General features: G+C 43.4%; 1 protein-coding gene and 1 long non-coding RNA gene across 4 annotated transcripts; one reads left to right on the forward strand and one right to left on the reverse strand.

Annotated features, from left to right (window-relative positions):
• Positions 1 to 19356: 19356 nt before the first annotated feature.
• Positions 19357 to 34850, reverse strand: LRRC58 (leucine rich repeat containing 58). 2 transcript variants are annotated; one of them, XM_068115101.2, is made up of 7 exons: positions 34614 to 34835; positions 32940 to 32998; positions 24522 to 24665; positions 24247 to 24404; positions 20491 to 20619; positions 20079 to 20359; positions 19357 to 19591 (listed from the first exon to the last, which is right to left on the reverse strand). In XM_068115101.2, exons 3-7 carry the CDS (start codon positions 24627 to 24629, stop codon positions 19392 to 19394), a joined length of 876 nt encoding a protein of 291 aa, XP_067971202.1. In that variant the 5' UTR covers positions 24630 to 24665; positions 32940 to 32998; positions 34614 to 34835; the 3' UTR covers positions 19357 to 19391. The 2 variants fall into 2 exon arrangements, with proteins under 2 accessions (XP_067971202.1, XP_067971201.1); XM_068115100.2 differs by lacking the exon at positions 32940 to 32998 and having other exon boundaries at positions 34614 to 34850.
• A 3219-nt stretch (positions 34851 to 38069) lies between these two features.
• On the forward strand, positions 38070 to 49014 carry LOC137426514 (uncharacterized). Of its 2 annotated transcripts, none has more exons than XR_010984330.2 (2): positions 38070 to 38182; positions 47488 to 49014. It is a non-coding gene; the product is annotated as an uncharacterized LOC137426514 (long non-coding RNA). The 2 variants fall into 2 exon arrangements; XR_013623677.1 differs by lacking the exon at positions 38070 to 38182 and adding an exon at positions 38625 to 38693.
• Positions 49015 to 72089: the final 23075 nt, after the last annotated feature.

Genomic DNA, 72089 nt, shown 5'->3' on the forward strand with positions numbered 1-72089 from the left:
TACCAACCCCTGATGCACTCCCACCTTCACCTCAAACTCACCACTGTTCCAGTCCTTCGTCCTTACAGCTGTGTGCGCTCTTTTGTACATTGCCATCACTACTCTGATCAACCATTCCTCCACTTCTAACTTCCCCAATGCCCATGTCAATACTTTGCGTGGAACCCTATTGAATGCTTTCTCCAGATCAACAAACCCAAGAAACAACTTCTTCCTCTTCTCCAGCAACTGCCTCACCATAAAGAGCGCGTCTGTCGTTCCTCTTCCTGGCATAAATCCCAACTGCATTTCGTCGATCTTCACCTTCTTCCTTATCCTCCTCTCCAACACCCTTTCCAATACCTTCATTCCATGCTCCAATAACTTTATCGCTCGGTACGAGCCACACTCCAGAGGGTCACCTTTCCCCTTGTATAGAGGGACGAGGGTACTCAGTTCCCAATCCACTGGAATGCGGCATTCTTTCACCACCAGATTACAGATCTCTGTCATTCTCTTCACACCCCAACTTCCTGCTGCCTTCAACATATCTCCCACAACTCCCATCGGCCCTCCCACTTTTCTACTCTTCATTGCTTTTATCGCATTTTTTTTTTTTTTCTTAATTGCTTTTATCGCTTCCTCAGCTTCCTTCTCATTTATCTTCTCTGCCGGTTCTAAAACTGGGTTACTCTCTATGTTGCCATCCCATTCATTCTCTGTATTCAACAGCATTTCCATATATCTTTTCCATCTTCCTTTAATTCCATCTGGGTCCACAACGATTTGTCCCACTTCATCCTTCAAGCAACTCACCCTCATCACATCACACCTCTCTTTCGCTATCTGCTTTGCAATCCTGAATACCGATCTCTGACCCCATCCGAATCCAAGCGTTCTCCGAACATTTTCCGACATGCCTCCTGCGCCTTTGCTACCTCTTTCTTTGCAGCCTTCTTGGCTGCCTTATAACTTTCATGCTCTGCTGTTTCTGCTCCCGTACCCTTCGCCTTCTGCCACTCCTTGAACTTCTTCCTCTTCTCGTCAATCCTCTTTCCAACTTCATCATCCCACCACCATGTTTCCGAGTGCCTCGGTGGTCCTTTTGTCCATCCACATACCTCACCAATGGCTCCCAACAGACTATCTTTCATTGACATCCAACCACGTTCAAGCTCAACCACATCATCCTCTACCCTACTCAGCCTCTCTTTTAATGCCTCCCTTACTGTCACCTCTTTCAACCTCCACACCTTCATTCTCGGTTGGTACTTCACCCGCCGAAGCTCTCCTCGCACCTTTCACCCTTAGGTCGCAGACAACCAAGTGGTGCTGTGAAACAGCCTCCTCCCCCGGGATCACCTTTGTGTCCCGGAGGTGCCCCCATCTCGCCTACGCACCATCAGGTAGTCAACGGTTGTCATCGACCCACCTGACGTGTATGTAACAAGCTTATTATCCCCTTTCTGGAACTGAGTATTACAAATCAACAAATCAGCTCCATCAGCAAACTCCAAAATCCTTTCACCTTCTCCATTTCTCACACCATATCCGTAACCCCCATGAACTCCCTCAAAACCATCCGTACTCCTTCCCACATGTCCATTTAGGTCTCCTGCTATCACAACAACTTCCTCATCTTTCACGTTTTCCATCAGCTTCTCTATCGCACACCAAAACTTGTCCTTTTCTTCATCGCTCCGACCAACCTGCGGAGCATATCCTGAGATGACGTTCACCAAGAGCTTTCCAATCATCATTTTCACCATCATCAACCTATCACTCACTCTAGTCACACTCACCACACTGTCTACAAACTCCTCAGAAAACAGGACACCAACACCATTCACGCCCTCCGGGCACCCTTGCCACACAAACTTGTATTTCTGTCCCTGCCTACCCTTCACCATTCTCACACCACTTCCCTTCCATCTCGTCTCTTGCACACAACATATGTCCACTCTTATTCTGACCAATACTTCCACCACTTCTCCTGATCTCCCTGTCATTGTCCCTACATTCCATGTCCGAAACCTCAGAAACCGATCTCCACTTCGGGCTGTACCCTGCCCATATGTAGTTGTAATTGTCATGGTTCTCTTTTTGAGGCAATGTTTTTATGGCCGGATGCACTTCGACGCCAACCCTCTTAGTCGCCTCTTCCGACCCGCAGGGATACGGTGTACCTATTCTAACCAGGGTACACATCGGGATCAGGCTATCTAATCTAACCTAACCAGGCTATCTGATAACGGAGGGATAAACCTTTCGGACACTCACAACACATGTGGAGCCACTTACAGACATGGACCTTCTTGGGTCCCTAAGCAGAAATCGTGCTTTTTATCCTGTTGACGTCACCATAAAAACTCTTCGTGATGTGGCGATTCAACTCCTTCGCGTTTATCATGCTGGAAGAGGTGGAATGAGAAAAACCATTCCTGCCTTTCGTTTGGCTCTTTGTCTTCGGGGAATGAATCATCGAGAAACTCGGATTTCACCTTCACTTTCACGATATCTTTGAGCAGCTCGGTATCCTCGGTGGGTGATGGTTGTTGGTAACGCTCATCGCACTTGTAGCACGTGCTCCTGTGAACCCGATCCACCTGTCGATCCTGTTTCGTTGATAAGCATAATTCCTTTTTCGATCGGACAGCCTCTTCTCCATTATTTTATTACTATCATTGGTTTACATGCTTCCTGCCATCGTTTCATTCATCCATTATGGTAAACTTTATATTTAACATTTTTGTTCCAGTGGTTGTGGGATTGATCGCTCAGTGTGCGAATAAATTACAACCGGCATGTGCGAGTTGCATTCTCGACGTGTGCAACAGACATAGACTTACAACATTCCCAAGCCGACATTGAGCATGCTCCAGGCTCAATTCCAGCCTCCACACTCGGGCCATCTCGTGGAGTATTAACTCCGGCATCACCAGGTTTGAGTCCAGTAGGGCTCGGCCCGGTGAATTCACTAATGTAGTGTCAAATTATAACTCTAAAGTGCATGCCTTCTGCTGTTATTTTCATTTTAATGAACAGAATATATGGCCTTGTCTTGATGTCCAATGATTGCTTGGATTGCTTTTGGATCACATTGCATTATTACAACAGGATCTTTTATTTCATTGATTATTTAATTGTATTACTTTTATTTCAATCGTCTGCTGTGTTTTGTAGAAAAGGAACTTGGTTGTTATTATTAAATTAATTATTTAGGGATACAAGGGAAGAGTACCACACCAAACTCACAGTAATTTTCCATGGTAACCACATTCCTAGACTATACTAGAGATAACTTCCTCACCCTAAAACCACTTAATAGCCTGGGACACAGAAAATTATATAGGTTAGAAACAGGTCAGAGAAGGTACAATGAGGTTAGCATTGGAAGAGAGAGAGAGAGAGAGAGAGAGAAAAAGAGAGAAAGAGAGAGAAGCTGGGGCATGAGAGCATGGAGAGCATAGTGTGACGGAGCAATAAGTAAGTTATGCTCACCAGTTTGGATCTGTCACCAAAGAAAATCTGAGGCCAGCCGAGACCGAGGCCTTCACTCTTCTACAGGAAAGCCACTACAGCAGCAGGGCATGTGTCTTCGTTCCCAGTGCAAGCTCGAGACGTTGTGACCTGCAGACTCCGATATGAGGTGGGACTGCGTGGACACCGACGCCGAATGTAATCTTTCGACCTGCATTGAATGTGCCAACTCCATCAGATGCACCACCTCACTGTCACCATTACGTCACTGTTGCTTCACGCACTATCACCATGCCGTTTAACCTCCATGCACATTGATTGTGGTCATAAAAAACCCAGTGTGTCATTTATACTGCAAAATAGAGTATTCTGCTTGGACGAGATGAAGGATAAGAGAAGTTTGAACCAAAAGATTGTTAGCCCATCATATAGATTAGAGAACGATGTTTACATATGAAACGCATTGTTGCATATGGGAATTCAGTTTATAAAATTGTTTGGGTTATTATTTTCATGAATTGTATCTGTGCCCATGGGGAGTAGTTCCATTGTAGTCAGAGGTACACTTTGTCCTTCAGAGGCGAGACCCAAAATCCGCAATCTGTCTTGTCCCGTATTCGTATAACTTTTTCATTATTGTGGGTTCTTTATATTTAAAGTAACGTTCTGAGATAAAATGTACACTGGAATAAAAACTTGCCATTAACGAAGCCTGTTTTTTCTTCTCTTAACTTCTTTTACATAGTCAATCCAAACCAAATTTCCTGGCAGAATAGTTTTTAAGCCCAAACATTAGAAGCTGCTTGGTATGGATTGTGACAAAGCAGTCTGTGACGTCACTGAGGGATTATTTTGTAAGAGGCAAAATATTTTTGATATGCTCAGAAGAAAGCATCAGGAAAATCAACCCGGGAAGAAAATATTTTATGAGGCTGGTCATGTGGGCCATGTACGCCATTTTGTTTCCATTCACCGTGAATCGATCGGTGCCATACCATGAGGAAATAGCGAATATGACATGATTGCACAGGGTTTTGGTGGCAAAATATGATAAAAGCATCAGCATGGAAGAAAGACATAAAGGTTAGACAGACATACTGTCATGCCGGTGCTTCACAGGCAGTGAGTGACACAGAGTGATTCATCAATGTGTGTGCCATCCCTCAGATGGACTTTAAAACTCGGCTTCCCATCTGCCGGCATTAGTCAGTGGACGTTAAAATTCCACGGTGTCCTTCGCCAAGAGTAGGCGAGCTATCACCGGCATCCTGAACCAATTACAAATTCCTGCCATGAATAACTGCTGGGAAGGCAATGGCAAACCATCTAGTATCACTCTCGCCAAGCAGCCAAAGACCTGTCTTCAAGGAGAGCACTCAATCAATCAATCTTCTCAAGCTCTCTCTTCTTTTCGCTCACAATTGTTATTATTTTCTAACTAGCAACGGTACCCGCCCTATGGGCGGGGCTTCAATTGGGAGGCCCAAATGAAAAGGCAAAATATCGGAAATTGAAGTCTTTTTTTTATTTTAAACGATTCATATAAACATCCGTTGAATCTCATCACAGGCAAATCATCAAAATCTAAACAGTACATGGCGCCCATTTTGAAAAAAGATTGAATTCTGCAAAACGGAAGCGACCGCTACACATCTTTCTCAGTCACACGTTTGTGTGAAGAGTGCGCGCCGAATCTGTAACACGGAAGCGGCCGCTACACCTGTTTCTCAGTCGCTTTGCACACGCTGCCATGTTACTTCAGAGCGCACGTTTATATTGGAAGAGTTCGTCATGAGTCGATCTACTCTCTCCTGGTACATAGAATAAACGGTATTTGTAGAATTTCAACAAAAGCCACATCACTGTTCATATCAGTAAATATTATTCCATCGTGTTTGGAAAAACTGGAAAAACAATATAGCCTATTTTACTCCCAGGAGTCCCAGAAATACCCACCCAAAATATAGTTGTGATCGATTGAGCCGTTTTTGCGGTACCCTCGAACGGGCAGACGGACATTTGGTGAATTATAGTAAGATGATCGACTCTCTTAATGGTGTGCACATCCAGCTTGAATGGTGTGCCTCCATCTCTGCCTTTGACTTTCCTTCTTCTTCTTGCACTTCTTTCAGATGTCTCCATTCTATCACTACCTACATGTGTGTTTCTCGTACTCATTCTGCACACCTCAAATCAGGCACTTATCAGTGTAAACCTTCTCACGCATTACATTTCATTTTTCTGCAGTTTCTGTGATACGTTTTAAGGTTAAATCAATCCTGTCTGATTGTATGCTTATTCAGACGCGTTGGGAGAATGAAACTAAATCATTACAAAATATAATTTCCCTTTTGGGCACAGAGAAAGACATTTTGATTAGAAAACGGACTCATTACACTTCACACACAATGGAAACAGGTTCGGTACGCCGCGCTCGATGGAAACAAAATGGCTTCCAATTGCAAGTTGTCGGGACTCTATATATACAGGGACTCTAACCATACACCCCTTCCTGTATACTCCCACCCTTTCCCCTCCCTCTTTCTCCTATCCCACCCCTTCGATGCTTCCACCCCCTTGCACACTCCCACCCCTTCCCTGCGATCATAAGTTATGAATTGTGAGAAAACGTGTGTTTAAAACCCCAAGTAAGGTGTATCGTGGTAAAAAGAAATGTGATGCTACAAAGTTTTGTCATGATTAACCTTGGCGGCTCAGAGGAGTGCGGTCACAAACAAACGTCTCATTTGCTTTTATATAGAAGATAACATTGCTCCAACTTCCGAAATGACTTCCTAAATGAAAAAAGATCACACAAAAAGGTGAAGCAATGTGATCTCGTGTAAAAAAAAACATATATATATATATATATATATATATATATATATATATATATATATATATATATATATATACATATATATATATACATATATATATATATATATATACAGTATATGTTTAAAAAAAAAATAATAATAATCACATTAGATGACGACACCGCGTCTTGGTACTTCGATCCATTGACCAATTATTACAAAGGGGAATAGGATGTATTGGTTGTTGTGTGTAGCAGAGTGAACTGTGAACCATAGCGAGGCGCGCGCGCGCACGCGCACACACACACACACACACACACACACACACACACACACACACACACACACACACACACACACACACACACACACGTCTGAGAGCAGCAACAATTGAACAGTAGTAAGGCGGCTTATAGGAAATACCGTGACAGGCAGCCCAACAGCACCAAATTTTCCATAGTATTTCTTTAGGGTACCATGATTAAATTCAGAAGGGTATACATTAAAAATGGAAAATAAAAAAATTCCAGAAATGATACTGCTCTTAATTATATGTGATTACTTCATACATATTATAAATCACAGTTATTACTAAATATCCAAAATTTGCCCAAATATTTGAAATATTGAAGAGCAAGTATGAATAAAACTGTCCGAAACATTAAGACTACAAGAGATGTTGTTTGCCATTGTCCCCCCTATTTACAGCCATCACATAAGAAATATGATACACTCTTTTATTTAAAGTGTATAAATGTACATGTGGCATCTGTCAGTTTAATTTTTTGCGTATTTCACTGTTTGGTGTTGATTTTTTCCCCCCCCAATAACTGTTATAAAAAGACCTACTGAGCACATGTGTCATATCTGTGGGTAATATCATCTATCTATAATTCCAGTAATCTCTGTCTGTCTGTACGTTTGTTTGTCTGTGACCGCTGTTTCTCGACAACCACGGGTCCGATATACTTTTAACTTGCCAGGTATATTGCTGGGGACCCGAGGATGTGCCTTTTCAAGGTTTCATATTAATCGGACAATTACTTACCGAGCTATGTCCAAAAAACGATTCAACCAATCAGAGAGCAGTGAACGATCGCGTGTGCCGAACGTGGCGGACACACTCTGCCTCGGATGGCACATTTGAGAGCGTATTCATTTATTTCACGTTTGCAAACTATGTTGGCGTTAAACTATGTTTTAATAAAGTTTTAAAACTAATAAAAACGAATTTGCGATTCATTCGCTTTCCTGCGCGTTTGTGCACGCGATGGCGATTTCTTTACCAAACTCCGGAAGCCGTTCGCTTTGGACCAAACCATTGCATGTAAATAGAGGGGGGGGATTGTCACCACTCGCAAGCCGTTCGCTTTGGACCAAACCATTTCATGTAAATAGAGGGGGGGGATATAATTTTAGATATAGATATAGTACGGGCATGCCCTAGTGTGTTTAATTTCAGTATCACCTACCGAGGTCTCGTTGTACTATTTGTGGGCACCTACCCTAATGAAATGAATCATTATGACGTGAGGAACATTTAATGGAAATTTCGCACTTTTGTCCGCCCGGTAACAGTATTTCCAAAATATTTAATTGAGCCACCTTACTATTCAGCGATAAAGTGTGTTTAGTTTGATCTCTTCAATTATGAATATAATAAAAGTTCATTTGGAAAAATTGGTTCTATGTAATTTGTAATTCATCTAAATATGGCATTATTGGGATGGGGAATGCATTTTCAGGCCCCCATAAGCATAACCACACGCGCAAGCACACACCATTTATCCCCGGCATCGTAAAAAAAATACAAAAAAAAAACAACACGATGGAATTTCTGAACAAAGTTTGATGTAAGCAACTTGGGCAAGTTAATGTTTATTAAAACTTCTATTTGTGCATGTTCCTTTTTCCACAACTTTCCTGTAGGCTCTATTGTAAAAATGGATTCTGCAATCTGTGCAACAGAGTTGTTATATTATACATTGCTGTACTTTTAAGTGCATAAAATACGTATCACAATCAGCATAATCGCAATCATTTGAGAGCCGTGACGTCCTATAAAACTGCGCGTCAGGACGTCACACAATTCGCGCCACAACCGAACGCACTCGATCATTTATGAAAGCATTCGTTTGTATTTCGTTCTGCCGAGGCAGCAAATGCAAGCCGTGCCAAGTTTGAAACCAATCCAGCACACAACGCATTCCCACTAGGTCAAGGGTTGGATATGTTGTGCTGGCAGGGATCGGGTAGCACTCCACCGGCCGAGGAGCCGGTCGAAACGTTTCTAAAACCGTAGGCCGTAGGTGCAATGGATCGGGAGAGCGGGCGGTTTACACATTCAAAAACCAGACAGACACCGAGGTGTGGAGCTACAATGGAAGCAGAAAGGAAGATGGTTTCTGCATCAAAATGATAAATAGCTTAAGATGGCACAGGGTGGAAAGGCACGTCGGTGCGATTAATAACACTCACAATGAGCGAAGAAAAACTCTTCCAAGTACACTAATCTGCTGGAGTTTTAACCCTATCTATCTATCCTATCACCACACCCTCGCACCCCCAATTAGCCCCATAAATCCCTCGCATCCTATTATTGCAATCTCTTCAGCGTCCGTACATTACATTCCCTCCTTATCTTACTCACTTTTTTTCAAAAATACTTAATACACACATACCACACACACTATTGTGCTTCATCAAGTGCTGATACAGCACGTAAACAGGACACTGGCCTTCAAATCGAGACCATAATTCAAGGCACAATAAATCGTTTTTTTTTATAAGCACAGCATTTTACACCCTGAACCAACAAGTTTGGTAAAGAGTCCATAAGTCTGATTAATTAAACTAGGTGTATTTTTTCCTCTTTTTTCCCCCCCACAAACAATGTTTGTTTATATTGCAACACTACCTCTCTCCCACTCCCCAAACCCACCTATCATCTTCATATCGTATCACCGGAGGGACGGCATTGAAGCGGTGATGCAAGTGCCCGGCCGCTGCTGCTTTGAAGCGATGATATTAAAAGTTGTGCGAGTTATGAGGTTATTTGTGCACGAGCTGAAGCAATTTCAAAACTTTATGGCGATCGATTTCCTGGTCAAAACCTGATAACCAAAAATAAAAGTGGTTGAAAGATTTTCACTTTTGGGAGGACGGAATGTCAGCAGGTGTTTTCATTAATTTTCCCATCGATTACGGATGCGCGTGTTCCACAAAAAGCTATTGGTGGAGGACGCTACGGAAATGGACGTGGAGGCACGCTTACTTAGAGTAGAGTGCACACTTTGTAGTCTGTCAGCACAATTGAGGAAAAAGGTAACAAGAAATTTTGGCCTTGCTAGACTTCAGCAGGTAGTAATTGATCGTAAAAAAAATGTCTAATGATCGTGGAAACGGGGACATTGTTGAGAGGCTAGACAGTTTCAACTGAAGTGGAATCACATGAGCATGAACACTTCTTAATCATAAAAATCAATATGCCACCGAGCATAGGCGAGTCCTCGCCGGCACCATGGGCAAATTCTAAATTCCTTCAACGACCTACAGGAGGAGCTACATCAGAGGCAATGTCACATCCCGGCAAGAACGGATGCTAACCCACAGCCACGTGCTGCATAATAAAACTCTGAGTCATCTTACATTGGAGGTTGTCATTGCCTCATAGTACAGATGGGAGAGCTTCCACAAGTACACAGCAACCACAACTTCAAAAAAGGAAACCACCAAAAACATACACTACCGATCAAAAGTTTTAGAACACCTCAATTTTTCCAGTTTTTATTGAAATTTACGCAGTTTAATGTCACTCAATGTACTCTGAAATTAAGCATAGAACAAATAAACAATTGGAGATAAAAAAAGAAATCATAGAATCATTTTGTTTAACAAAATTTAATATAAAATTTGGACTCAGCAAAGTAGCCACCTTTTGCAGATATAACCGCCGAACACACTCGTGGCATTCTTTCTACAATGGAAATCAAATATTGTTCGGGAAGTTCTTCCCAACACTGTTGTAGAAGTTCCCACAAATGTGTTGCACTTGTAGGTTGCTTTGCTTTCACCTTTCTGTCCAGTTCATCCCAAACCAGCTCGATGGGGTTTAAGTCTGGAGACTGTGCTGGCCATTCCATGATTTGAAGCCTTCCGTCTTGTTCTTTTCCTCGAAGGTCGTTTTGACATATTGTAGGTCTTTCCTTTAGAGAAATTGCAAAGAAAGCCAAGGTGTCAGTGAGTACAGTTTCCTACACCATCAAAAGGCACTTGGAAACTGGAGGAAACTCTGACAGGAAGAAGTTTGGCAGACCCAAAGCCACAACAGAATCAGAAGACAAGTTTCTGAGAGTCAACAGCTTGCATGACAGGTGGCTCACAGGACAACATCTTCAAGCACAGCTTAACACTGGTCGAAGTAAGCAAGTCTCAGTTTCAACTGTGAAGAGCAGACTTCGAGCTGCATGTTTGACAGGTCGAGTGGCAGTAAGAAAGCAAGTGCTAAGATGGCAAAATAAGAAAAAGAGGCTTGCCTGGGTCATGAAGCACCACCAGTGGACTACTGGCGGTGGACTGGAAGAAGACTGGAAGAAGGTCTTATGGACCGATGAATCAAAATTTGAAATATTTCGTTCATCACGCAGGGTTTTTGTATGCCGTTGTGCAGGTGAAAGGATGGTTCCTCAGTGTGTGACACCAACTGTCAAACATGGAGGAGGAAGCGTGATGGTCTGGGGCGCTTTTGCTGGATCCAGAGTCGGTGACTTGCACAGAGTGACTGGCACCCTGAACCAAAAGGGCTACCACAGCATTTTGCAGCGCCATGCAATACCCTCTGGTATACGCCGAGTTGGTCAGGGGTTCATCCTACAGCAAGATAATTAATGACCCCAAACACACCTCCAGGCTATGTCAGAACTACCTTCGAGGAAAAGAACAAGACGGCAGGCTTCAAATCATGGAATGGCCAGCATAGTCTCCAGACTTAAACCCCATCAAGCTGGTTTGGGATGAACTGGACAGAAGGGTGAAAACAAAGCAACCTACAAGTGCAACACACATTTGTGGGAACTTCTGCAACAGTGTTGGGAAGAACTTCCCGAACAATATTTGATTTCCATTGTAGAAAGAATGCCACGAGTGTGTTCGGCGGTTATATCTGCAAAAGGTGGCTACTTTGCCGAGTCAAAATTTTAAATTTAATTTTGTTAAACAAAATGATTCTACGATTTCTTTTCATCTCAAATTGTTTATTTGTTCTATGCTTAATTTCAGTATACATCGAGACATTAAACTGCGTAAATTTCAATAAAAACTGGAAAAATTGAGGTGTTCGAAAACTTTTGACAAGGTAGTGTATATGTACCACATTGGACATCTTGGATAGAATAGTGAAGGCGCCACGAGGGGCCAACACCATACGATGTAAGCCCAACTTGCATAAATGACTTTTTGCGGCTGATGCGACGTACCATCTCATGTGCCCCCTGAATTTACAACGTTTCCCCCGCCGATATGCATAATACAGACCGAGTGATGGAAGTGTCTGCTGGTTTCTCTCAGGGTGATGATAGAGAACCTTTTGGATGTCTGACATCAGGACAGCCACCTCTTGTCCTTTAGGCTGGACTACACAAGGACAACAAGACATGATTCAAAGGAAAATCCGAACAAAATGCTCCATGGGCAAATTTAACTTGTCCCACAGCTTGATGATCGGCATCCAAAGCAGCTAACATTTATAAGAGCATCACCTGAAAAGGTCTTCAGGTCACCTGAAGATAAGAATTCGAAAGCTGGAGACCACTCTATCCAACGAGGAGCTAAAACAGAGTGAGTTTACGGATGTACGAACGGAGGAAACCTGGGCCTTGTACCACACAGCTCTTCAAATCAGAGGGGCCGTTGTTTGATTTATCTTGAACTAGCAGAAGTACCCGGAGTTGCCGGGAGGGGGGAAAGGGGAGGGGAGGGTGGGGAGAGAGGGGGGAAAGGGGGAAGGGAGGAGGGGGGAAAAAGGAGGGAAGGGGAGTGAAGGGGGGAAGGGGAGCGGAGGGGGTGCGGGGGAGGAAAGAGAGGAAGGGGGTTCATATATATGCTGGTGGGTGAATGTGGCGTTCATCACGTTTCTGAGTTAAGTGTGATGCCGATCAGGAAGAAGAAGAAGCCGTACTACCAACTTCGTACACTTCCGGAACCGTTTGATTTATTTGTATTCAAATGTCTGGTGATTGTTTTGTGTTTATTTATGCGAATGTGTACTTGTATATAACTGTCATTAATTTTAAAAGGCTTAGGCACTATCGAGCGATTTTCTTTTCTTTTTTAACTCACCAAAAAAATTTTTCCCATACGCTTTTTTTCTTTTTTTGCCTAAAACACCTCCCAGGCACTCACTGATGAACCTCTGAAAGTTTGACGAAGATCCATTCAGCCATCTCTGAGAAAAATGGCGACACAGACACATCTCTCTTATATAGTAGATTTACAGAAAAATCAATCAAGATTTCTGTGATATTTAAAAACTACATAAAGTTTCAATTTATAACCATCTACGAGTAAAACCATGCCCTTTTAATTTTTGGTATTTGTGTGTGTAATTCATTGCAATTTGCAGATCTCCAACTTAAGGTTTGAGATATTACGTTTCTCTTCAACAAAATCGAGCCTCCTCGCATCCATCTGCCATTTTGATCGATCCATAAATTAGCAAATGAGGAGTAAAACAGAGTATTGTCCAAGGTGAACGTGTGCGGTATGGGTCTGTAATGAAATTGTATCGAAGTTGAACCCAGGTGTTATGCTCTCTCCAACCACTGAGAGGCGTCTATAAGAACTCGGACGGCCATCGCTCCGGATCATACCTGTGACATTTAATCTGTGACACGTAGACTCGAATGGTGCGTATATGTGGATGAACTAGGCTTGCTTGCACTGATTGGTAATTGCTGAACTTCTACCTTGATTATATAATCCTGATATATTGCATGATCGTATTTTTACAAGATGTTGCTAGAGATCGAATCGTCATTAAACCTACTATTGGGACAATGTTGTGGATTTGACTTTCATAACAATTAATGACAATTCGTCTCTTCGTCTTGAACGTGACACGAACGAGAGCGACATGACGAGTCACAGAATGATCCAAGTGCCGATCTTCGCAGCCGACCCACAGGCGGCGGACGCGGCCGCAGAATTGACACATTGGCTGAAAATCTTGGATAACCAATTCAAGGCTCAGGAAGCCGTCACCAATGAAACGAAACTAGAAGTACTGCAATCAAAGGTACACCATAATGTGTACAGGGCAATCGAACAATGTGAGACGTTCGATGCAGCCGTGGCAGAGCTGAAGCGTATTTACATAAAAACACCAAGCGCGGTCTATTCCCGTCATTTGCTCGCAATACGACGACAACAGCCCACGGAGACTTTAGATCACTTTGCTCAAGACCTCCGACGTCTACTGAACGCGAGTGCCCCGGAGGTACATACTCATGAACAAGTCTGTGATGACCTTGTTCGCGATTCTTTCGTCGCAGGACTTACGTCCCCAGTCGTCAGACAGAGACTTCTTGAAGAAGCCGATTTGACACTCGCCGAAGCACTCCGGCTATCTCGCGTGTATACCCAAGCACGGGAACAATCCGACGCGTATGAACATCCATACATCACTGCGGGGACAAACTCGACCGGAGAGAGCTACCGCCGAGGTCGGGGATGCAGCCTCAGCACCTCCGCCGGAATCGGAGACCCCGGCCACTCCCGAGGATCCCGATCCGGGCTTGACGGCAGCCGCTGCAGCTGGACCCAAGCCCGGAAGTAACGCTACGTGCTATTTCTGCGGGAATCCGAATCATCTCAGGTCGGTTTGCCCAGCTAAAAATGTGACATGTCATTTGTGCTCAAAGCCGGGTCATTTTGCAAAAGTTTGCCAATCGTCGCGGGGCAAACGAGCCCGCTCAACGATGAATGTGCTTATCGCCGAGCCAGCGGACCGAGCAGTGCGCGGCGCGCCTCGCCCGACTTTGATGGGGATCGCCCCTTCCCATGGGCCCCAAGCTGAGAGCTCGACCTTGATGAGACTCGCCGCGCCGACTCAACAAGTGGCGCAAAAACGACAGTACGCGGTGCGACTGTCCTTGGCCGGCATTCTTCTGACACCCTGCCAACTTCCTGGATCGGCCACCCGAACGGCTAATGTTGGCTTTGAAACTCCGCGCGTGGCTTGAGCGCCCTCCGGAGGCTGCACGTATGATCTACAAGCTACTGCAACGGCACGAAAGCTGGGAACTTCACGTGTGGCACATGCGCCCTCTGGAGGCGGCACGACTGGCCTACAAACGACTTCAATGGCACGAAAGACTTTAGCTGGCGTTGGATCCACACGCGAGGCACGAGCGCCTCGCCTGGACGACTCGATAACTACAGGTCCACCTGGCCTGGCTCGTGCTATCATCCCACTCATGATTGAAGGAATTTTTGCTCACGCTTTGATCGACACAGGTTCCACGGATAGTTATGTGGATTTTCGACTTGTGCAAAAACATGGATGGCCGATTCTTGGGACAAGACGCCGAATCTTTATGGCTTCTCAGGGGCTATGGCTCAGCACAAAAGGGGAATGTCGACTGAAGCTTGTGATTAAGGGACGAATGTTTCCGGATGTGCATCTCATGGTCTTACCCGCATTATGTGCAGAAGTTTTGCTAGGACATGATTTTCTCAAGCGACATGGACGTTTGGAAATGGAATTTGGTGGCACCGATACGCTTGCTGTGTGTGCTCTTGCAGGGATGGAAATTGAGCCGCTGTCGCTGTTCCCCAATATGACCACGGACTGTACACCTGTTGCGATTAAATCGCGACGCTACTCACGAGCTGACGTGCAATTCATTGCGGAAGAAACAGCCCAGCTATTAAAGGAAGGTATCATAGAACCTAGTCGGTCGCCATGGCGGGCCCAAGTTCTGGTGGTACGAAGCGAAGCGCATCACAAACGCATGGTAATCGACTATTCGCAGACGATTAATCGGTTTACACAGCTGGACGCCTACCCCCTTCCGGGAATGGACTCCTTGGTTCGACAGGTGGCACAGTATTCGGTCTATAGCACTCTCGATCTGCGTAGTGCGTATCATCAAATCCCCATCTCCGAGGCCGATCGCATCTATACAGCGTTTGAATCGGGTCAAAGGTTATACCAGTTCACCCGGCTATCTTTTGGGGTCACGAACGGGGTCTCTTGTTTTCAGAGGGCTATGGACGACCTCATCGCTAAGGAGAACTTGACCGATGTCTTTGTATATCTGGACAATCTCACAGTTTGCGGGTATGACCAGGAACATCATGATGCTAATCTGAAGTGCTTCCTCGAGGTCGCGCAGAGGTATCGCTCAACTATGAATGAGGCTAAATGTCGTTACTCCGCTCGCACGATAGATCTTCTGGGTTACACCATGACCCACGGCTCTGTTGCTCCGGATAAGGAGCGTCTGCGACCCTTGCTCGACATGGCCCCGCCCTGCGATCGTGCTTCACTGAAGCGTGCTCTCGGGCTATTCGCTCATTATTCTAAGTGGGTACAAAATTTCTCCACAAAGCTCCGCCCACTTGTGGACTGCGAAGCGTTCCCCATGAGCCTTGCCGCCAAAGCCGCTTTCCATAGCCTTAAGTCCGACGATTGACGAAAATAAATATTTTGTTTTGGAAAGTGATGCATCGGATCATGCGATAGCTGCGACTCTCTCCCAATACAAGGGGGGCGCCCTGTGGCCTTCTTTTCGCAAACTCTCTCCTCCGCTGAGCGGAGACATTCATCTGTCGAAAAGGAGGTGTATGCCATCGTCGAGTCGATTCGGCGTTGGCGTCCCTACTTGCTCGGACGATGCTTCCAAATTATCACGGACTAACAGAGCGTTGCGTTTATGTACGACACCCAGCATGCTCAACGCATTAAGAATGAGAAAATCACTCGCTGGCGAATCGAACTCGCCGATTTCTGCTACACAATCAAATATCGCCCTGGGAGGGATAACCTGGTTGCCGACGCCTTATCACGGCCGGCGACGTGTGCGGGCCTCATATCTTTGGAGGATCTGCGCGCTTTGCACGACACTTTGTGCCATCCCGGGGTGACGCGTTTCGCTCATTTCCATAGCCTTAAGTCCGACATCGCTGGCGCCCTCCGGAGGGTCTATGGTAATTACTGTATATGGTTGGGTGCAACACCTGCTAAAATTCATTTCCACCCCAAAGTGAGCTCTCAGACCTCCTCCAGGTTTTTCGACTGGTCAGATTATTATTCTCGAGTTTCATTGAGATCCACTGTGAACTGTAGTTTAGAACGAGGTACTTGAAGTAAGACAACCTTTTGTCTACAAAAGCAAGACAACACGTCGGGGTAGAATATACCTCAGAGGTGGTATTTGGATACAAACTACAAAAGCGAACTGATACCCATTGGTCATGCCAAAGGTTTCCACCCCGACTACATAACAAACATAGTACTACTGATAAATATTATATTCATAATCACATTATGCTATTTACAGGCACTTCATCCACCGATGAACCAACGGTTTTATCCCAGCACAGGCCTTATTTACGTGGTGCCATTAACGCGGTGGATGTGGCTAAAAAACAAGTGTAACTAGAACGGCACTCAGTAGAGGGCATACCTCCGCCTGGTTGGCCATATCACTCAATGGTGAAGAATCACTTTTAAAATTATACGAGCTGGATCTGGATCTTCACCAAAATTTATTCTATTCATCCTTGTCACACATACAACCTGTCCAACAAGTTTCGTCCAAATCCGTCCACAACTTTTTGAGATATCCTGCTATGAATTGTTTTTTGGCCATATCTCCCAATGGTGAAGAATCACTTAAAAATTTAAATAATTCTCATATCCGAATAAATATTCAGATCTTCACAAAAATCGAATCGAATCGTCCTTGTCAGACACCCAACAGGTCCACCAAGTTTCGTCCGAATCCGTCCACAACTTTTTGAGATATTCTGCTATGTATCGTTTTTGGTCCCATCTCCCAATGGTGAAGAATCACTTAAAAAATTCTAGTAGCCGGATCCAAATCCGGATCTTCACCAAAATCGAATCATTTTGTCCTTGTCACATACGCTACATCTCTGCCAAATTTCGTCCGAATCCGTTCACAACTTTGAGATATTTTGTTCACAAACAAACAGACAGGGGTGAAAACATAACCTCCATCCATCCACCTTTGGTGGCAGAGGTAATGAGAAATTGAAAAAATTTTGGTAGACGTAATGCGCATTTTCTACTGTATCACTGAAATCGACAAGATTCCGCAAGTCTTCTTGACCGAAACTTTCTGCCACAATCGGTAATTGAAATGCCGTTATTTAAATTTTTAAAATGAAACACAATGTGAGAAACTTGATATTCACTATACGAGCTCGTCTGCTCGCAATTCATGAGCTCGTCTGCTCGCAATAGACCTGGTGAACGTTAGAGATCCCACGGTGTCTTTCACAACGAGTCAGAGCGTTATCGCCGGCACACTCTGAACAAGTTCATGCCCTGAATACTGCAGAGAAGCCAAAGGCCATCCATCCTCTTAATATAATCCTTGCTGCTTTGGCAACACTGAACCAACACTACTTTGGGTACCTGAAACAGACCAGCGAATGACACGATATGAATACAATATGGTGACATCCTTTGGGACGACCTCCGTAGGTGCACAACAATAAATGAAAGTTTTTTTTTTTTCTTTTGTAGAAATAAATAATAAAAGCAGAGGTGGTTAATTACTCCCAGTCTAATTGTCATTGCGCCTCAACTTTCGTGTTGTTGTTCAGCCAGTTTACAGGTACCCCCTAGGTGTGCCAATTGAAAGTAAAGGCAAAACAAGTCAGGAGACGACAATGGTTCATGAGCGAGCGGTATTCTTCGGTTCGATTTCGAAAATTCGGTTCCATTCCGACAACTTTGAAAATTTGACCTTTGTGACCTTGAAATGTCAAAACGAAGGTTACTGACCTTGAAATGAGATAGAAAATAATGTATAGTCAGTTATGAGGTTAGTTAGCTACACAATACCGAAAATTCGGTTCGATTCCGACAACTTTGAAAATTTGACCTTTGTGACCTTCAAAGGTCAAAGGTCGAAGATTCTGAAATTTGTTGGAAAACTTATTTCATGATGTATGTGATAATATAAGATCATGTAGGACATTTCACCCGATCAGGAAGCGAACAGTAATAAAACCATCAAAAATCGACTTTTCTAAATTTCGTGACCTTGTGACCTTGACCTTGGGGCGAAAATGAAAAATCGAGCTCCGTGGGGCTAGACACATGACATTGGCCTAACCAAATACCGAAACCCCTGTCAGATTCCACCAACCCCTCGGAGAAGATGTAACTTGAACTCGATTACCCCCTAAAAAGACATCTTTTTCGGGCGTGGCTCCGGCCACAATGGGCGCAATACGCCCACTCTAGGCAGGACACAACTAGATCAACTAGATCATGAAATCAACCTCCCACCCAAGTTTCATCAAGATCGGATGATATCATCGGGTAGTTATGCTGCGGACAGACACACAGACAGACAGACACACACCCATGACGAATATAGTGGTCACTTGATAACTCGTGAACCAATTATAAATCAAAGGTGAACAAGAAACAACTTTCACTGCTTGTTGCTTCTCATCTATTCTGGGATCCGATTTAGCGACGAGTGACCAAATCCAAACTTATTCTGTGTGCAAACATCATGAGCGAAAGCCTTAACATCAAACGAGGGATTCACACTCGGCTGAGATTTTGCAAGCGGGACAGGTTTGCCTCACCACTCCCCACAAACCGACCGCCTCCCTCCTTCCTTCACCGAAAAAATAACTTTTATACTCCGATCACATGCAGATAATTAAGACCTCTCAACAATACCCAACCTGTCACTCATCCATGATGCTCCGATGGGCTCTGAATGTTCACCAGTTTGCAGCATTCTGTTGCGATATCCAGACTGTTAGCACCCGCAACGAACACACATACACACACACACACACACACACCTTAAGAGTACAATCGAAAAGGCCCGTTTATTACATCTAGCCGAGCAAGACCTTTTGCAAACGCTCAGCAGGAACCGGAGGTTCTTGGTCTGAGTCAGAGTCCGATGGCGACGTTGAGGGGGGTGAAGGTGGGGGAAGACAGCAAGGTGAGCAGAGGTATTGCATGAGTGGCAAACGAAACTTGCCACAGAAATCGACAAAGCGCATCCGACGGACACACGCTTCAAAGTACACTCCTTGGGGAGGGAGGGTGGAATCGGGAAAACAAGGGTAGTAGGATTTGGGGTGGGAGAGAGGGGGAGGGGAAGATTAGGTGGAAAATAAGATGTGAATTATATAATAATAAAAAATAAGATTTAAGGAATTTCAGGCAAATCCAAAGAGGATTGGAAAACACAAGTGACATCGATATCACTAATCACAAATACAACTTGGAACTTGCTGACTTTTTGTTACAAGGTCTGGTTTGTTTGTGTTTTTGGGATGTTGGGATGTTTTTGGGATTTTGGGATTTAGCTCTTTCACGAGTCTCGATCCTGTATACAAAAAAAAAGGAAAAAAAAGTCTTTTTAAAAGAAGAATAAAAATCTTCAAAGTTAATGAAAAAGTAACTTTGCAAGTTCTGGTGGTATGCTCTCAATATATAGCTGGAGCGGCAGTTAAAACAAGGTTGCAATATTAACATTTGAACCTATTGTGTGTTGCGAGACATGAAGTACATACCAGAACACTTTGGATTTGGACAGCTACGTGCAGATGCCAGGTAGGAAAGCAGGTGTGGAGGTAGGGTGCCCGGAGAAGTCACGAGGCAGGCCAGGTGGATGGTCCGCCCCGCGAGCTCCAGCAGAGATGGTGGAGCAGCGAATGCGGCTTTCCGCGCAAACCGAATGACCAGCGGGTTGCCGCGCAGGCTCAACTCCTGCAGCTTGACCAGAGCGAGAATCTCCCGCGGTAGGAAAGACAAGCAGTTGTTGTGAAGACTGAGGGCACGCAGGTTGCTCAGACTAGACAGGAAACCGGAATGGACAGTAAATTAGGTGAGGGTTTTACGTGAGAGAGGAGAATAAATCATTCCAAACAAAGAGGGGATGCGTTGTGGTTGGCAGCCGTAAAAAAACGATAAACCACAACTAACTTCGCAAGTTCTGGTGGTATGCTCTGGATATGGTTGGCACAAAGGACAAGTCGGCGCAGATTTCCGAGAGAGCTGATCTCTTCTGGAACAGTGCAGATCTCATTCCCACCTAGGTACAGGTCTTCCAACCTGTGTGACCACAGCAGCTTGAGAATACAAGTACCACTGGAACCAATGCCATAGTCACACATTAGTATTTATGTCACCTTGCAAAGTACACTTGTATTGCGCAAGGATATCCTGAATTTTGCAACTCTGGCTCCTATTAAAGAGCTCTATTTTGATTGGGAGCATGGGAAATGTGTTCGGGATTCATGAACAAACAGTACAGTGGAATCATCCAGTGACCAGACCGTTGTGTCCCATCATTTGAACGTTCTTAGTGTCCAATTTGTACTTAAAACGTCTACAGTGCCTTCAGAAAGTATTCACACCCCTTGACTTTTTCACATTTTGTTGTGTTACAGCCTGAATTTAAAATGCATTACATCGAGATGTATTTGTCACTGATCTACACATAATACCGCATAATGTCAAAGTGGAATTTTCTTTTTAGAAATTTTTACAAAATAATTAAAAATTAAACACAGAAATATCAAATTTACATAAATATTCAACCCCCTGAGTCAATACTCCATAGAAGCGCCTTTGGCCATGATTACAGCTTTGAGTCTTCTTGGGTACGTCTGTATGTCTGTGTCAGCTTTGCACATCTGGATTTGGGGAGTTTCTCCCATTCTTCTTTGAAGATTTGCTCAAGCTCTGTCTAGTTTGATGGGGAGTGTAGGTGAATAGCAATCAAGTCTTTCCACAGATTCTCAATGGGCTTAAAGTCTGGGCTTTGGCTCGGCCCCTCAAGGACTTTCACATTCCTGTTCTGAAGTCATTCCAGTGTTGCTTTGGCTGTATTATTGGGTTCAATGTCCTGTTGGAACGAAAACCTTCACCGCAGTCTAAGGTCCTTTGCACTCTGAAGAAGGTTCTCCTCAAGGATTTGCCTGTATTTGGCTGTTCATTGTTCCCTTATCCATACAAGTCTCCCAGTCCCTGCCGCTGAAAAGCATCCCCATAGCATAATGCTGCCACCACCCTCCTTAATGGTCAGGATGGTGTTAGATGGGTGATGAGCTGTGCTCGGTTTCCGTCAGACATAGTGCTTTGCATTCAGGCCAACGGGACCACAGAATATTTTGCCTCATGCCTCGAGTCCTTCTCGTGCCTTTTTGCAAACTCCAGGTGTGCTGTCATGTGCCTTTTTCTCAGGAGTGGCCTCCGTCTGGCCACTCTGCCATAAAGCCTGGATTTGTGAAGTGCTGCAGAGACTGTCTTTCCGGCAGGTTCTCCCATCTCAGCCAAAGAACTCTGTAGTTCTGTTAAAGTGGTAATTTGGATCTTGGTCACCTCCCTGACCAATGTCCTTGCTCTGTTGCTCAGGTTGGTCAGAGTCTGGGTTGTTCCATTTTCTTTCTATTTCCTAATGAAGGAGCTCACTGTGCTCTTGGGAACTTTCAACACTCTAGAAATTGTTTTATACCCCCCCCCCTCCTAACAATTCTATCTTGGAGTTCTACAGACACCTTCAACTTCAAGGTAGAGTTTCTGCTATGACATGCACTGTCAACTGTGGGACCTTATATAGAAAGGTGTGTTTCTTTCTAAATCATGTCCAATCAATTGAGTTGGCCACAGGTGGACTCCAATCAAGTTGTGGAGACATCTCAAGGATGATCAAAGGAAATTGCATGTACCCGAGCTCAATTTGGAGTGTCATAGCAAAGGGGTTGAATACTTATTTACTCAAGACATTTCAGCTTTTAATTTTTAATTATTTTGTGAAATTAAATTGATGTATGTGGGAAAATTACGTGCCCAGACGAGGAATCGAACCCAGGTCCTCTGGAAAACCACAGATATCAATTTAATGATTTAATCCTGTTCATTAATTTAATTGCTTCACAACACCCCTGTTGATGTTTATAATAGAGGACATGGATTTGTCCCCCCATTGGGGGAAGACCCTCTCGTGTTCAGGCCGTTGGTGCTCCTATGGTTGGCAGCGAGTGCCCCTGAAGCATTGACGGATAAAGAGTGGCAATCATATGTGTGGGAAAACCGCACGCTCAGTCAGGGTCGCCCAGATAGCTCAGATGGCAGAGCACTGGTACGGTTTTCCAGAGGACCTGGGTTCGATTCCTGGTCTGGGCATGTAATTTTCCCACATATATAAATGTAATTAATTATAATCCTGTTCATTAATCTTAGCCTGGTGTTGGCTTAGCGGTTAGGGTGCCGGCTTGGGATCTTAGGATCCTGGGTTAGAATCTCAGTTGATCACCGAATTAGCGCCAGTGGGTTGACTCAGCCTGTCATCCTTCTGAGGTCGGCAAATTGAGTACCAGTTCACTGGTAATTCCGTGTGCGTCGCAAGAGGCGACTAGCAGGGTTGGTGGCAGGAAGGGCATCCGACCGTAAAACATTGCTTCAAAAAGGGGACCCAGGTGCCTAAAAGAAAGCCAACCCCCACAGAAAATGGCCTCTAGAGGCGGTTCCTGCTCATTAATCTAATTATTTTGTAAAAATTTCTAAATTAAAAAAATCCACTTTGATATTATGGAGTATTATGTGTAAATCAGTGACAAAAAAAAACTCAATCTTAAACTGCATTGACAAACTAGAACGGCACTCGGTAGAGTATACTTCCGCCAAGCTGAACATTTCACGTTTGCCAGGCTGAACATCCAACCTTAACCAAAATATAATCCGCGTGTTCTTGTCACCTATCCAAATCATCCACAAAGTTTTGTCATAATCTATCTACAACTTTTTGAAATATCATGCTATGTATCGTTTTTGGCCCCATATCTCAATGGTGAAGAATCACTTGTAGTTTTAAAAATGATTGTATCCAGATTGGGATCTTCACCAAAATCTAATCAAGTCGTCCTTGTCACACCCCTAACCTGTCCACCAAGTTTCGTTTGAATCTGTCCTTAACTTTTTCAGATCTAATTTAGTCTACAAGGTGACTCCACTGCATCTCCTCTTGCTCACAGAGGCACTAGCCTCGCATGACGATCATTTGTCACTCATACTGTGTTAAGAGGTAAATAAATACACTACCGAAAGTGAATAAAGTGAAGCTGCTCATGCACGTCCAATCAAGATGGTGGCGCAACAACACTGTACAGGGCAGAGAGAGACCATGTTTCCTCTTTTATTTTATTTTTTTACATTTTTCATACTGAAACAGACCTACTTATATCAGAAAAGATTGTTAATTCATTAACACAGATGTACCAAAAAAAAAAACTGGATAACGGAACTACTTATATCGAGGACTTCTATCTATATTGTTTTTGGCCCTATCTCCCAATGGTGAGGACTCACTTTAAAAATTCTCATATCCGGATCCGGATCTTCACCAAAATCTAATTAATTCGTCCTTGTCATATACCCAATCTGTCCACCAAATTTCGCCCGAATCCATCAATAACTTTTTGAGATATCCTGCTCACAGACAGAGAGACAAAGAGACAGAGGTGAAAACATAAGTTCCGTGCAACTTCAGTTCCGGTGGCGGAGGTAACAAGGCAATGGTAAAAAAAAAAATTTAAAAAATCTCGCCATATTTTTTGCATGTGGAATAAATCGTAATTGCATCATAAATGCATAAATTGGGCATATTAAAAGGTACGAATCAACAACTGTCTTCTGGGTTTAATGGTGTGCATGCAAGATTGTGGTGAGCAAGAGTACTTTGAGAGACGTGCGATGGCAGACGGAATGCTGCGGATTCGGTTTCCTCCTAAAAAGAGCTCCCTGAGACCCTCAAGGTCCAGAACGGGTGGAGGAATGGTCAGAAACTGGTTCCCGGCAAGGTTGAGGGTTTGCAGTGCTTTGAGCGAACCGAAGCCCTGAGAGAGGCAGGAAACGATGGCAAAGTGGAGAGGAAATGGTGAAAACAATGTATGGACTGAGACATGCAAAATAAGACAAAGATGAAGAGAGATATAAAAATATAACAGACTGACCTTCGGAAGTGAAGTATCCTGGAGTTGGTTGTTCTTGGCGAGCAAAGTCTTTAGTCTGACAAGAGTGGTAACCTCCGTGGGAATGAGCGCCAAGCCTATTCCACTCATGTCCAGATACACGAGTGCAGAGAAACCTGTCAGCACCTGAAGCACACGGAAATAGAGTTGCAGACTTCGAACCAGTGCATGTTCATTCTTCATCACGACACCAGCTCGGTGATGGATGGGGAGCAGATGAAACGTCACACAAATGTTATCCAAAATGAAAACTCCAAAAAAAGGGGGAAATTGTGGACATCGGGCCAAATCAAACTACGATTGCAATGAAATTCTGTCAATTTCATTGGGTCACAGTTCACCAGCCATGCTTTCTCAAGATCCAATTGGGGCACCGTTCGCCAATCGTGTTTCACTACCAATCGCCACACAGCCAATTCAGGAAGGGACCATGTGATGTTTGTCAAAAGCATGTTTGCTAACAACCCAAACATGTTTTTATTATTTTATTTTTCCCCTCCCCAGGGGCCTTGGTTATAAATCAGTTGGATTGATGTTTTATTAAGATGCAAATCTTTTGGAAAAACATATCTATCATCTCTCTCTCTCTCTCTCCCTCAGTCTCGGTTAAAGACCATACTCTGTGGTGTAATGGTTCAAACCCTGGCCAGGTCATACCAAAGACTTTAAAAAATGATACGAGTTGCTTCCTTGCTCAACGTTCAGAATTTAAAAGGATAAGACCACAATCAGTCCCCATATTTTGGCATCAATGGGGAAGAGGCAACTCCTCCTTAGAAATGTCGCACTAAGTGTGGTGAGGTGGCACCATTGTTGTTGCATCACTGGTACCTAGGGTGCACTAGGAAGTACTTTGAAGTACTGGGAAGTAAAGAAGTACTCACAGGCACTTCCCCCAAGCTGAGGCTATGTTGGTCTCGTCTAACCCAACTGCTCCTGGACTCTGCAGCTGAGAAGGTGGAGAGATTTCTGGCAACCCTCGACCCTGGTACTGCAACTGGACCAGACGGCATTAGCTCACGTGTCCTAAAAACCTGCATTGCTGCTCTTCAACATCCTCTCTCTGTCCTTTTCACCCGGTCAATTTCCCTAGGTCATCTTCCGTCTGCTTGGAAATCAGGCAACGTCACAGCATTACATAAAAAGATTAAAAAACCGACCCCCTCAGCTACAGACCTCTTTGCTTACTTCCAATAATCAGCAAGGTCATGGAACCCATCATCACAGTTGATATGAAATCCTTCCTCCTCTCCAACAACCTCCTCTCAGATCACCAATTCAGATTCAGACGAGGTCTCTCCACCATGGACATGCAGCTTCTACTCTCCCAACAATGGATGGAGGCCCTCAATGTCACATATGAGATCAGGGGCGTCTCTCTGAACATATCTCGTGCTTTTTATAGTCTGGCTTCCTGCCTTACTCTCCAAACTCTCTGCCTATGTCATCCAAAGCCAACTCCATACATGGCTTACTGACTTCCTTAACTCTCATAGCCAACATTTGCCTCTCAATGGAATCCTTTCATCTCCTCTCCTCGTCAAGGCTGGAGTGCCCCAAGGTAGTGTTCTCGGCCCAGTCCTATTACTAATCTCCATCAACGATCTCTCTGACTCTCTGGGAAATCCCCTCTATTTGCTGGGAACTCCACCCTCTACTGATGCCATGGCTGCAACGTCTCCTCTCTTTAGTCCTTGCCAAAATCACAAGCCGATCAAACACTTGGAATGTCTTTTTCACTCCTGACAAATCTCTCACTCTCTCTCCAAGAGAGCCCTTTCTCTAAGTATAGTTACCTCCGCCACAGAAGGTAGATGGAGGTTATTATGTATAGTTACCTCCGTCTGTCTTTTAGTTTGTTTGCCTGTCTTTGAACAGGATATCTCAAAAAGTCGTGGACGGATTCGGACGAAATTTGGCAAAGACGTAGCGTATGTGACAAGGACAAAATGTTTAGATTTTGGTGAAGATCCGGATTCGGATCCGGCTACTATAATTTTTTAAGTGAGTCTTCACCATTGGGTGATAGGGCTAAAAAAAAAAGATACATAGCAGGATATCTCAAAAAGTTGTGGACGGATTTGGACAGAACTTGGTGGACTAATTGTGTGTGTGACAAGGACGACCGGGTTCGATTTTGGTGAAGATCTGAATATGGATTCGGATAGAAAGTTATTTTATTTTTTTAAGTGATTCTTCACCATTGGGAGATAGGGCCAAAAACGATATATAACATGATATTAAAAACGTTATGGACGAGTTATGACTAAACTTGGTGGATGAGTTGGTTAGGTGACAATAACAAGCCGATTAGATTTTGGTTCAGGTCCGAATCCAGATCCGACTTATCAGTTCAATACAAAACAAACTGTTCAGCCTGGCGGAGGTATGCTCTCTACCGAGTGCCATTCTAGTTTATAGATGTTTAAAGCCTTTCAGAATGAAACAGAATGGAAGTGTTTACAGCACTTTGTAAGTGATAACTTTGGGTGGAAAAAAAAACTACTACTACTTTAATAGACCCAATTATTCCCACCTTCTGTGGTGTCAGCTGAGAATGTTTTTGGCCCAATTCTTTCATGAACCAGAAGGGCAGGTCTGAAATTCGAATTAAGATAACTTGGGCACCGATTTGTAATTTGTTCAGGGTGCCAGCAATAAGTCGCCTACTCTTTGTGAAAGACACCTTGGGATTGTTACAGATTCGTCACTTCCGCTGTTGTGGTTTTCATCCACTTGAAACACTTCTGGTTCTATGTATTATTATTATCATTGTTTAAGTGAAATGGCCAATAGTATTATCAAAAGGTAAAAAGAATTAATGTTTTTAATTAAACCGGAACCGGACGACGATGAGGAAGAAGAAGAGGAAGAGAAGGCGAGGGCGTGGCGAGTGAAGCTGGGCAAGAAGCGAGTAGCTTCCAGCTCCGTAGCGAGCGTTGTCGAAGGAAAGTCACGAGTGAACTTTGAATTTCCTTGGAAGGAGTTCCGGCGATAGGTGTTATCGCTGGGGAATTAAAAAACCTGCGTGGTCAGGTTTGGGCGTTGCGATTCCGAAGAATCATCGCCGGGTCGTGTCGGCTCAAGTAAGAGCCGTCGGCCATTTTGACACTCGCGCTTTGTTCATCAAAAGGTCTTGGCTACGCGTCAGTTTTTTCACCATCCTGTCGTCTGTCGGGATGTGTGTGCGCAACGCTGAGTTTGGAGATTAAGTTGCGGTTTGCCTACTGGACAGTGAATGTTCATACCTGGAGGGCGCCTTTGGGATTTCCCATTCCGCCGCGAGTTTGCCTTTTGTTTTGGACCACGTGACTTTTTGCGTCGCTTCGACCGCCTACGCCTGAGAGCTGCTTCGGCGGTGCGACTGCCCTTGCAATCCGCACGGGAGTCAACTTCGTCTTGAGGACGGGAATATAGAGACATTGGGGAAGGTTTTTCCACTCACTGGGAACACCGTGAGTTATCCTATGCCAGTTGATGGTACCATCATAAGATGTATTGAGTGTACTTTTGATTGCTATTTGTTGTACCGTTATTCTTGTGTGATTTTTAATACAATATTTGTTTGTTGATAAATCATTGGTGTGGTTTCACTATTGATTTCTGACACAGAATAACATTTTTCTGCCGTGACTCCTCTCGGGGCTCGGAGGTACATCGTGACCAGGGGGTCGGGGAGATCTTCGACGTGGACAAATGACCGGTGCTGCCAGACAGGTCCTCCGGCTCAATGTCCTTCTGATGGACGTACCGCACATTGATGTGACAACCCTCCATGTGAAACAGCAAGGTGACCGTTTATAGCTGAGCCGGGATTCAAATCCAGGCGAGACAACTCACGGGTGAGAGCGCAAACCTCCACTCTACCTGACCAGCCCTAGGATGGCCAATAAAATGCTCGTTCAAACAATCAAAGTACTCTGCACCATAACTACAGCTATGGTCACAACAAAAAATCACTTTGGTAGTTTTTTAAGTTTTTTTTCTTCCATGAACAAAATGCAATTTGGTATATTTTTTTCCAAGTAAAAGCTACAAAAAGAGTGGTGGATTTCCAAAATCCCAGAATCTCGTCTTAAAGCAAACCGTTTGAAAAATAGCGTTTTACCTTACAGAGTTCATATTTTTAATGAAAAGTGGATTAGGTGTTGTCAAAAGTGTACCCACTCAAAGTTAGCCTGTGTATACGTATGTTTCTTTTCATTGTTCTGTTATAGTCTAATCCTTATTAGTCCCCGACCTGGAGGGGACTATAGGTTTGCTATTCGTCCGTCCGTCCGTTCATCCATCCCATCTGTAGTTTTCTGCACTTTTTATACTTTAACTTATTCAACTGAATGAAACTGTCGCCTCCTCCCCCCACCTCCCTCTCCCCTCGCCCCCGCCACCCCCCTCTCCCTTCGCCCCCGCCCCCCCTCTTCCCTTGTGAGGGCATGGGCAGAGAGGGAGGTTTGTGCGAATGACCTGATACTGGGTACTACCAACACGTATGCAAAATGTGGTGGAGATGGGAACATGATTTTCAGATACACATATATACACATATATACACACACACACACACACACACACACACACACACACACACACACACACACACACACACACACACACACACACACACACACACACACACACACACACACACACACACACACACACACACACACACACACACACACACACACACACACACACACACACACACACACACACACACACACACACAGTATCGGTTGTTCCTAAACTTAAATATAAATAATTTTAAGGATTGTTGTAAATGATGTTAATTTCACAACATCCCATATTCAACTTTAAATTGTAAATCTCAAACATAGTTTCTCCACCTAAAGCAAGAAAGTTAACCCGTAAGCAATTGACTAGTTCCCCGACTGCATGGATCATCAGCTGGGCACCGTTCTTCCTCGAGGTTTCGATCCTTTCACACACACACACACACACACACACACACACACACACACACACGCACACGCACACACACACACACACACACACACACACACACACACACCTCTCATCGTATAAAGTACAGATAGTAGGATGCTCGGGCTAGGCAGACATGTTGGACCATTTTTAAACTCCAAAGGCACAAATAGATGGCAATACGCACAAGAAAGCATCAAACACACCACATTAAGGCCCGGAAGATTAACGACCATCTCATCATAGATACCCTACAGTGCAAGAGGCCACATTCAGCTCGCACTCAGTAACACCACTATGGCCGATTCATCGTTACAAGGTTATTTTCATTTGTGCATGCTCAGGCTCTCAAAGGAAGAGGAAAGAACATCCAGGACGGGGTGTCCTGACATCCGGCTGCAATGTTACTTTGTAGATTTAGTTTCCATACTGCTTCTGAAAATCTGTCGGAGGATGATATATACTGAAGATGATGTAGCACAGGGCACACATGTCTGGCAAGATGGTGGAGGGGAGGGGGGAGGAAGAGGAGGCAATCTATACGCTAAATAAATCTAGGCAGCGTCTGCAATCGAGTCTCAAGTTTTCCGTACACACGATATGTCGGTGTATTATGTGTCAGTGATGTCACCAACCCAGTTTTGCTTTGCATAGACCCATGGAGTCTGTCATAGGGGGGCACAAGTGGTTAAAGGCATCGGGTCACCTGTGTTCATTTCATTTGCCCATACAAATCAATTACATCGAGATAAGATTATGTCGCCTTTGGTCTCCTGACCATTCCCTGCAGGGTGATATATAGTGCTGAACGACGGTACACGTTTAGCAACGCGGACTATGCTATGGAGATGGCAGCGAGACGGGGCCGAGATAACCTAATTGCAATACATTGCATCATGGCTGCCGATCGCAAGCTCCCAGCTGCCTGTGTCGTCAGCACCTGGCGGCGGCTGAGCACATAGTGGAAATTACACAATTATGCAAAAAACTCTCTGTATAACCTGTGCTCGGGTATGTTAAACATATCCCCAATCTGAGTTTGAATCCTGATGGAATAAGATTTGACTGCAAATTACCATCCTGGCGTGACCATAAAGCAAGTCGCCCTTTCGGAGGCAATGTTCAGCCGGTTACACATCTCATGGTAACAGGTCAAAGTTAAAGATGACTCAAGTCAACCTCAATCCTTACCGATGACATTATATACCTTATTGACCCAGAGCACCCCTCTTATTTACAGGGTGGTATTTAAATGGTCCTCCTCTTCCTCCTCCACCAATCCCCACTATCAGTGCAGTGCTCTACCCTCTGCCACCTTGCTTTTCCCTGATGAACTTTGCACACACGAAAAAAAACTGCCTGCCTCGTGTCATCTTCTTCTTCTTTCATTTGCAGCACAAGGCTACGGGAAGCATTTGCTGGGGCGCACCTGTGGGGCCGAATAGCAATTTGTAATTTGTTCATGATGCCGGCAAATCGCTCGCCCACTCTTCACGAAGGACAGGGGGATCTTTAGGGTCCACCAACTAATGTCGGCAGACGAGACCACCGTTTAACGTCCGTCCTCATAATCACACCGTCTGCTTCAGCTATCTGCTTAGGTTTTACCAACTACCAACAGATACTGACAATGAGGAAATATTGATGACTGCCACTTATCCTGGCTCAATATGTACTTTTTAGGTAGATCAGGCACATACAACAACATGCCATCCCGTGATCCTGAGGATACGACGCTCAAGCAGCTGCACATCACCTGGGCAGTCACAGTACTGGTCTCCTTGCAAAAACAAAAGGGGGATCGCAAGAGTCTGCTGGCATTCGCTCGTGGACTATTACGCTGTATGTACAGGTAAAGATATCGATTCTGAGTTGTATGTGTTGTCAAAGGTCATGTCACCTGTGTTAATGCAACCCTCACCTCACAGCCTTCGCCTTCACCAAAATAAATCGCCACATGTCGAGACCGTTCATGTCCTGTCTGGGATGTACCTCTGTCTGGGATGTGACACAGGCATGATGGGCCTTATCGCCTTCTCCAAAGTTCACATTTCCTTGTAAGAGAACTTCTGTAGCCAGCACAACCTCAAAAACCCAAAATAATAATAATAAAGACAATTTCGTCATGACAAACCAACTCGAGAGTTCATAGATTTATCCCATGCAGTCGTGAGAAAAAGGACATGGGAAGGGTTAGGCCTTCCCTTTTTAAGCCACGAAATGGAGCTTCTGGGAGCATGTTTGGCAACACACGGGATGCCCATCGATCAATCAATGGGTGCTGTCCTCTCCTCTTCTGCTTTTCCTGGTGGGAGTCCAACAGACACTTGGCTGCTTGGGACTCTCACCATCTCCTCTCCTTTCCTCCTTTTCAACTATTGCTTTGTGCAAACTTCTGGGCACGATCTATAATAGTTTTGTTCGTGAACTTTGAACAACAGGCGCGATGGTAACCATACGACGCTGAAGAGTCAACCGGAAGAGTCCAGAGCTGACGATGGTCCGAGATGCGTTTTTTGTCACAATCGAGGTTTATCCATGCATTTGCGCGATCACAAACATTCTGCCAACTCAGCTCGGAGAAACTGGCGGTTTACGAACAATATTTGAGAAAAAGATGCGACAAACAGACGGCGAAGTGAGCTCAGGCATTGCATCGCTCGGCGCTGGAATTTTGCATGAATGTCGATACCGGCAAATGCGATTGGTCGAGACGGCGGGCAAGCCGAAAATACTTGAAAAAGTACCTGAGAGAAAGGGCTGTGTCTCTGCACAATGAAAGACTGCTCGTGCTGCAAATTCCCGACCACGTGGGTTGATGGAAGTGGAGCGGACGGACGCGTGTTACACAACCCCCAACGGATCACTACCAGGGAATGGACTGTGTATCTGAAGTAGGTTCTTCTGAATGGGAAGGACATTTATGGGGCTTGTGTATGCACAGGGTAAGTTAGAAATGATTATATTTACCATTAATCATGGTGAGAGGGGCGTTAAAGAGAGATGTAGAGGTTGTTATAAATACATCGTCTATTTGCTTCCGGAGCCACGAGAGAAATTATACCAGATTTTTGCATCTATTGGTAAAAGGAGAAGCTTCCGTCTGTGTGCGTTATATCCACTACCGACGCTAGAATGTACAATCAGTAAATGGTACGGACCATTTACCTATATTTCCACGAGTCTGATTTGCCTTCGGGAACATAATTATGGTCAACCGTTTTGAAATTGACACTCTTTCATTCAAAAGCTGAAAATTATGTTTAAAAGACCATTTCAACGACACATTTCACACTGATAACGGCAAGTTAAACGTGCCTGGGGGGCTAAAGAGGGTCACCAAAAACGCACTATGCATGTGCACAAGGCCTCGTTTAGCATTCATACATCATTGAGAAAGTCACGCATCGAATAGGAAGTTTACCGCCATTGATGCATTTGGCATACACCACCCACCTTATTTAACAAGTTAAATCATTTCTTCATGCCTGTTGTTTGTGTCCTTTGTGAAGTCCCTAAAAAACAGGAAGGTTCGTGTTTGGAACGGATTCAAAAAAAATTGACTGACGCACAGACTGAAGCAATTGCTTCACCCCGTTTTGCGTGTGCGGAAAAAAAAAAATCAATGAATATCGCACATTAAGACAGCATGCATGGACAAGGTTAAAGGTTACTGTTAAACGTGTTCTATACCAGTAAATTGATGGTAGGTGTGGGATAGTTAAGCTGTCCAAACGGCTTGGCTGATCTCCACCAAATTTTGCATACGTTCTGGGGTCACCCAGGGTACAAAGTAACCCCTACCCCTGCGGGGGTGGGCAGACGACTTGCAATTTTCGCCTGTTCACCTGGAATAGTGCAAGTGGTTTAACCACCGGCCCCTTCCAGAGAGAGGTGGTATTGACACCTTATAATCACACCTGGAGGGAGCGGGTATTACTAGTTTACCAAAATACATCAATTACACTACTCAAACATTCCTTCAAACACTCACTACAAGTTGAAAACCTGAAAGGAAAGAAAGAACAAACGAAAACCAACGAGAACGTGGAAATTCATCACGCACGACACTGACATTGTGCAAGCAAACACAAACACCCACAGTAACGGAAATGAGGGGACGCGGTTATTACATGGAGATCATCTTCACGAACACGCGTGACACTACTGCTAAACGACCGTTCATCCTGCTTCTTCCACGAGCCTCAATAACGGAAATTGTATACTGAACCTACACACACACACACACACACACACACACACACACACACACACACACACACACACACACACACACACACACACACACACACACACACACACACACACACACACACCTTAATTAATTGTACAGTATTGGTTGTTCCTAAACTTTAATACAATTTAAAGGATTGGTGTAAATTATGTGAATTTCACAACATCCCATATTCAACTGTATTTAAATTGCAAACCTCAAAACGTAGTTCCCTTACCTAAAGTAAGAACCTTAAGGTCTAAGGACTCTAAGCAATTGACTTCTTTCCCAACTGCACGGATCATCAGCTGGGCACCGTTCTTCCTCGATATTGAGATCCTTTCAGCGCAGGACCTCTCCAAACAGTGGATCCACAACCTCGGTTTGCCTCCACACAGTCAGTCAAACCATCAATGCAACATCACTAACCAAACTTTACTTGCCAGCGTATACAATATATTATCACATAGTTACAACTCCCATCACACATTCTATTAAATATGATAATACATTAAATCAGGCACATCTTTAAATATAACATGTGCACCAACACACACACACACACACACACACACACACACACACACACACACACACACACACACACACACACACACACACACACACACACACACACACACACACTGAGACCTGGACATGCTCCATTCGACCTTCTGAAAACCGCATGTGGACCTAACAATTACAAACACCAACACACTTCATTGGCCATAAAGAAAGACTCTACTCGACCGTGAGTGGTTGTCGTGTACCCACGGAATGGTCACGCTCACAGGGTCTACACGTGGTTCTACTTATACATCCACGAGGATAACAATAACATTAACAAAGATGTACCTCCAGACGGCCGTCTGTGAGGCTTGTGCAACAACACATACCCGTCCGGGCTCGTAGCGCCGCACGGTTAGCGAACGCACGTCCCGATACTCCAGCGAATCCCTCGGCTCCTCCGCGGTCTGCATCCCGTCTGTTCCGTGCAGACACAACGATGACGGCAGAAACCGAGACGCCTCTCAGCTGTCAAGTGCGGGACGATGTACTCCAACAATGATCATATCAAACCAGCCTCCCAACCTGATCAATTTGTTGTTGTTGTTGTTATTTCAGTTCCCTGTGGGGTCTCAGTCAGTGTCAGTTGCCGCTTTGGAAAATCTTTTTTTGGACGGTATTACATGCGAGAGTCGAAATAAATCCAGATCAAACGTTTTAATGCGATAATTAAATATATTTTATGGAGAGATCGAGGGTGTCAGGAATACTGATAATAGAACCGCGGACATACACCGCCCAAATTAGAAGACAAGCTGAAACGCTTTCACATTGCAAATTCGTGGCGCACCGCCATTCAGTTATACTAAGACTTGGCATGGACTGTAACTTGCTGAATAAATGTATTTAATGTGTGATCAGTCATAAGCGAGGCAGACGTGACGAACTACATATCATATGTTTGCACTTGCACCCATTGAGGTAAAACAAAATATCCTCACGGACGAGTTTTCAAGAATGTGGCTGAAAGTACACATAATGTAGCTCCAACTCAGGTTTTATTATCGGCTTTTATGGGCGATTTCTTTTTAAGAAATCTCATTTGATTATTTTAATGTCGAAAGTGATTGTGTGATTGTGGCAGTGTAGGAGATGACGGAAACGACGGTGGTATATAAACCGAACGTTTTTCCCACACTGTATTTTCAACTCATTATTCGGTGGTATTGATGCTGTAGCTTTCTTTAAGATTAATTGCAGATGACTGGAAATTCCTGGATCCAATCCATGATAGATAGATACACAACGCCGATAAGGGCCATATATTTATTACGTACGCAAATATGGCGACATTTTGGGCGTTCCCCGTCCCCTCTGCTTTCCGTCACATATTGCGTACACAAGAGGGCGCGGTCACTCAGAATGAACCAATCAGATAGGAAGATGCGCTGACGATTCTCTTGACAGCGGGTTCAAACCCACATTGATCATTACCTTCGCAAAAGCGGAAGGTTATGTTTTGATCGCTGTGTATTTATTTGTATGTCTGTGTGTGTGTATGTTAATCGCATAACTCAAAAAGTATTCAACCGAATTGCATGAAATTTGGTGGGATGATTGGTTATTATACGGGACACATTTGATTAGATTTTGGGAAACAGATTTGCTCAAATTCTGACTATTTTTAACTCGATCGTATTTCACTCAAAGTTATGAGCGACTGAAGAAGAAGATGTCCATCCAGGACGTCATCACTATAACGCGATCTCCCGCGATCATTTCAACCTCAAAAAAAATTATAATTGCAGATTTGACAATAGATGAGGCATATTAACAAACGAATGAAACAGATTTGCTCAAATTCTGACTATTTTTAACTCGATCGTATTTCACTCAAAGTTATGCGCGACTGAAGAAGAAGATGTCCATCCAGGACGTCATCACTATAACGCAATCTCCCGCGATCATTTCAACCTCAAAAATTTTATTTTGGCAACAAAAGTAGCTGCGGCGAAGGTATGCGCTCTACCGAGTGCCCGTTCTAGTTTGTCTATTGTTTCGTTTCTTCGAATGTATTCAGATACCTAAGAATTGTACAACGTGTGCACGGAATAAAGAAATGGCTATTATGTGTATCTCTAATGGAACGGAAAACGGAATTGAGGTGCTTACGGCTACCTGCCCATGTGACGACGTGAGGTTGCGAGAGTAGACTATATGAACAGAACAGGTGCCTCCATAATATCTTAGTCCTAGTTATACAAGAGTTGGTCGTTTATATCATGCGGCAGCCAATGGAAGACCCAAATAGTGTGGAATGTTAAGACTTTTGCTTTCATGACGGATATCTATCGATGTGTCATGTACCAAGACGGCGTTTTACGGTAAAAGAGGTAAATATATGGGGGGCACTGTGACGTCATCACTGATTGTGAGATTTATTAGATTAATTCATTAATTGCTTGTTTTTCTGGGTAACTTCACAAACGCTGATTGTGAGGTCGGGAATGGTCTGTGAGGTTGTTGCACCGATAAGACTGGCCCTGGGGTCTGCAGAGGCTGATCGAGTGATTGAGTGGGTGCACGGATGGTGGGATAAGCTTGTTTTGCTCTAATAATGTTATTTTGGGAAAACAATTCACTACGACTCCTACTAGTACTACTGCAACAACGAAACAACTACTACTACTACTACTACTACTACTACTACTCCTACCACTACTATCACTACTACTACTCCTACCACTACTACTATCACTACGACCACTCCTACCAATAATCCTGCCACTTCTACTACCATTGCTACTATCACTACTACTACTCCTACCACTACTCCTGCCACTTCTACTACCACTACTACTATCACTACGACCACTCCTACCAATACTCTTGCCACTCCTACTATCACTACTACTACCACTCCTACTATCACTACTACTACTCCTACCACTATTCCTGCCAACCATACTACCACTACTCCTGCCACCACTACTATCACTACTACTACTACTCCTACCACTACTACTTTCTCCACGACCACTCCTACCAATACTCCTACCACTACTACTATCACTACTACTACTCCTACCACTACTCCTGCCACTTCTACTACCATTGCTACTATCACTACTACTACTCCTACCACTACTCCTGCCACTTCTACTACCATTGCTACTATCACTACTACCACTCCTACCACTACTCCTGCCACTTCTACTACCACTACTACTATCACTACGACCACTCCTACCAATACTCTTGCCACTCCTACTATCACTACTACTACCACTCCTACTATCACTACTACTACCACGACTACTTATACAAGTACTACAACTACTACTGTTTAACGGCCCCACTTATTTTCACCTTGTGAGGTCGACCACGGAACATTTTGTCTAAAGCTTTCACGAACCGGTTGACCAGGCGTTCGAAATGAAGACGATTTGGGCAGCAATTTGTAATATGTTTATGTTGCCGGCGATAACTCGCCCACTCTTCGCAAAAGACACCGTGGGATATTTATCGTGCACCAACGACCCCTTTTCGATGGACCCCGCACGCATCGATGGTGTGAAACGAATGCAAAAAACCAGGATGACAGTTTTTAGCTGGGATTTGAATCCAGGCTGGACAGGTCAAAGGTTCAACCTCTAATGACGTCATTGCTGTACCGATAAAAAATAAATATGGTCTTCATGTTAAAAGTAACGATTCAATATTTTAGGGGAAAAAAAATAACATTCTAATGTACTCTCGTTGTTTTGAGTTTAAGAGATTGTGGAAGTTGGAAGTGGAAAGGGTGAGATCTGGTTCGATAAGGTAGTTGGGCGGGGAAGTCGGGTAGTCAGACGGAGGGTTAAAGGAGAGCGCGGAGTTCGCGGAACGTTACTTTCGAGAGGGTGAACCTTGTGGATCTTTCACATACGAGACACACCTGTGGTGATAACCTCAAAAGGTATGGATCACTTCCAACACCTCATCCGATAAATATCACCTATAACTCGAGTAATAGATAGAGCGCTCATCATCATCAAGTCATTTCTACACTTAAAAAAACGTTTCCGAGTGACGTCATAATAATGACGAAGTTGTAATTTTGCACATTTTTCATCTTTGAACTGAAAAAGCACCTTAATGTGTTTTTATCCAAAAAAAATCATTCCCACCATTTTCAACTTGTTTTCCAATCAACACCTGTTTAATTAGTTAATTAAATTGAATACAACTACTACTACTACTACTACTACTACTACTGCTACTACTACTACTCCTACTGCTACTACTATTTTAACGACCAAATGAGTACGACTACCGCCACTACACTACACTCCTACTACTAATGGTAACACTGCTCAATTCTGGCGGAGTTGGACCGATAAAGTTTGTCAAGAGTGCGTGTGACAACTCGCCTACTCTTTGTGAAACACATCGTGAGATCTTCAACACACACCTACCGATGCTAACAGGTGGGACACTAGGTTTAACATCCACCTGAGGATGGCGCGCACATTTTACAACATCTTGCACTGGAGACGTCAATCCGATCGTTTATCGTCTGGGCAGGAATCAAACCCACACTAAACTACCTCTGTGTCATTCTTTATAATACATGATGGATATTGCACCTTTTAATATAATTTCTCAAAAAAACAACAACTCGGCAAAAATGTAATCAAAATGTAGTTGTGAATTGAATGTTAATACTGTGAGCGTGATATATATTTATACATTTTATGTAAAAGTATATATATAATATATATATATATAAATTTAAATACATATGCACACACACATACATGTATATAAATATAGTGAAATACATATGCACACACACACACACATACACCGAACTGTAACGCGAACGGTAACTGCAAGCTGCACTTCACTTCCGTTGAACTTGGGGACAGTGAGTGAGCTTTCGCATGGCTCTTCCTTTTGTATGCATTTTCTACACATATCACACATCTGACACACATATCACGATACATACTTGTCTGATATACATGCCTGTTGTTTCTGTAGACTAAGAAGAAGACCTTTGTTGGTCGAAATATTAAAGATCGACGTCCTGAAGCTACGTCCGCGTCTGATTTAATCTCCCGATTATTTATTTAATGCAAATGAGACGCCCTGCTCGTACTGTGGAGTTTCTACTATTTCTCACAGTTATATATATATATATATTATATATATATATATATATATAAATATATAAATAAATTTAAATGCATATGCGCGCGCACACACACATATATATATATATATATATATATATATATATATATATATATATATATATATATATATATATATATATATATATATATATATATATATATATAAATACATTTCAATACATATGCACACACATATATATATATAAATGCACATACACACATGTACAATGTACATATATATATATATATATATATATATAATATATATATATATATATATATATATATATATATATATACATATATATATATATATATATATATATATTTTTTTTTTTTTTTCACATCACCCAATACATATTATTTATTATGTTTGCATTGTCAATGGATTCTAATGATAAATGCAATGTGTGCTGATGAGGTTTGTGTTCTGTTTTCCCCAAACCTGAACCCCAAATCCCAGACTCAAATCCCATTCGCCAAACCCAAAGTTCCCCATGAGCTCTCTCCGTACCCCGTCTGTAAGCTTTGGTTGCATGAAACTCATGTTTACGCAACACAAACAAAAACGCCACGCTGATTTGATATATCAATCAAATAACCTACACCTTCACCGACATCATACGTACCTCTATTTCACGGTTGTTGTTGTTGTTGAGAGCATTGTTTTATATGACGGGTGGAGTGTCGCATTTCACATCATTCTTATAAGTTTACAAGTGCGGTATGCTTACACATTGCATAAGCGATAACGATCCGTGCTTTGTACGTAGCTACATAATAAATAGACGTTTTACTATGATACACAAGCATCACCGACCTGCTGATAGATATCGATTGAGGTTTTTATTTCACAATTTACAGTTACAATTTTGAAATTCTAGATGTCGATTGAGGTTGTTTTTTTTTTGTTTGTTTTTTTTTACGTACACTTTTACGCTTTTTACGTACATTTTCATTTACGGACACTTTCCGATGGGTTCTGTAATTTTTCCCGGTGTATCGGCTTCGATGTCCGTCGGCATGCTGAATTTCAGCTTTCGACGACACTTGGAAAGGTACTGAACATTAATATCACATACTGGTACACCGTAACAACATGCGCCATCGGTGTCACCTGGTCATGTTATTTCATCCTTGATCTGCGTGATCAGCTGATCAGTGGCTTTCACGGTCATTTTACGAAAAGAACAAAAGTTATTGCACAACAATTTTAACTTGATTTAAGTTTTGTTTAACAAACATAATGTTGATTTCTCAACTGAGCAACCACCCTCATTTTACATGTTTCCAATTCCATATTAGGCCACGAAGATACCGATCAACCTTCGGGGTAATAAGGACCGTTGTGGAATTTGTTTGGTAGTCGTAGAGGAAATACAGTGTCATGTAAAAATACCTTTGGACACTTTCAGGACATTTCATCATGTACACTTTTAGATTGATAAGGCCTAGCTGATACATAGCCTGGCAGACAGTGGCTACATAACTCTGGGGGGCTTTGCCCATGCATCTGGATAGATAGTCCATGGGGGGCATACCTCATGGGATCATTTGGAGGTGAAAAAATTAACCGTTGTTTTGGTGACACTTTTCCTCTTCTTTTCCTAGTAAAAGTGTTTAAAGGTGTTAAATGCATCGGTTAACCAGTGTAGGGTATTCAAACATATACATGAAATCTCCAAACAATTCCCAACCATCGTCCATGCATTTCCCTTTATTTGAAACCTCCCAGCATCGATTTCTGTTCAAATATATGAATGTGTTGTATTATGGGATGGAGAACATACAACCCACAAACTCACCGACAGTTGTACACAAGATATACGGCCGGTGTAGGAGGATAGAATCACTCCCCAGGAGGAAATCACTCCCCCTAGGATTTTAACACTCCCCCTTGCAGGATCAAATGACTCCCCAGGATTATAACACCCCCCCCCCCCCCCTATATATTTTGTGATTTAAACAATATTTGTTGCATGCTAATGACATACAACCATGACAAAGTTAATGAATATGAACATAAAATGATACATGAATTGATAAACAGGGCAGAATGATGTCCTTTGTAAACGGATCTCCCTAAAAATAAAAACACAATGTTTTTCGCATCCCCGCATTAAACTGGGTAAATCAAATAAAGAAAAGTATAAATTTAACATTCAAATAACTATATTTTTTGATATTAGAGCATTCGCAGTAATCATTACGATACATTTACGATGTTTTATACTTTTCATTTCGACATATAATATAATATGTCATTTTAAGTTACGTTCTGTAACTTCACTGCGCTTTTAAGAAATATTAAATACGGGTTTTAAAATGTTACTCAAATGTTTGTATATTGGCAAAGGTGTGTCCAGGTACCGATAACCAGGAAACGAGCGCTTCTGAGCAGTTCCGAGAGCTGGATATAGGCGCTATGTAAATGTATAGCATAATAATATTCACATATTTCACAAAATAAAGTCTAATCTAATAGATTTAAACGATGTTAAATGACGATGTCTTAACAACACCTACAATATTTATTGCATTTCCGTACTGTAAACGTCCCAATGTTTTAGTGCTCATTCCATTCATATGTATTTCATTGACATGTTTTCACCGTCTGTACATTAGTGGAAATAAATATTGTTTAAATCATTTCGATAAGAATCCAAGAATCGAACTAAGTATATTGTCAAGAGCATATCTAGTGTTCCCATTGGTGCACAAAAGAAAGAAAATGTCGATCCGAAGATATGTAAATATTACCCACATCACACTGAATACACTCGGAAGAGTGTACTAAGGTATACATATACATGTGAAATGAAGTACACTGCATGATATTTTAAAAACCATAACAAAGTATAATAACTCTCATGTGAATATAAATGAACGGGAGTATTGATTAAATATACGGGGAAAACGGGACTCATGTCTTCTTTTGTTGTATTCAAATAATAATGGGCTCAAATATAGTACATGTATTCAACATGGGCTCAAATATAGTACATGTATTCAACATGGGCTCAAATATAGTACATGTATTCAACATGGGCTCAAATATAGTACATGTATTCAACATGGGCTCAAATATAGTACATGTATTCAACATGGGCTCAAATATAGTACATGTATTCAACATGGGCTCAAATATAGTACATGTATTCAACATGGGCTCAAATATAGTACATGTATTCAACATGGGCTCAAATATAGTACATGTATTCAACAATTGAATATTAAGATCCGACAATATGATGCACATGCTCACACGGTATACACTAAAATACATATAATAGTAAAATCTCTGTTGATCATTGCGACGATATCTAACATCCTGTGAGTTATATTTCCAAAGTAACTAAATATATCTTTCCATTCTTTCTGGGGGATTGACTTTATCCTAAAGGGGAGTGCTTTGATCCTGGAGGGAGTGTGTTGATCCTGGAGGGAGTGTGTTGATCCTGGAGGGAGTGTGTTGATCCTGGAGGGAGTGTGTTGTGTTGATCCTGAAGGGGAGTGTATTGTGTTGATCCTGGAGGGAGTGTGTTGATCCTGGAGGGAGTGTGTTGATCCTGGAGGGAGTGTGTTGATCCTGGAGGGAGTGTGTTGATCCTGGAGGGAGTGCTTTGATCCTGAAGGGAGTGTGTTGATCCTGGAGGGAGTGCTTTGATCCTGAAGGGGAGTGTATTGTGTTGATCCTGAAGGGGAGTGTATTGTGTTGATCCTGAAGGGGAGTGTGTTGATCCTGAAGGGGAGTGTATTGTGTTGATCCTGAAGGGGAGTGTGTTGATCCTGAAGGGGAGTGTATTGTGTTGATCCTGAAGGGGAGTGCTTTGATCCTGAAGGGGAGTGTGTTGATCCTGGATGGAGTGTATTGTGTTGATCCTGAAGGGGAGTGTGTTGATCCTGGAGGGAGTGTGTTGATCCTGGAGGGAGTGTGTTGATCCTGGAGGGAGTGCTTTGATCCTGGAGGGAGTGCTTTGATCCTGAAGGGAGTGTGTTGATCCTGGAGGGGAGTGTATTGTGTTGATCCTGAAGGGGAGTGTGTTGATCCTGAAGGGGAGTGCTTTGATCCTGAAGGGGAGTGTATTGTGTTGATCCTGAAGGGGAGTCTGTTGATCCTGACAGGGGGAGTGATTCTGTCCTCGGATAATTACACTCTAGAGTGTGCCAGTCCTAGGATTAGTTCACTCTAGAGTGAGATTTTAGGGTAGCGAGAGAATCCTGCTACACCGGCATTCATTTGTACAAGTCGTGTCTCGTGTTGAAACATCAACCATTTTGTTTGTGACTTTTCTTCCATCTTTTCAACGATTCCTAGTCAAGAGACGAAACACAAGTTGTGAGTTTTATGCAACCTCCTCAATGATGAAAAAACAAATTATATTTCATATATATATATATATATATTCATGCTTTGTTCACACAATTTTCACTTTCCTTCTCTCCTCTTCTTCCCGACATCTCATTTAATCCAATTATCTCATGCTCACGCTGGATCATGGAAATGAGTGCTCGGTTTCAGGCAGTAATGAGCGGTATAGATGAGGTGGCGGTATTTATGAATTAACTAGCATAAAAGCCCATCAAAAATGATGGCTTAGAACAATTTATTCGACTGTCCAGCCTCATGAAGCCTCAGCCTTGTGTCAGATGTGCTGATGTCTTCTTTATTTATTAGACATCATACGAATATAAATGAACACTTCTTTTACTCTGCGTGCGTTGCACATCACGTGCAGCAGATTTCACCTCCCTGCACCTTGTATTCACCATTATTTTTTTTTAAACGTTTCTGTACACCGCCCTTGAGGCTCAGTTTGCAAGCCACCGTCTACACCTCCAATAGAAGAGACATAATTACTCTTTTATGGACAATGTTTCTGGAGTTTGCTTTATCCTCAAAAATAGACCGTAGTGAACACACATTCGTGTTAAAAGATTGGCCTTTAAAACCTACCCTCATGAAGGGGGACACAAATCTGTACAAACTCACAAACTGACATTGTGTTTTACATGGTAGATGGAAAGTAAGGTGGAAAGATATGGGTCATATTAAAGAGGAAGGTGTCTATGACGTCACACAGGTTTGGATCGTGATGTGGAAAGGGGAAAGAGGGAGGGGGTATGAGAATAATATATTTAGATTATGTCGGTAGTTCATCCGTGTTTCATTCCAGCATTATTACATTATTTATTGTTGCTGTATATTCTTATCGATATAAATAATGCAATGGTGTCTGGCCTTCCCATACCCCATCTCCTTGACTATCGCATTGTCAACAAATTTTGTCGATATAATTAGCAATTATACCTCTCCCCCCCACCCCCCTCCCCTTCCCACGCCTCCTGCCCCCAAGCCCTCTCCCTCCCACACTTCTCCCTGCTCTCAAATGTTGTGGTTGTGTGCTTCCCCTTCTCTCCCCATCTTGTCTTCCGCTCCCTCTTTTTCTATATTTTGTTTGTCTGGTTGATTTGTTTGTGAAATAAATGTTAGCTCTTTCACGAGCCTCGATTCAGTATAAATATAAATAAATAAATAAAAATGTCTTACAATTCTGATTACATGATCTCAATTTGTTTGTTTGCAACTCTGTTTGACCCACTTGAAATTAGGCTTTTCTCAAAGTGTTTGGCATGCTAGATGACGTCATGACATTCTGGTGGGCGGTGCTTTAAGCACATCCGTCACAGCACGCTGTACCCGTTGTACCTGTTGTTTTCTCCATTTATTCCGTTGATCACGGGATTGTTCGTGTTGTTGTTCCATGTTTCTCCCATACTATCAAATGCCAATCCTTCCTATCTACCATCCTAAATGGGTATATGTGCCAGTTATTAATATCTTTATAGCCATGAGAAAGTATTCAAAAGTTTGGAGTGCAAAGCCAACGGGATTATGTAAATGAAATAAAGACTATTTGTAGGAAAACAGGATAAAATGCGGATGTTGAGAGAAAAATTGTCTTAATCCTGGAGAAAAAAATCCTATTTTATGAAAGTCTTTAAGACGGAATAATTTGTTTAAACGGAATTTTGGTAGATTTGATTTAAAATTCCGTTTAAGACGGAATTTGATGGAATAATTCCGCGTCATCTGCATATTGCGTACACAAGGATGGAGAGGGGCAGGGGGTGTAAGGGGGTGGAGGTTGATATTGGGTAATGAAAAATGTCAACATGACCCTTTATCCTCTTTTAACTTATAAGATACAGTTTCTACTGAAGATCAAAACATGGATTTGCAGAGATGAGGAAGTTGAGTGACATTAAACAGGAACTTTGTCTGCCTGAGCTTTCCTGCGCCCTGAGCGCAAGTCTCTTGAGCTTTTCCAGCAAAAGCACGACGACTACTACTAGTACCACTACTACCTGAACGACCATTTTCCTGTATTTTGGGGTTGATCAGCTGATAACTCCTCTCCACTTAGTCATGTCAAGAGCACCTTCCTCCATTAACCCCAACAACTGTATGTCTCTACTGATCGCATCCTTCCAGGTCTTTTTCGGTCTACCCCTTGGTCTTTTCCCCTCAACTACTAAACTACTGACTTTCTTGACAGACTAATCTTCTCTTTTTCTAGTCTCATGCCAAAACCACCTTAGTCTTCTCTTTCTCAACTCTTCATCATTATTACTAGTTTTGTGCCTCTGGTGTTCACATTACACTGCTTAACCTCCAGGGTTACCCCACACATCCATCTCATCATCCTTAACTCTGTCCTCTCGATTTTTCTCTCGTCATCTACCCTCATTCCTCATGTCCCACGACCACACACACACACATATCATCTAATACAGGCTAAATATACTCCACTTTTGACTTCCCTTGGGATCTTTTGTGTTAAAATTCATTGCGCTATTCAAACTGACAACTCTAAAAGAGAAGCAGCCTTCACTTTTCAAGCAAGATCATCACACAAATCCATCATATCGTGATGAAAGACGTTCATAATTATCATGTGCAACGAGGTCATCTGACACCAGTAATAAATTAGTGGTGGTGGGGTGTGCGGGGGTAATTGCTTCCATTAAATTAAAGTGTGACACCCACTATTTGACCTCTGTGTGTCTTGAAATGGACGCAACTAAGATAACCTCAACAGACTTCACATTTTGTACACACATTCCATTCATACATTCATTCCCTGCGTCTCGGCGGAAAAAACAAGCCTTCGGATATTTAACGCCCACATGGTTGTAGACCCAAGAAAGACAGCCGGCTTAGACGGCGTGTGCCACAATTTTTTTGTTAATTGTTTTTTGTCCATTATTTTTACACATTTTGTCTATTTTGACCCAAAGTGTTTTGTTATCGATTTGCGAATGCTTTATGAAGACCGACGTAATTACAATGATTATTAGAATCCTTCAACAATCTATAAAAATGTGACTCAAGCACGCTGAAATTCAATGAACGATTTGAACCTGTGGCTTGAAGATACAATTAATTAAAAGAGATATACTTTTGTCCCATATTTTTTATATTATTCCATAAAATTCCATAAAAGCACACCATAAAAGTGCTGCTCTCACGAAGACGTGATCGCAACACTCCGCAACCAATAAGATGCAAGGGTTCTATACGAGTTAATAGACTTTATACAGAGGAAGGAAAAACAAGGCCAGATTTTGGTTACATGACTCATACAAGGCTCATATATAACATGTATATACAAATACACATGGAGTTTCTAAAAAAAAGAAGCAGATAGGTAATCAAATTGAAAAGAAAGCTGCACCAGCTTGCAATTCACAACCGTGGGCCGCATTGGATTGGGGATTGCTAGTTCCGTCACCTGCCTCACCTTTAGTGGCGGTTCAAAGCACATGATATGTGGTGGACTAAGGTAGTCCTCGTTTGTCTTGGGAATATTACTGGCATTACAAAAATACCGTTAAGAAAACCCCACAAAGCAAAGAAGTATGTTTACATGCTAGCTTATTTGGCGACTATTATCGCAATGGAGCACCATGTGCACGCCACCTGTAATCTTAGGTATGCTCGCGATGTCATTTCCGCAATATTATGTTGAAAATGTTGATCCATGGACCAACCGCTGATTTTGCCCTTTATCCACCGCAGGTTCTCTTGCAGAGATGATTGGTCCAGTCTTGGCCTCGAGTCTGCTCGTCCTTTTGTCCACTGCATGGATTTCCCAAGCGGACGTCCCAAAAGACACCTGCACTGTTTGCTTATGTAAAAAGACAGCCAACAACACGAAGGTTGATTGCTCCAGCAAAAAGCTCAAAGTCATTCCCAGCGGTATCCCCGTGGACACCGACAGGCTGGCGGCATGGGGTGGTGAGAGGAGAGGAGTGGACGTGGAGTATGGATGGGGGTTGGGGAGTTGAGGAGGTGTGGAGGTGTGGAAGATGCAAGAGGAAAGGACAATATGAGGTATGAAAAGTGCAAATCTGTCCTAAAAAAACACCCAAAACAGCAGCAAAGCCGTCTTAGACGTTACGGAAGAAGAGGCGGGAAATGATTGCCCAAATATCACAACGACGACAATGACAACAATCATTACGACACCAACATTAAGTCCTGATAGATACGTCTTCAATGTGCCGGAACACAGCATTCAGAAATTCTTGGGATTACAAGGGGCAGACCCTCTGCCCACCCAACCGCAGTGCATGATGTCCATTTCTGGATACCTAGGCCTTATGATGTTCCTCGTGCTCACTTCTGCTGCCATTTTGTACGTCATCCACTTTCTGAAGAAGGGCTGAACGAGTGGCCAAGGTGTCCTTCGCTTTCATTCCATAGAATCTTTGCCTTCGCTTTCAATTTCATGTTTTGCTTCTGTAACGTTTGTCTTTCGGTGCGTCACACTGCGGACGTTTTCCCATTAGATTCTTGTGGAATATCACACCTCATTATTAGCAACGTGTGTTTAACAAGAACTTTGCTTTCTTTTTCGAGGACAATTCATTGTTGACCGTCTGTTCACTATTTTGTAATCGAGTGTTCGTATCTATTGTTCAGTACGAGTTTAAATGCGTCATTAAAGACTTTGGCGCATTCTTTCCTCCCTCTAGACGAGCTCTTTGTACGTATAGTATGAAAAGTTTGATAATATATGCAGCAATAGCTTCGTTGTGCATTCTGAAATGTATTTTGGTCTTCTTCTTATATCTCTGTGCTTACTTCCTTTGTAAGATCATATTTGATGAGGAAGAGAAAGATGGAGGGAGATTCTCTCGCCTTCCCACCCCGTATTACCTCCTCGGTGCCGGCAATATGTCCAGTAGCCTGACCTTCCACACCAGAGGGGTTTGGCTGACGATATAACGGGCAATTTAAAAATAAGAAATTGGGAATTGTTCAGTATACTGAGGAAAATGCTCGAGGAGGATGTGTATTTATTGAGGTTAGGTGTGGGAGGAAGATTACCTGTATCTGACCTGACAATATTGTGAGGTTTATGGTCAAGTTTAGGATCACTTGGAAATCCATCACCTAGAAATTATATTATTCATTTAAATAACTTTTGCTAACTTTGATAACGTAACCTGGTGCGCGGATGTGCTAATGAAACTTATTTGACTCGGTGGAATTGGTGTAAATTTGGTTGAATAAAAATAAAGAATTCCATTTGTGGAGAAACATTGCGTCTGTCTGATCACCAGCCAATCAAAATGAATCTAGGCCTTACTTGGGTCATTTATCACCTCCCTCACGAAAAAATTTGCCAATGATTCCGATGAGATTCCCATCAGAATGTCATCACTTCTCTGTAGAAATGGCGAGGTTTTTAGTGTTTGTGACGGATAAACGCTTTCAAAAGAAAATCAACCCTCTCCGAAAGTTTTTCACTTGCTGTTTCTGGCCTAGCTCAACTGGGCGGGAGATGCCGAGCGAACAAAATGAGCGTCAGTCGATAACGGCAGAGTGTGTTTTCAGATAGAATTTAATCTTGTTTATGGAATCTTTCTTGGCGGAAAAGGCGAATTACCACAAAAACAGTCACTGGGACTACGCAGGCTGCGGAACGGAGCAAAACGACGTTAAAAACAAGCACACACTGCAGTTTAAACAGGAACGACACGTGGAAGGTAATCCTAAACAGTTACCTGTGCCTCAAGAAATAGAGAAAAAAAATACTTAGAGAATCACGGAAAGACCATTTTACTGATTCAGGGAGTCTGTTCATGCCCTGAGAACAAACTCGTGCTCCCAAAGTTCTAATCCGTGGGTGTCACTCCAGGTTTGAGTAAAATATACTTCTGCCCCTTCAGAAAATCTTCACCGATGTCATTTCATTTCAGATAATTTACGCACTAGTCTCTCATTACTCAGCCACACCTGATACCTGCGACCCATTGAAACGTTATCGTGGGCCCGAGCTTCACCAATTTCAAGTCTGCACCATGGTACACCTGCAGTTTATTCATCATTCCCAAGCAGCTCATTATCTAGTCTAACGTTTGCTACCTTATTTGGTTTCAGGTTGTACAGTCTGTGGCTGTATCCGTCACCAACCTTATACCAACCAACGTCACCAACAAGGATGTCTGATTCATGAAGATTTCCCTTTTAATCAAAATTACTCCTTTATTTATCGATAGTTTCCAATCAATGGACCAAGATGTATGAAAGCAGGTGCTTCTTATTTAACTAAAGGCTAGTTACCAGGTTACTTTTTAATTTCTTTCCGTTGCCTTAATAAACAAAACTACAGTCACACTTTCTATACCAGTGTTGGCAAAATCTCCCAAGTCCAAACATATCTTTCCAAATCCTGATGAACTGTCCATTTTATTATTGGAGATATCTATTTCTCGATTAATTTCTGCTGAACATTGTAACGGGGGATGAAACCCTGGTGTTCCATCGTTTCGTGTCGGAGTCCAAAAGGCCGAGCGATGAGTGGCCTCACACAGGATCCTCACCAAGAAGAAAATTCAAGACCACAAGTTCTACTAGTTCCGGTCTACATGCAGATCGACTTCACACGTCGTAGGGAAACCATCAAGGCCGACCGCAAGATGGCCAATCTTAAAAAATTGGAACATGCAGTTTGTGACACCAGGTAATGTCGAGTGACCATAATGCGACGTGACAATGCTCCGCCACACACTACGCAGAAGACAGTTAAGGAAATCACCAACGAAGTTCTCCCTCAACATTGTCCGATATTTTATGTCCACCAAGATTAAGCACTATTGGACTGCAATGAATTTTTAAAAATTGTCTGTCCATCTAATCTTTGCTTCTTCTTCATTATCAGTTGCTAGTTTGTATGATTCTACTTGTCCATCGGTTGTCCGTTCTTCTTGCTGCATCTCCAGTTCCATTTCAGCTTTTTATTTGCATGTTACCAAATTTCTGCAAAATTTAGTTTCTGTTTGTGATCCATTGGCTTCTCTTCCTTCATCTTTGTTTTTGCTGAGATACCATCTCTCCACGGCTTTTTACATGTTGATAAAACCATTTTCAGAATGGCGACCATCCTCCATCTTCACTCCTTCACAGTGGTCCGTATCCGTTTTCACCATTTGGCCTGAATCATTGTAATTAAAGGTTCTTCAATTTTTCAATCACCAATTTGAATTTCTTTTTGTTTGGCCATTGTGTTTGAATACGTTTTTTATTCTTGTCATATTCATTCTATACTAATGCTCTTCCATCGTAATTTTCAGTGCGTCAATGATGGTCGAAATAAAAGCAACACCATCTGTGAATCATTGGTGGATTAGTCTTTCTCTGTTGACGTTTGTTCCTTGCTAGCGAGGTACCTGTACTACGCATGGGTGGGAGACCAAAAGCAAACAGACAATGTGAAAATGGTAAATGCCAAACCATGAACCAATGAATTCCACAATCCTGTGCCACCTTCAGTTGAGCGTCAGGCATGGACAGCCGGTTCGTGAATGGCTTGGGCAAAAGACTTACTGCAGTTGGCTCCACTAGAAGATTGGGAATGTATCTACACACAGTTAATGGCAATACACATAGCTGTGGGTGCTTAGCTCAGAATGGCGGCAGCTTCATTGAAACTGATGCTATGGATGAAGCTGGTTGAGCGACCAGGAAGGGCATGGCTGTTTAGTCATTCCAGGTGACTGGTTGCGGTCATTCTAGGTGACTGGTTGCGTGCTTGTAACTGCTTGTCCATCCATTTGGATCATGTCGGGGTCACTAATTTAGCGTGTGGTGAAAAGACGTCTGAGGCATTCGTAATCCGAGTCAATTCTTTTATTTAAAACATCAAGTGACAAACCCGCTCGTTTTTCCTCCGGCCTCACCTGGTTCTGAAAATTCCTTCATCAACCAGAGTTCTAGCATATTTTTATGTTATAACATCAAAGGCAAAATTATGCAGCTACATGTTTACATGTGGAGAAAATTTGAGGTAGTTCGGGTGGAAACGCAAAATCGCAATTGAATTGAGATATTACTGAACCAGCGAATTCGTTCGCACATGCAGTAAACGGCGAAACTGCGAATGATGAACCTGTGAATGTGTTTACATGCGGAGAGAAGGCAGTTTTGGAAGGATGGAAACTCAAAATCATAATTGTAGGGATTGGGAAATTGGAGAAAAAAAAAACCAATAAAAAAACCTGATATGGCCTCAAGGATTATGAAGCAGGAAGAGTAACAATAAGATGGAGAGAGTTCATATGGTCCTGGTACTGATTTTCAGAAACGCTCTAAAATAGGACTTGGCTGCACCCCGAGGCCAACATAAGATTTTTAATTTTTACGTGTGAAATGTCTGTCCCAAGTATACAAGAGCTTGGCATTGCTGTTGCTGTTGTTGTTGTTGTTGGGGTTATTATTGGGCGTCGATGTTTGAAATATGCACACATTGGTTGGAAAGCTGCTGGACCACACCCACATCTGTCACTTGACTCCACCCACCATACCCACCACAGAGACAACAAGAAAGAGCAATCGGAGATTGCATACCCTCGCCAGGATGCGTTTTTAGTGGTTTTTAAGGTTTTTGTGTTAAAACAAATATGGCGGCCGAACCAGCTGAACGATGACGTCATCCTTTTTTCCCTCCACTAATTTATCCCTAGATGATGCTCAACAAATTTCATCTTGATAGGATGAAGTTTTGCACTTGTTAAATTATGACTTCATAATGGAGGCACTTATGACATCATCATTAACATATGTTATTCCACATGGAGAGTTCTTTACAATGAACCATGTCTCAATTTTTTCTATGCAGCACTTTCGGAGATAAATAGGTGCAAGGTTTTTCGGTTTTCTGAGATGGTGGCCGAACCACGTGACCGATGACGACATCATTATTATTTTTTTCTCCATCAATTTATCCCTAGATGACACTCAAAAGATTTCATCTTGATCCGATGAAGGTTTGTACTTGTCGAATTATGACATAATAATGGAGGCACCCATGACATTGTAGCGGTTACTTTATTCACATGTCGCGGTTAACTTATCCGCATGTGACGGTTCCCATATGTTTGGTCTAATCCACGTGCACGGGCTTTTGGTTTGTTGGACGTGACGCACGCGCGGTTGTCGGAGCCACGCCCTCCGAAGAGGGTTTTCGGCTTTATAACAGCGGTACGACTTCCGTTCGCGTTAGAGTGCGCTGGAGAGGTCTGTACAAATAAACGAGCTTTGAACTCAACCAAATGGCCTCGTTCTCTCGCCTTCCGCGACTCCTAAACTGGTGACCCCGGCTGCCCCCGAACGGATTCGGGGGCTGCAAACGAACATGGCAGTTTCGATCGCACTGCCGGAGTTTTGGAAACGACGAGCAGCCATGTGGTTCGCGCACCGCGCTCGGCTCCTCCTCTACGACCGGAGGGGCGAGCCCGCTCCAGGACCCTCCGAAGGAACGCAGTTACGAGATGTGGGTGGCACTGCTGCTCATCTCTTGTGCACGCTCTGACATTGGCGGCACGACTACTCCGTTCCCTTCGCGCGCGCGCTGCTGCTCATCTCTTGCGCGCGCACTGACGTTGGCGGCACGGCTGCTTCGTTACCTTCGCGCGCACTGCTGTTCGTCACCTTCGCACAACTTCACTCTGAAACTACAGCTGCAACTCGCGCAACTACTTCTCCGACCCTGAATCCTCGGGAGGCCCGCGAGGAACCTCGGCAGCCTCCCCCGAGGCCTTGACCAGCCCCTCGGTTGGCTCAACCACTTTTTGCGTGCACCGAGGCCGAGCGCTGCTCGAGCCTTCTCGGCACTGCACCCGCGAACTGCAACCTCGGGAGGCCCGCGAGGAACCTTGGCAGCCTCCCCCGAGGACTTGACCAGCCCCTCGGTCGGCTCAACCCCACGGCTGCGTTTTTTCACGCGTACCGGGGCCGAGCACTGCTCGAGCCTTCTCGGCAATGCCGAGCGCACCTGCGAACTACGTACACGCCCATGGAGTGCATTCTGGGGGGGCGCATGTAGCGGTTACCTTATTCACATGTCGCGGTTAACTTATCCGCATGTGACGGTTCCCATATGTTTGGTCCAATCCACGTGCACGGGCTTTTGGTTTGTTGGACGTGATGCACGCGCGGTTGTCGGAGCCACGCCCTCCGAAGAGGGTTTTCAGCTTTATAACAGCGGTACGATTTCCGTTCGCGTTAGAGTGTGCTGGAGAGTTCTGTACAAATAAACGAGCTTTGAACTCAACCAAATGGCATCGTTCTCTCGCCTTCCGCGACTCCTAAAACATCATCATTAACATTGTTATTCCCCACGGAGAGTTCTTTTTTATGCCTCCACCGACGAAGTCGCCGGAGGCATTATGTTTTCGGGTTGTCCATCTGTCCGTCCATCCATCCTTCCATCCGTACGGGCTAAACCTCGTTTTTCTCAGCAACCATATGTCCGATTGAGACGAAACTTTCAGGATAGGAGTGACACCCATGCAGAATGTTTATATGATAATTGTAACATCATAGGACATGTGGTATGGCAGCCATCTTAGATTAAATACTAATAATAAAAACATTATTTCTCGGAAACCGCTGAATGGGAAAATTTGAAACTTGGCATTGTCAAGTACACCCAATGGGGAACAAAAGCATGATAATGGTGATATCAGTGAAGTGGTATACCAGCCAAAATGTTTTAATCAAATTCCTTGTCCTAAAAATCAGAAATTGCATGCACATGATCTATGACCCATTTGTATTGAAATATAAAATTTAGGACATCTTAGGTCACATGGTTTGGCAGCCATATTGGATTGAAGGAAAATATTAAATAATTATATCTCTGAAACCGCTCACCCTATCGATGCGAAATTTTACAAATATCATCTAACAACACTGTTGCATATAGTTTGAAAATGATGATGTCATAGGTCACATGGTTTGGCAGCCATCCTGGATAGAAAAACGAAACTTATCCAATCAACACGGATTTCACAAACGTGATCCACTACCTATACATATGCAGAGTGATGGCATCTACCCATTGTGGGACTATGCGGAGGCATATTGGCGACATGTTGAAAATTTCCTGTCAATCAGACCGGTTGCAGGGAAAATCATATTTATTCTGTGCGGACAAACAAACAAACACACAGACAGACAGACAGACAAACATACCGGCTCAAATTCAATACCAATCATCTGGCAAGGGTAAAAATGTGAGCCGCCATCTTGTTTTTCTGGTGGGCCAAACACATTAGGCCTGTAGGCCTCTGTTAATTATACACTGTCTAGATTTGTTGCATCAGATTTCCATTGGCTTTGTTTGGGTCGAGTGTTATTCAGGATGACAGATCCCGAAAATGAAATCATATGTCGAATAATAAATAGTAAGGCTTAATAAATCCCGTCAAGCGTTACACGTTATGCAAATACCAAAAAATACAGCGTTATGTAATTTTTGACATAACAGCATCTCTGGGTCATTTCTGGGAGATCGATCGACTGTCTCAGTGCCGCGGACTTGTTCAAGAGACCTGTCCGGGGCGAAACAACAACAACAACAATCCAAGCTGAGAAATTGAAAAGTGCAACTGGGATTTGGGACTTCCATTGACCAATCACCCTGGCCAATCTCGACCGCAGAGGAGCGTTATAGTTTCCAGGATCGGGGGACGGCCAGCTTAAAAGGCAAGGGGATTAACCCCCCCCTTGGTAACGGGAGCGCTGACCCCGAATCCGCAACTATATATATATATATATATATATATATATATATATATATATATATATATATATATATATATACTATATATATATATATATATATATATATATATATATATATATTGTTGCGGATCTGCCACTGGCCTTCTCCCCTTACCAAGGGGGGGATTAGTCCCCTTGTCTTTACTGACCTGGCGCAACCGGGGACCTATTACGTCCCTTCCGGACAGTGCTAAATAGGGTTTCAGGACCAAATTCGCTGTTACCTAAGTAGTAGTGCTGCCCTGGAAGCGAGGAAATAAGCCCCGCACGAACCACGTGTGATGATGAGACGCCGAGCGGTTTGCGTACATGTGATCCGCGCTATTATTACTTACTAGACCCGATTGGAGCGATCTTATTCGTACCATGCTTAGCCAATGGAGAAATCACAAAGGCGATCAAATTGGAAAGGAAAGGAAGAACAAAGATGTTTAATTAATATTGCACGTATTTACAGCCAGGACGAAAAGACACAGGGAAATGCTTAAACAGTCTTATACTTAATACCCCTGGACAAACGGGCCCGTCTCACACAAACACTCACACGGGGATTGCTGATCAGCAGGATGATGTTCCCAGCGCATCCAGGAATGGCTCTCGTGCAGCTCTCTCCGGTCCCCGGCACGTCCCATGGAGATGGAAGTAGGTGAAAGCAGGAGCTCGTAACGTGTCGCCTGAACAATCGGGTTATCTCGGGGCGCATGGTAGAGGGCGGACTTTGGCGTGACTGGCGGTTATTCACTCGCGTTTATGGCCACGTTCACTCGCGTGGCCGAAATGCGCTATCTGTGCTACCGGCGCGCCTGGCTGCGCCCGCGTACATGTACGGTTCAAAGTTCAACAACGGCGAATGATGCAAGTTCTCCGGTCCTCTCCGCGTTCTCTCTCTGCGTTCCGCCTCCGGATCAGCTCTGTGAGTCCTGCTTGTAAGTCCTTTGCCACTGCCGTGTTCACGCGAGTCATTTGCCACTGCCGTATGCACGCGAGTCCTTTGCCACTGCCGTATGCACGCGAGTCCTTTGCCACTGCCGTATGCACGTGAGTCCTTTGCCACTGCCGTATGCACGCGAGTCCTTTGCCACTGCCGTATGCACGGGAGTCCTTTGCCACTGCCGTATGCACGCGAGTCCTTTGCCACTGCCGTATGCACGCGAGTCCTTTGCCACTGCCATATGCACGCGAGTCCTTTGCCACTGCCATATGCACGCGAGTCCTTTGCCACTGCCGTATGCACGCAAGTCCTTTGCCACTGCCGTATGCACGCGAGTCCTTTGCCACTCCCGTATGCACGCGAGTCCTTTTGAGGGCTCTTCGTATGGGCTTATATAGACCCGCCCCGCGAACCTTCTGGAACTCACCAGACTCTCTTCACCACGCCCTCTCATGCAATTCCGCTCGAGCTCTGATTGGCTGGTGGCTCTTACCGTCATCGCCTCTGCCTCTCCCGACCTCAACGCCGCCCCACCTTTTTTGGCCTACCTCGTGTTACTCGACTAGTGGTCAGCCAAATGGGGCGCGGGATGGATTGCGCCCATAGAGGTCGAATGGAGGTTGGAGCAAAATGAATGTAGGGCCTACTCTCCTGTCTTTACACAACGCAGGTACTAAGAGGGGAAATGGCCTATTCTTACACATACTAAGACATAACTATACTACAAACGGGCCTATATGATGCTCGTGTGACTAACTATGGGGGGCAAATCTTTAACCTTTAATGACTTACAGTGTGCCAATCTCCAAACCGCAGCAATATATATATATATATATATATATATACAATTATATTTAAATAAAGGTTTAAAGGCATATAAATAAATGTATTCTGGGTTTATCACCGTTTTATCCAGTGCCTATTACACCACATTATTTAACATGATATATTAGTTATTCGTGCCTGTTCTATGTGTCCTTTTTGGCATCCTTAAAAACAGTAAATTTCCTCTTTGGAATGATTTTCCATTTAGTTTTACTGCCAGGCAGGTAGACAGGGTCAAAATATTATCGCACTCCTCTCCACACATGTGCAATCAGGACAAATGCAGAGACAATATTCGGTAAAACGAGAAACTTGTCTTCCTAGTCATGCTCCAACTCGTGTTAAAAACAAGGAACCACCTTTAGAGGCCATTTTTCCCCGCAAAGCTGGGTTGGCCTTTTTCGGGCACCGTGGTCCTCTTTTTGAAGCAATGTTTTATGGCCCTTCCTGCCAGCAACCCTGTTAGTCGCCTCTTGCAACACACAGGGAATTACCAGTAAACTGGTACTCAATTTGTCGACCTCAGAAGGTATGACAGGCTGAGTCAACCCCCCTGGCATTAATTCAGTGATCGACCAGGATTCGAACCCAGGACCTGAGGACCCCAAGCTGGCACCCTAACCGCGAAGCCAACACCAGGCTGTGTGTTCAAAATATAAGTTCGTCCTTGGTCGTCCTTGATTGACAGACAGACGGACAGATGGGTATGAACCAATTGCTTAATCCTACTTTTCGCTTCTCATGAACGGGGTAATTTTAAACATCCATTCAAACCACATCTAGAAAATCATGTTCATTTCTGCTCATCCAACTGAAGAAAGTACAGACGTGGCATTTAATATGGAATATTTTGTTTGTGGGGGTGAACTTACTTTTCAAGTTGACTTAGAACCAAAAGTTCATTGGAATTATGTTGAAATTATTCTAGATTTTGTTAATGTGACCTTTAAAAGAAACAAAAACCATTAAAACCACATTTGACATTTCGAAGCAAAAAATTTGATCCTTGAAAGTGATGTAAACTGATATTGAACTCAAATCACGGACAGTACTATGTTAAACTTCTGTACGTTTTTCAGAAGTATTTCTTTATTTTGCACATTAGCCAATTTTTTTTTTAGCAAAAACAAAAGTTAAATTACGACTGGGATTACGGACAGTAAAATTACATTTCAGTACTTCGTGTAAACCCCACGAGCATTCAAGAAAGCACGCACACGTTGAGGAATGCTGTTCACGAGATTTGCCAAGGTTTGGACAGGAATCGCTTGCCATGCAGTGACAAAAGCCTGCTGCAATTCACTCACAGAGGTCGGCTGCTGGTCCAAGTGGTCGATTTGACGCGTTAATTCTGCCCACAAGTTCTCCATCGGATTCATATCCGGGGACATGGCAGGCCACTCCATATGCTCTACACCAGGGTCAGCAAGAAAGTGTTGGATCATGCGAGCACGATGAGGTCGTGCATTGTCATCTTGGAAGACAAAGTTTCCTCGAAAGGCTGCACGAGCAAATGGAAGCAATGTTTCTTCCAGAATGGCCCTGTACTTGAACTGGTTCAGGTTTCCATTCAGAACAACCAGGTCAGTTTTGCCCCCTGCATGAAAAGCAGCCCAAACAGGCACCCCACCACCTCCAGCTTGGACTCTTGGCACTATACAATCTTCGTTGTAGGCTTCATGCACTTGTCTGCGCACTCGGACATGGCCATCTTGACGATAGACCAGAAATCAAGACTCGTCACTGAAGATCACGTGATTCCAGTGTCCTGGCTGCCATTGACGGTGCTCTCTGGCCCACTGCAATCGGCGCTGGCAGTGTTGTCTTGTCAGGCGTGGCTTTCTCAGGGGACGCCTGGCATGATAGCCTGCTTGAACCAGTCGTTGGTTGACTAGCCTTCTGGACACAGGCACATTTGTCAGTTGCTGCCACTCAGTCCTAAGCCGATTAGCTGACTTGGTACGGCCATTGCGGACTAACCGGTGCAGCTGGCGATCATCCCTCCTTCTGGTTCTGCGGGACATCCTGGCCTCGATATTGGAGTCGGGACACCCCTCTGAGCATTTCTTTTCGGGATCTTTGACACCTGACCTTGAGTGATGCCATACTGCCGAGCAATAGCACGCTGTTTCATGCCGGAATTTCGTAAAGCCACCACTCCATGACAAACAACATTGTCGAGTTGACGGACCATCTCCAGAGGAAGCGGCAATAACTTTTGTTGACGTGCAGCAGTTGTTTTACATTAATACAGAACGCAACAACCCTTATATACCCGATTGTGAAGCCAATCATCAAATGTACCTGTCTGTACATTTTGTCACGCTACCTGTGATATAATCCTGTTATTGACTTCTTGCTGCGGCAGACAATCAGTGACATAGTTCTTTTAACAAAGAAATCACCGAAGCGTAAAAGAAACTCACTAGATTGATATACTGAGTTCAGAAATGAAACCCAAGTCAAGAAAAAAAATAATTCCATATTAAATGCCAAGTCTGTATATAAGAGCAAGAGAGGAAGTTCATCTTTGGTCTTTCTCACCTTGCTATGTTAGAGCCAACCCACATCACTGATTAGCCACAAGAAGAAGTTGTTACTCAAACCTCTGGGCTCACCATCAGCCATGAGCTCTCCGGGGTGGATCAAAATGTCAAAGCTGGCCTCAAAAGCCAGCAACAGCCAGGGCATCCTCCATTGAGCTCCGTCCTTCCAATGTCCTGTAAATCTGAATTTCTCTTGGGCCACTTGTGTCGTAGCTTAAAAAGGCAACAGACACAGAAAATAATGTTTTGTTTATTTAATGAATATTGCTTCATTTAATACTTAATCGTTCTTTTTTTGAATGAATATCTTGGAAGGAAGATATTAACGTTTTTTGGTGTCATCTTACGTTCGATTGGCCCCGCCCCCGAAAAACCCACGTGACCCGCGACGTCATCTCGAGAATTTTCTCTTTACTGCGGGTAGTTTTTATAATGATTTTGACTGAGGATTATTGATTAGAAAAATCTTCGTCAAATCCGCTTTCTGATGAGTCTGAAGCGAGTTGTACGGCCATTATCCGTTGCGCGCTGAGACAATCTTGCCTTTGATAACGCCACGTCACCGCAGATGACGTCATGACCATCGCAATTTCATAGGGGCGGTACTCGACGGTTTCCTTTTTTAACTGTAGCACCTCAAAAATTATTTAAATTAAAACCACGTTCAACATATTTACATCAAAAAAAAATGGTGTTTGTGTTTTAAGGCAAGTCTCCGCTATGAGTCGGTGCCCCCACCTTCTACCTCTCACTCCTGGATGCTGTAGATTCTAAATCTCTCAACATCATTAGTATCTTTGACAAGAAATGTAAAGGGCCAGCGGCTCTCTCATCACAGACAGACAGGTTTGTGGCCTGCCCTTTGGGATTGTTTCCCCTGCTCTATCTTTCCTCCACCCCTTCCCAGCCTCTGGAAGATGTACACATTTTTCCAGTAACCCTCTCCCTGATAAACCTCAAAAGCATGATTACTGATCCCTGCCACTCCCTTATTCATCACTCCTCCGTCATTACATCCTCCGTCGTGCGAAGTCCTTCCTTGGCACACCTGAGCTCCTCACCACATACAAGGCTTTCATCCGCAGCTCAATGGAATACTGCTCTCCCCTCTGGGCTGGTGCTCCTGCTTCACACCTAGCTCGTCTTCACGCTGTTGAAACCAAAGCGTTCAGAATCATTGGAATCTCCCTCGATGAAGCTAACTCCAAGGGCCTCTCACTCACTCACCGCAGGCAGGTTGGTGGTCTTTCCGTCTTCTACCGACTCCTCTCTGGCCTTGCCCCCCCAGCTCTCTCTCTGGGCTCTGTCCCGCAAATATTCCTACAGGTCGCACAAGATCTGCCTGCAACCCTCTTATGGTTAAACTGCCAAAATCAAGACTCTCTGCTCACCTTCACTCCTTCATTCCTCTTTTCTCCCGCCTCTGGAACAAACTCCCTCACTCTCTTCAATCCCACTCCACCCTCCAAGTCTTTAAAACAGCTGTTCACCACCATCTCTTATCTTCCCCCAACCAAAACCTTGATCTTTTCTACCCCCGCTAATTTCACCCCAATTCCACTTTTTTGAAATACCAACTTCTGTCCGGGAAGTCCTTGGTGTCCTTGTGTTTTATACTTCTCCCTCCCCCCCCCCCCCTTCCCATGCCTCCTCCCCCCGAGCCCTCTCCCTTCCACACGTCTCCCTGCTCTCGGATGTTGTGTTTGTGTGCTTCCCCTTCTCTCCCCATCTTGTCTTCCGCTCCCTCTTTTTGGGTATTTTGTTTGTCTGGTTGATTTGTTTGTGAAGTAAATGTTAGCTCTTTCACGAGCCTCGATTCAGTATACAAAAAAAGAAAAAAACTCCATTCTCCAACCTTCCTGAGCCAGTGCAGTCTTATTCTTCCCTCCCGCACTTCAATATGTTAGGTACGATACCGCCATATGTCATCTTATTTGCCTCACCATGATCCGTTTTACTCTCATTAATCCTCACCACAACCTTATGTCTAAATGGCATTCTTTCATTCATTCTCTCTCCTCTTTCCTTATTCATTCATCCACCTGCTTGTTTGTGTCTGTGGTTTTCCCCACTACCCTACTCTCATGTATGACCCCATCTATCACCCCTAAACACGTTATTTCATACAAAAGAAACACACATACCTGCAGAAGTAAATTTATCCGAGGATGTTCTACGGAGTTACTTTCTCAAAAGATCTTCTCATACGTTGCATCTCAACGGTTATTTAGCACAAATTGATCCTCAATATCAACATAAAAATGATCCCAAGTATGGATTGATCCCAGTGAGATCAATATGATCCCAGATCAATATGGTTAAGCAACAATATGAATAAAAATGATCCCAGTGAGAATGATTACATTTTCCAGCGAAGGAATGTGAAGTCTTCCAACTCAGTTCTTACTAGATGTAATATTTTGAGATACTATGGTTGCAAAAAATTGAAAAAGACCTTTCAAACATGTGCAAAGCTATTAATGGTTTTTTGCAAATGTTCTAACTCTTGAAGAAGGAAATTTTTTTTGAAGGTTTCCGTAAAACAAAGCAATAAAAAGGTAAGTTGCTCACACCTGGTAAAGTATCACCACGTCCATGTTGATACGTCTCATTTTGGTTCCATTAGATAATAATGGTGATGTACATCAGGAGATACCTGTGAGGATACCTCGCTGACCAACAACCCCTGGGACTGCACGTGCAAAGACATTCTCTACATGGCCAAATGGCTCAAGAAAAAGTCGGACGAGGGTCTGGGGGGTGCCGATACGGCGGGTTGTGCCGAGGGAAGCAAAGCCGTCTTAGTAGTTCGAGGAACTCTGGGCAAACTCTATGTATGCGCTGTTATTACCCTACCCAGCTTGTGCGAAGCGACAAATGAGGTTAAGCAATTGGTTCCCTTTGTCTGTCTGTCTGTCCGCAAAAATCAGTTTTAATCGAGGAACAACTTCATTTCAATTGAATGTTGCATTTTGAACACGAATCGTAAAATTAATCAGCAAACGAACCTGTAGTTTAGCATTACTTTGTCGCTGAATCTGCCCGATCAATCATGCGCAGAAAAGATAAATTTTATTGTCTGTCTGCCAATCAAACATTCCAAACAAGAAACTTACTGTTTTCAATGACGCTATAAAGGACACAAACAACAGGCGTGAATAACTAAGGAAAAGTATTAAATAAGGTGGTGTAAAAGGCGGTGCATCAATGGCGGTAAAACTCCGAAAAAAGTTTTTTCTACAACCTTTAAAATCTTTATTTTATTTCAAATGAAGTATATACTTTAACAATGTAGAACCCAAATCACATTCTTATCAATTTCAAAACCCTTTTGTTTAGCAGTACTTGGACAAAATACTACAGCATTTTATATCATCATGAGCAATCAAATTCGCCGCCCACGGACCCGGCCCACGTCCTTGTTTCTCAATAGTAAGGGAAACATATGAAAATCTGTTAACTAAATTGTTACCAAAAATTTTCTTCACCAATATGTTTGTAAAGGTGTGTAATAACATGTGTTAAAATGTTGAAGGTCAACTCCCGTGGGAAACCCAGAAAAAAAGCTGTTGAATTCGGGTACCGAAAAATTATTTTCGAGAATGTTTATTTTTTTAAATCGGCCCTTAAGTAACTTATGAGGGGTCAAATAAGGGTTTTTCATGATTCTGAGTTGATTGTTAACATTTATATTTCACCACAGACACTCCTTTGTGGAAAAATAATTTCTAAATATATCTCATTTTCTACTTTGCAGGACATGGAGTCTAGCAATATGGATGAAGACGTTACTCCACCTGTGCTCAATTGCTTCATCTGTGCACGCTCGGATACACCAGCTGAAAGGCTCATACAGGCAACTCCAAAGGGATACTCAACTTTATTGAAACAAGCAGAAACTGTCGAAAATGTTACTGTTGTGGAACGTATGAAGGAGGCTCAAAAGGAAGGAAAACTGAGGTACCACCAGAAGTGTAAAAATGATCTGTACAACAACTTTGTTGCAACCACCAAGAAGTCAGCTCAAGCATCAAAGGCAGAGAAAGAGTCATCAAAGTTGAAGAGAAGACGCACTTCTTGTGAGTTCAGTTCATCAACTGGCTGCAGTTCTAGAAGATCACAGTCAGTTGACCTCCTGTATAAGGATGTATGCATTCTTTGCAACCAACCAGCCCAGCTCTACAAAAATAATCCAGCACAAGCTAGAAAGAAATACAGAGTGCCAGATAATTTGACTGCAGATACACTGAAGGCAAGCTTGCTGAAGACAGCACGGAGTCGCGGGGATGACTGGGGCACTGAAGTCACTGGACGCCTGGAAGGGATCAACGACTTGGTAGCAGAAGAAACACTGTACCATTTGCGATGCAAACTTATGTTTGCGAGAGGTGACATTTTGTCCAAGACTGATGAGGAAGGAAAAAGGAAGAGAGGACAGAGGAGCATTGATGAGGAGCGAGAGGCAGTTTTTATTGAATTCTGCGAATGGTTAGACTCAGAATTAGAGCATGGGGTAATGAACATGGACCAAGTCCATGAAAAGCTGCAGGAGTTTGATCAGTCACCAGAGAAGAGCCTTTCTTATTCAAAGCATTGGCTAAAGATAAAACTTCTAGAGAAATACGAAGACACCTTGTATTTCACAACACAGGAAAGAAGGGCAGATGTACTCTGTCTCAAAGATGGCACCGACAATATTCTACGAGAGCATCATGCTAATCTTGACCATGGAGATGAGAAGACTCAGATCATAAAGACGGCACTCAATTTCATATCCAATGATATTGCCTTGATTGATTTAGGTCCAAAGTCATACCCCACCACACACAGTATGACTGACATCGATAGTCAGCTGACACTTGTTCCTGCAAGCCTTCAGATGTTCTTGAGACCGATTGTCAAGACAGACGAAAGAGTTGCCGTTTGGGGGCAGAATTTTATTAAGGCCTGTCGACCTCGGTCTGGAGTATTGCCACACCAAATGGGGCTTGCCATACAACTTGATCATAGATTTGGGTCAAAATGGATGCTCAACAAGTTCCACCGGCTGGGATACACTGAGTCTTACACGGAGACACAAAACTACAAATACTGCTTCCTTAATAGTAGGAGTGGAGATGATGTTCCAGATACTTCTGGCACTCTTGACACCATTGTGGAGGAAACCGATGAACAGATCAATGATGAGGTTGCGGTTGATGCTGCGCTTGAGGATCAATCAGTGATGACAGCCAAAGTGCCAGCCAGTGAAAGTGAATTGTCAAGTAATGATCAGGTGGTCTTTATGGAGGTTGGGGAAACAAACAATGCAGTCACTCAGTTTGTTGGAGACAATATAGATTTAAACATTGTCTCTATTCACGGAAACACTCCCTTTCACTCAATGGGTTGGATCGAAGTCACCTCTCCGGCACCACCTTTGCCAGATCCACAGACAACAGCAGCTTTCCCCCGGGTGAAGTTGAAGGCACTCGACAAAGCTAAGATCCTGAGAGGAACTGAAGTAAAGATTATTCCATTTACGAACAGGAAACAGATAGGAACGAACGCGATCATGTTTCTCCCCCTCGCTGAGCTTTCCTCCTCCCTGGCTCATGATCAGCCACTCCTCACTCCAGGTGACACACTCTGGGCAGCGGGGTGGGTGATCAAAGCCAACGATCCTGAGTTCCCACACTCCAACTGGAATGGTTGGATGAAGAGAATCCATGCTAATGATGCAAAGCAGAGCACACAGATCGAGTTCCTCCCAGTTATTGAAGGAGACCCTAATGACCTCAACACCATCTTCACCACTCTGAAAGAGTGCATACGGCGCGCTGGGGTCGCTATAGTGACCTTTGATCTTCCGATTTGGCTGAAGGCTGTGAATATAATAAAGCAGGCAAATCTACCCGTCATTCCAAGGTTGGGTGGTTTTCACCTGCTGAAGTCTTATCTTGGATCAATGGGTAACATCATGGAAGATTCTGGACTACTAGATGTGATCCAGTTGATCTATCCTGGAAGTACGACAGCCAACCACATCATGGATGGAGGATGTTTTGACAAGGCAATCCGTGTTCACCTCCTCATCGATGCAGCCATCTATCAACACATCATGAAACTTGCCTTCACTGAGGAGGAGCGTGGTGACATGAAGACCTTCATGGAGAAGGTGGCTGATGGGAAGATGGGAGCCAGACACTCAGACCCAGTAGTGCCAGTGTTTGAGCAAAGGTTTGAAGAAACCTTCAAACGACTCGCAAAAGGAGGAAGAACACCTGCACTCTGGGTGGAGTACCACCACATGGTAGATGTGATCAAGGTCTTTATCAGAACCGAGCGACTTGCAGACCACAATGGGCATCTGTCCTGCATTGTTACCAAGATGCTTCACATCTTTGCCGCTGCAGGCCATCATCAGTATGCCAAGGGCGCACGGCTGTACTGTCAACTCATGAAGGAACTAGAAACTTTGCCTGCTTACAAAGACACCTTAGAACGTCTCACTGCCCACGGGAACCACGTTGTCCGTTACTCAAGTCATGAGTGGTCCGGCACATGGTGTGACATTTGCATTGAGCAGACATTAATGAAGGCAGCCAAGTCACAAGGTGGACTGAGCAGAGGAAGAATGAGAAACAGTTTTTCTGGCCACAAATGCTGGGTGCTCACCCTCAGTGAGCTACTTTGTGTGTAAATGTAAAAGTGAAAATATAAATGTTAACAATCAACTCAGAATCATGAAAAACCCTTATTTGACCCCTCATAAGTTACTTAAGGGCCGATTTAAATAAAAATAAAATTCTCGAAAATAATTTTTCGGTACCCGAATTCAACAGCTTTTTTTCTGGGTTTCCCACGGGAGTTGAACTTCAACATTTTAACACATGTTATTACACACCTTTACAAACATATTGGTGAAGAAATTTTTTGATAACAATTTAGTTAACAGATTTGTGAAATATCTCATAAAATGCCCTTACTACAAGACTGCGCAGCTTAAGGTGTTCTATGAATTAGTTAAGTTTGTGATAAAGATCCACCTATATTTTCCTTCCAAATATATTGATTGTAATTAACCTGCGCTCGCGAAGCGAAAAGCAGGGTTAGATGATCGGTTGCGTACGTGTGGCATACATGCGTGTCTGCATTTAAAAAGAAAATCATTTTATTGGCAACTGTTGGTCACCATAGGAGTGCCTCCACCTGTAGAACTTTTTTATTCATAATTATGATGTAATCGGTCATGTGGTACGGACGCCATCTTGGCAAAACGTTACACCTCTATATCTCTGAAACCACTCAATTGAAAAAACTTAAACATGGTGTTGTCAAGTACTCCCCATGGGGAATAAGATATGTTAATGACGATGTCATTGCTGCCTTCATTATGGCATCACAATTCGACAAGTACAACGCTTAATCTGATCAGTATGAAAAAAAAATGTTCTGCAACTGTTAGTCCGATGGACACAAAATTTTGACCATATGAGCACCTCCGTCTGTAGAATTTTAGTGATAATTATGATGTCATAGTTCACATGGTACAAGCGTCATCTTTGAAAAACCGAAAAACGTTTCACCTCGATATCTCCGAAACCGCTCCATGGAAAAAATTGAAATGTGGCTCATTGTAAAGAACTCCACATTGGGAATGAGTTTTGTTAATGATGACATCATTAGTGCTTTAATTATGACGTCATAATTCGACAGGGACAGCGCTTAGTCTGATCAGTTTGAAATTTATTGAGCGTGATCTATGCAACAATTATATTAGAAAATATAAATTTATGATGTAAATTTTATGGTGATTTAAATCCCTTCAGCTGTTTTCAAGTACCACATTTCCACCAGCCATGACAGGTTTCACATTGATCGGTGAAGCGGTTTCAGAGAAGGGATTTTTTTAAATATTGGCTTTCAAGCTAATATGGCTGCCAAAGCACATGACATATGACCTTAATAAATGTACACTCTGCATATGTATGAGTGGGGATTACGTTTGTGAAGTTTTGTGTTGATTGGATAAGGTTCGTTTTTCTATCCAAGATGGCTGCCAAACCACGTGACCTACGACGTCATCATTTTCAAACTATATGCAACAGTCGTGTCAGATAATATTTGTAAAATTTCACATCGATAGGGTGATCGGTTTCAGAGATATAATTATTTAATATTTTCCTTCAATCCAATATGGCTGCCAAACCATGGGACCAATGATGTTTTTGTGATCATCTTTTAATTGCCATGCCTAGTCATTGACACACATAAAGTTTCGAGTCAATCGATTTGGTGGTTTGGGAGAAGATTATTTAAGGTTTTAGGTTAAATCCAATATTGCTGCCAAACCATGTGACCTATGATGTCATACATTTAATATTTCAATACAAATGGGTCATAGATCATGTGCATGCACTTTCAGATTTTTAGGACAAGTAATTCGATGAAAACATTTTTGGCTGGTATACCACATCAGCTATGATGTCATCATTATCATGCTTTTGTTCCCCATTGGGAGTACTTTACAATGTGCCAAGTTTCAAATTTTTCCATTCAGCGGTTTCCGAGAAATATTTTTTCATTATTTACGTTTAATCCAAGATAGCTGCCATGCCACGTGACCTATGACGTCACGGTTATAAAAAAACATTCTGCATGGGTGTAACTCCTACCCTGAAAGTTTAGTCTCAATCGGACTTATGGTTGCTGAGAAAAACGAGGTTTAGCCTATATGGACAGACGGACGTTATGGACGTACAACACGAAAACATAATGCCTCCTGCCACCTCCGGGGGCGGAGGCATAAAAAACACTTCAAAAGCAGAAGAGTTATAGATAGAAGAGTTATACCTCTGCCCCCCCCCCCCCACTCCACGCCCCTACCCCCCGCCTTCCCATGCCTCCTCCACCCAAGCCCTCTCCCCCCCACAGATCTTCCGTTGTCCCCCACAGTGTTGTTGCATTGGAGTGTTGTGGAGTTGGAGTGATGTGGAGTTGGAGTGTTGTGGAGTTGGAGTGTTGTGGAGTTGGAGTGTTGTGGAGTTGGAGTGTTGTGGAGTTGGAGCGTTGTGGAGTTGGAGTGTTGTGGAGTTGAAGCGATATGTGTGGAGTTGGAGTGATGTGGAGTTGGAGTGCTGTGGAGTTGAAGCGATGTGTGTGGAGCTGGAGTGATGTGGAGTTGGAGTGTTCTGCAGTTGGAGTGTTGTGCAGTTGGAGTGTTGTGCAGTTGGAGTGTTGTGGAGTTGGAATGATGTGGAGTTGGAGTGCAGTGAAGTTGGAGTGATGTGGAGTTGGAGTGTTGTGGATTGGAGTGATGTGGAGTTGGAGTGATGTGGACTGTTGTGGAGTTGGAGTAATGTGGAGTTGGAGTAATGTGGAGTTGAAGTGATGTGTGTGGAGCTGGAGTGATGTGGAGTTGGAGTGTTCTGCAGTTGGAGTGTTGTGCAGTTGGAGTATTGTGCAGTTGGAGTATTGTGCAGTTGGAGTGTTGTGGAGTTGGAGAGTTGTGGAGTTGGAGTGATGTGGAGTTGGATTGATGTGGAGTACCGTGTCTGACTATGTCCACCTTGATGTGGACACATATACATGTTTCACCTTTGTCATCGCACGGTGTCCTGGCTCGACCACTGTGTCACAACTTCCGGTGCCCATGGAGCTATCAGCATGATGAGTGTATTCACTGGTGATGTGGAGCTGGTCACATGATGAGTGTATTGACTGGTTTTGTTGGCTCTGACCACACACCACTTATGTTTAATTTTGATGTTCTGCCTGAATGTGTCGATGCTGCATCTGAAAGCTGTGACGACATCACAAACGTAAAATGGTCGTCCTTAATCGATAAGGAAATCAGCCTTTATATGATGAAATCTAAGTCTGGACTTGATGATATTGTAGTACCAAGATACGTTGTATGTTACAATGTTACAAACTTGTTGTAGCGCCAGCTGCTCCTTAGCTGAGAATATTCTGGTCATTGATAAATTGTATGATGATGATATGGTGTCTGCTTTCGTCAAAGGTAGTTATTTTCTGGCCTCCAAATATAGAAGACCCGATTATACAATATCAGGGCTGAATGAGTATATGCAAGATCTGTATGACGTCTCTAAAAAGTCTCGTACCCTCTGGGTCATCTACAGTCGACACTATAATACTTTTTCTCCAGTCTGACTGTCCATTAGTTTAAGTTGCGGCTTCCCCGTTCAGTGAGGGGCTTCACTCGTTAAGGAAGTGGCTTCGAAATCAAATATCCACCATTTTGTTCCAATACAAAAATGCATTCTTATAGCTGTTTTTTTTTAATGTATCTGGTCGGACGTGATGTTGGGGGTGGGGAGAGAGGAAGAGGAGGGAGGAGGTAAGGGAGAGAGAATAGGAGAGGAGGGAGGCTAAGGTTCCCTGCTTGGGAATTCGTTATTTATTATTACTTACTAAAAGCACAGCGACTGGAAACTCAAGTTCGGGATCGAACTGTCGTCTCATGATATATTTTATTATTCCCAGGGTTTATATAAAGAGTTCATTTCAAGCAAGTTAAATCTTTTTGAACAATGTTATGAAACAATACTTCGAAAAACATTGTACGTAATAAATTTTATTTTGTACGTAATAAACTCCCACCTTTTGTTCAGATGTGTTCTGTACCATCCTCCAAACAGTGATGACTCCATTTACATCTCGGTGTCTGACAACATGGACCAACTTCTATCCACTCATCCCAACTCTCTCTTCCTCATATGTGGCGAATTCAACTGTCATCATGCCAGCTGGTTGGGTGTGGGTTCCTCTCTCACCAGCCATGGCTCCTCAGCAAAGGACTTCTGCGACTCATTGGGACTGACACAATCTGTCAATTTCCCGACCTGGATGTCAGTCAATGGAGTATCTTCTCTTCTAGACTTGGTTATGACGAACTTCCCTGCAAATGTCTGCTGCTCTTCTTCTGCTCCAATCGGCTCTTCTGATCATGTGCTTGTTAAAGTGGACATCTCTCTGACCATTTTCAGAGAGCCTCCTCAGCGCCGACGAGTCTGGCATTTCACTCAGGCCGACTGGGACGGTCTTCAAGCAGCCATCAATCATCTGGACTGGTCTCCCATCTCTACTGCCTCTGACATCAACTCATCCTGGGAATTCTTCCAAAGCAAACTACTCTCTCTCATGCACAGATTTATCCCATCTCGTCTTCAGTTGTCTTACCCTTCCTCCCGTCCATGGTACACTGAATCTTGTGGTGAGGCAGTTGCCCTGAAACAACTTGCCTTTGCCTTTTGGAAGGCAAATCCAACTGAAGGTAATCTCCGCTCATTTTACAGAGCTCGGTAAAAGTGTGTGTCTAGCCTCAGGAGTGCCAAGAAACAAGATCTCTCTACTCTCAAGACTGAACTCTCAAACCTGTCTCCTTCCTCCAAATCCTGGTGGTGTCTGGTCAAATCCGTTTCTGGTGTTTGTTCCCCCTCCATCTCCTCCCTTACCTCAAATGGCTACACAGCTGACTCTGCAAGTGAAAAAGCCAAATACCTCAACTCTGTGTTTGCCTCTAAATCTTGTGTCCCAAACCCATCTCTCTCTGTTCCCACCTTACCCAGTCGTACCCAGTTGCTCCTCGACTCTGTGTCCTTCTCTCCTGACAAGGTGGAGAAGTTTCTGTAAAATCTCGACTCTGATTCTGCAACTGGCCCAGACGGCATCAGCCCACGGGTCCTAAAATCCTGCTCTGCCGCTATTTCACTCCCTCTCTCTGTTTTCTTCACCCTCTCTTTTGCTCAAGGTCATCTGCCATCAGTTGGGAAATCAGCTAACATCACCGGTTTGCACAAAAAAGGTGCAAAAACAGATCCTAGCAACTACAGACCAATCAGCCTTCTCCCAATTATCAGCAAAGTCATGGAATCCATCGTAGCTTCGGATATCAAATCCTTCCTCTTTTTTTTTTTTTTTTTGTATACTGAATCGAGGCTCGTGAAAGAGCTGCCATTCACTTCACAAACAAATCAACCAGACAAACAAAATATATAAAAAGAGGGAGCGGAAGACAAGATGGGGAGAGAAGGGGAAGAACACAAACACTTGAGAGCAGGGAGATGTGTGGGAGGGAGAGGGCTTGGGGGGAGGAGGCGTGGGAAGGGGGGTGGGGCTCCTCTCCTCTTCTCCAATGGCTTGATCTCTGATCATCAATTTTGATTCAGACCAGGTAACTCTTCTCTGGAGATGTTGCTTCTGCTGTCTCAACAATGGATGGAGGCCCTCAATGCCAA

The sequence above is a fragment of the Myxine glutinosa genome, chromosome 5, assembly GCF_964187855.1.
Source record: "Myxine glutinosa chromosome 5, kmMyxGlut1.1, whole genome shotgun sequence".
NCBI lineage: Eukaryota > Metazoa > Chordata > Myxini > Myxiniformes > Myxinidae > Myxine > Myxine glutinosa.

Coding starts and splice junctions, on each gene's coding strand:
- LRRC58 (XM_068115100.2), bottom strand. CDS start 34,697: ATGCAGACCGCGGAGGAGCCGAGGGATTCGCTGGAGTATCGGGACGTG. Junction 24,405..24,521: donor AGGATACTTCACTTCCGAAG/GTCAGTCTGTTA, acceptor TGCCTCTCTCAG/GGCTTCGGTTCGCTCAAAGC. Junction 20,620..24,246: donor GCCATCGCACGTCTCTCAAA/GTACTCTTGCTC, acceptor GTGGTCACACAG/GTTGGAAGACCTGTACCTAG.